This window comes from Falco biarmicus, chromosome 4 (genome assembly GCF_023638135.1).
Source record: "Falco biarmicus isolate bFalBia1 chromosome 4, bFalBia1.pri, whole genome shotgun sequence".
NCBI classification, from domain to species: Eukaryota; Metazoa; Chordata; class Aves; order Falconiformes; family Falconidae; genus Falco; species Falco biarmicus.
In genome coordinates, this window is record NC_079291.1 from 28,957,528 (window position 1) to 29,018,485 (window position 60,958).

A 60,958-nucleotide genomic window follows, 5' to 3' on the forward strand; every position below is an offset into this window, starting at 1 on the left:
ATTTAACTGAAAATGTGACTCATTCCAGTCTCTCCACTGAGCTGTTGGTTTTGGCAGTGTGAGAAGGGTACCTTGCTGCATCCATGGAAAGCAAAGTAGGGTGGCTGTGACACTTACAGGAGATGTTCAGAAAGGATAATGAACAATGATTAACACCTCTTCTACTACTAGATGAAGATCCACAGGAAAAAAAACCCAAACAACAAAACACCCTATTCATTTCAGCAGGGAGAGAAACATGCCTCAAGCTAAGAGGCAAAATGGTTCTTAGAAGCAGAATTTGACCACTGAAACTAAAACCAGACTCATTTTACATTAATCAGACCACTCAGAAAATTATTTCTGCTAACTGTTCTTTCCTACATATGTTATGCCAGAGTACAGTCTACAAGAATAACACCTTGATTAATTGCAAGGAATTCTGCAATCAGGTAGTCCATTATGTAATAGTTAAAAAGTTAACTGTTGAAGCACATAATTTTTTACAGCTTCGATAAATCATCTAGAGATTTACTTCTTTTTCTGCCTCAGCTCCTAAAATATCTTTTAAACTTTTGGTTAAACTGTGTTCTGTATCTCTATCTTTTGTGTTGCTATTTTCTTTCACGTTTTCTTTTTCTATATTTTACTGGTATGGGTCCAAGCTGTTTGCCATTCCTGCTCAGATGCTTGGTTTCACAAAACAGACCTGCTGTGACCAAAGTGTTTCTTTTAGTGTGACAACTGAGTAATAGAGATCTTTGTAATTTAACTGAAACACACATTTTAACATCTCATTTAAAGAACGTGAACAAATAGAGTGAACATCCTTAAGAATAGAAGTGCATCAGTTGTTATGCTAGTGAAGGTACAAATTTTGTCCTTTCAAAGCATTTCAGAGTTTGAGTCTGACTGGTATCTAATGCAAAACATAGACTCAAAATCAAGATGCAGTGAAGAAATACCAGAACCATTTTGCTCTTGATACTTAAAAGAAGAAACCAAATGGATCATTCAGACCTGGAGCTTGTTTGGGATACAGCACTGTTCACTACAGGAGTCCAGAGATGGTCTGCTCCTCAGTCTCGCAGGGAAGACAGATTTATGTTTAGCTATAGTAGTTCTCTCTTGTGTTACCAGACTCTTCTATTTAGTTACAAACCACAGAAAATAAAGTGAAGAGGGACTATGAGACCTCCTCTTCATGAGCAAGACAGTACCTGTTGTTTTCCTGCATAGACACTTGCCACTTTTTTCCTCCCCCAGTAAAAGAGAGACAACAGCATCATCTCAAGAGTCTGTTTCAGTAATTAGCTATTCAGACCATGGAAACATCTTTGTGTCTAACCTAAATCTGCTTTATTGCACTTGAATCCACTATTTGTTTTATTTGCAGCTTACCCCTCTTATTTTTCCAGCTATCTTTTATTCTTTTGACAGCTGTTACCTTGCTAATAGATAAGGCAGATAAGGGAGGTACTGTAAGGTATTCTCCGCACACAGACAGGATGACTAAGGGAGAGAGAGAAAGGACAAGCAGAATACAAGGGGGAGCTCCTATGATACGTGTAGCCAATTTATGTCTTTAAACTTTTTCTTGATGGATGTGGTATGTGCTAGTACTTGACAGCAGCTCTCTGTTGGCAGGGGGTTATCTGAAGGGTCTGGACAGGTACTGCTAGGAGCTGGCAGATTATTCCTAGCATTCTCTTTGAAAGAATCACTTGTTAAAAGCAAGCCTCTTCGTTCTCTATACTTGAGTTTGGTGGTAGGGAACAAGCGACATAAACATTTAGGATTAGGGCTAGGGTTAGAATTAGGGTATACATGGAACACCAGGAAAGACGAACTGCTGTTACTGCTGTGTTTCCATAAGTTTGCTTCCCTAATATTACAGCTGGTTCTGCAAGGGGAAAGGCAAACCTAACACAACTTGGGGAAGACCAAAAGCTCTCATTTAGGGATACGATAACGTTTGGAAATAAAGGAAGGGCTGAACTGTAGTGTAGCTAGTTTTACTAACCTGTCTTAAGGACCTAAAACTTGATGGATTTGATTTATTTCTCTAGAATTATATCTAGATAATTATAATCCTAGATTAGGGTATGAAATTCCAGGATAGTGCTTTGGATACTCTAGAGTTAATTATTTTCAGGTGAGGGCTAGAAATAAGTTAAAATAGAGGTACAAAAAGTCAAGGAGTTGCTGAGCTGCAATTACTGTTGTGTTTGGAAGGGCTTGGAAGGCAGGAACACTCTTTGGCCACTTGTGTTTCTGAAAATAAAGCCTATTCTTGAACATAAAGCCTTAGTTTTTGCATGAGAAAAGTGCACTACCAGCAACCACAACATGGTTATGTTCCCCAGTGTCCTAAAGCAATCAGTCTGACAGGGCCAATCTAAAGATCAGTTAACTAAAGCCAGCACTGATTATAGTTAAGTATTCCTGCATTTCTGAGTCCTAACTCTTGACTTTAGCCATGAATTTGTACTAGGACAAGCTATGGCCACTGCATGAAACTCAGTATAGAACCCTAGCTTTTTACATTTGTGTATATTATTCTGAGAATGGAAAGTCTGAGCAGCTCCTGTTATTGTGGGACTTAGACACATTAATTGACCTAGGTTTATGGCTGGTTCCTTTTGGATCTAGAGAAGCATAATAAATTCTGGGTGTTCCAGGGTATTTTGCCTGGATTCCAACATGTATACAAGGTTAGGTTTCTAATGGTTTTATGGTTACAGAGGTTAGAATTTGGTTAGGTGTCACAGCACTCTCAATACTAGCTGGCTGCAACAAGATCTTTTACCATCTCATCCAGCACACTCTTCATACAGTCCCTCTACCGCCTTCTCCTCATCTCACCTCATCCAGGACATGTGTTCTCTCTGCTTCTTCCTCTCTCCCCTTCTTCCTCGGCTGCTCTCTCTCCATTGGCTCTCAACCACTTAACCAGCCAGCTGCACCTTATCTACATAGGCCAACCCACCGCCCCTGAAGCCAGCCCACAGTTGTATATTATCAATGCTAATTAACCCAGCTTCATTCCACTACAGTTAGGATTCTGAAATGTAGAAATTCTTGAGTCAGTGCTGGATTTAGAAATCTTCACTTATATAACCCTTAGGGCTTGTATGTGAAAGGAAGTAATATGCTAAGTGACTTCCCATCACTTCCATTATATTGCACCTGAGTTAAATCTGATATTTGGGATAAAGAATGCCAAGAGATCAGAATTTATTCTGATATTGTGGTTAGAAAATGTGTCCGGGTTAAGTTTAGGGCAGCATTATTTGGACCTAAGAGATTTTGTTGAGTTTTCTGAGCTACCTTTCAGTCCTTGGCATGAGTTAGGATTAGATATAAGAAAATGTCATTTTGGAACCACTGCGTTTGAGAGAGTAAGGGGATAGCTCATATCAGTTATTTGGGGTGGAACTCAGTTTGGGACTAAAGTGCCCAAAATTAGGCATTTAAGTATATGTTAGTGCTTGTGAGTAAGATGCTTAACCTCCTTGTGTAGTCAATAGAGATCTGGTTAATAAGTGATTTATCTGAGACCTAATTCATAGTGAATAGTCTCAGAAGTGATTTTAATTCTCAGGAGCAAAAGACCCCTTGGTTAATTAAGGTTTAGGATTTGATTTGGGTATGGCTAGGGATGAGGTACAGACATGCAGTAAGTAATTTAATCTCAGTCTGTTCACCTAGTTCAAAACTGAGCTGCTGCTTTAATTGATCACCAGAACAGTTTTCCTTGCATTTTCTAAACCTATAACCTATGCTTGATGTTAAGATAAAACTCGGCATGTTCATCAGGCACCTAATGCAAATAGCACTAGAACTAGGTTAGCAATATTTTTCAAATCACAGGCTGACTACTGTTCAGCTTCTCCTGTATGTATGAACTTACTTCAAACCCTAATTCTAATAATTAACTTAACATTGGGTTGCAAGAGGTAGACATTCACTATGCTTTGATAGACCTTAACAGAGCCGAGGCTAAAAATAGGTTGACAAATCTATTTACACTAAAAATTAATTGCAGATTTGTTCCCTCTGAAATTCGAAACCTGAGGCTCTGATCCCAATCTTCTGCTTGACAGTGATAGATGATCACTGCGGAATCTTCCCATGCTCTCTTAGCTTCTAACAGGACCAGTCCCAAAAATAAGCTGTCAAACATTTAGAAACACAGCAGGTGAGCCCTCCATTGACTTCCAAATCTTAATTCTAATCTCCAGGTTTGCCTCTTTAGGGTTATGGATTGCTCATATAGGATCTCGAGAGCATATGAAGCTTTTCAGTCTATAACAGCAGACTTCTACAGCAGAAAATGTAGTGTAATATAACATATTCCAAGGTCCTAATCAGAGAGTCTGTAACACCAGGTTGGCCAGAATTTCCTGAGTTTACAGACCCTAAACTTAACATAAACCGAAACTCTAAGGCACCAGTCTGTTAGAGACCAAAGTTGTATATGTTCATTTAAGCTCCAGTGGAACCAGACACAGTTAGGTTACCATAGCCCTTCTGATCTCAGTACTGCCCACAACTCCCAACTCCACAACTCCCAACTCCTTTTATTTCTAAGCACTCACTTAGCCCTAGTTTGTACCTTAAAGAGTATGGCATTGCTGGCTAAGACTCAGCATTTTCCCGTAGTTCTCTAAGAGATTAGTTCTGATTCTAGACTGGTAAAGCTGCTTAAAGTTAGCTCTTTTATTAACTCTAGTTCACAGGCCTGTTTTTAAATTCAAACCTCAACCTGCATAATAACCCCAGCCCCAATCTTATGTTTAACTGCAGAGCACTAACCAACACTCAGCATGTTCCTTCTAATCCTGTCATAAATTTAGGTCAGCTAACTTTTCCAAAATCACTATTAAGCATGGATCATGAGTCCCTCTCCGTTCAAACTCCTAACACTAACAATATTTCCAACCCTACTTTCCACTATAGACTCCAGCTCAGAATCCTTATCTAAAAATGTTAGTTTCAGGACACGGAAATAGTGGCTGTATATTAAACTCTTATTCTGTTTGCAGTCCTGTACAAATGCTCTTCATACACTTCATGATCAAGATATTCCTCTGGTCCCTTGAAAAACTAGTCTGCACTTTGTAGATCACTATTTGGACTTGTGCTTATTTGCACAAGTGCTCTTTCAGATCTGAAGTAATTGTGTTCCCCATAAAGCTGAAAAGAGGAGCAGCAGTCCTAGTCAGAAAGTGAGGAGCTGCAGAGCTATGTGCCCTCTGACTGCATCCAGTGCTTGAGGTACACTGCATTGGACCGTGGTCAAAGTGGACAAAGATGTCACTTTATTTCTGCTAGTAAATTTGCACCTGCAGGCTTACCCTTAATTGCATGGAGCGTTTCTGCATGCATAGCAGGAGAGATAACAAGAAACCTGTGTTAGAAAATGGGTGCATTTGAATGAACAGGGAGTCCCTCTGAGAACTCTTTCCCTCCATGTTCAAAATGGATCATGCTCAAAAACAGACCCAGAAGATAATAAGAGTTTAAACCATGCTATTTTTCTTTACATATAATACGATTATCAAACCAGTAAATAAAGAAGGCTTTGCCCAAAGCGATACTAACTTCTCTCTGTGTTTCTTAATAGAAAAGAGGTAACCTGTACGTATACTGGCCAAGATGGAGTTAATTTTCTTCATAGCAGCTCACACGGTGCTTGCGTTGATAACAGGGCAATATTTTGGCTGCTGAACATCAAGGTTGTCTTTTTTTACCACTCTGCACTCCATCCCTCCCTCACCCCAAGCAAGTAGGCTGGTGGTCAGCAAGAAGCTGAGAGGGGACATAGCCAGGACAGCTCACCCAAATTGGCCAAAAGGTTAATCTATACAATATAGCACCAGGAACCACAATAACACTGAGGTACAGGAAGAAAAGAGACAGTTATCTGCCAACATGGTCATTGCTCATGGCTGTGCATCAGTCTGACTGTGGAAGGTGGTGAGTAATCAATTTTTGCAGACTTTTTTTTCCCCTCCCCTTCCCTCTTTCCTTCAACTATTGAACATTCTTCACCTTGACTCACACACTTTCTTGCTTTTGATTTTCTCTTATTCTCTCCCCTGTCCTGCTGGGGGAGGGAGTGAGCAGGTGCCTGGCTGATGGTTGAGGCCAACCCACCACAGTACGGTAAGGGGAGGAGGGGAGGCTGATAATGTAATCATCTAAGCATCAAATAATAACTCCTTATATTAGTAAATTTAAAGTATAGTCATTTCAGATTATCCTTGGTAGACCCACACTGTGTTGTACCTGTGTTTCATAAACCTCCTCATAAGTACATGGGTAGCCTTTTCTAGCATTAGCATCTTTTGCAAAATGGATGTTCTAGCATGAATATTTCTATCAAATGTTATGTGGTGGTTGGATAATTCTTGGATAGTTCTTGCAGTCCAGGAGGCTGAGCCATGAAGAGCATGAAGTATAATTATTTTTCATAATAAAACTTGGTATGGGTTCTTACTCGCTGGATCTGTTTTTCATAGGTATGTAATTATATATCCTTGTTTTAGGGCTGCAGGTAAAGTTCTACTGGATTAACCTCCAGGGCTATGCAAAAAACAAACCTATGCGTATTATATAGGCATATAGCTCCAATCTTAGTTGGAAGAATTTAGAGTCATTCCACAATGTTTGAGTGACATTCATTCCTAATGACAGTGAAACTGAGAAAGAAACTGGTAGATAGCAACCATAAGGATCAAAAATATTATTAATACTTTATTCTTTTTCACTTCTGCTTGACCATTGAGCATCCCTCTTTACTTCCCTCCTAACTCCGCTTAGGCTATTTGATAAACAAAGATGAGGAATTTTAATGGCTTCTACATTGTCTTACTATGCCAAACGATGCTTCCTGGAAAGTCATTAACACAACAGATACATGATTGGTTTCATACCTCCACATAGGGGGAAAATCATAATAACCTAAGAATGATTTTGTAATAAACTCGACAGAATGAGTTATTAGTACATTAATGACTCAATCTTAACATTTAACATTATTACTTGTTAAAGAATGAATGCTTCTAGATAGGTTTTTTAATTTCTCAGGAATAGATGGATGGGATAAATTATAATCTCACACTGAATTTTATGAAAATTTTCAGCCATTGTGTTCATAAGATTGCAGCTCTGAATTCACTTTTTGAATGGCAGTGAATGCTTCATAAAATCTGCAAAATTGCCAGCCTTGTAATTATGAACCTTTCAGCACAGAAACAAAACAAAAGGTAGCACTTACAGACAACCTCACTGTATCACTGAAATGTGCAGGAGGAGTTCCAGTTCTAAAAGCTTTTATTTTACCTTTAAATTCAACTAATCCTTTAAATTATGCCTCCAAGATAGGAAGTTTGCAAACTGTCAAAGACAGAATAGCACCATCATAGATACACTATGACATAATCAGGAAGTGAAAGGGCAGTGCTCTTCCTGAAAATATTAATACTTGTTAATAAAGAGCCTGTTGCATGATTTCAAGCTTGGTAGAAGTAGTGTAAAATTAACTTGCCCTCATATTGACAGGGCTGTAATCATGAAAGCCTTATAGGTGTATCTTTGGTTCATCAGTTGTCAGGGTAAAACAGAAAATACACCCTTCCTGGAGCTTTGCTTGGGTGGAAGATATTCCTGTGCTATGCCATGGCTATCAATGTCACGACTCAGCACCAGCTACAGTTTTAAGCATGCAGCTCTACATTCAGACATGCAGTCAACATCGAGACTTGCTTTCATGGCTCAGTCTTTCTACCTGCACGGTTAGACTACTTAGATGAGCTTTTGTACAAATATTTTGTGCAAACTACAAACTAGAAATTGATGTCCTCATTGCTATAAAAGCCTTCCCAAATACATAACAAAGCATCAACATGCTTCAATTTGAAATACTGGTTACAGAAGGGCCAGTTCTGCTCAAAACACAATGAAATGAAGTGTGACAACCACATGCAACATCTTGGTTTGGTCCTGGGTCACTTCCCCAGATACCTACCACACACTAAGATGAAAGCTAGAAACATCATTCAAAATGAAGATGAAGCAGGTGCTCTGTCTTAATGCATACCATGGTCCTCATCTTCTCAACAGCTCCATACAGAACATGAGCATGGGCAGGTAACATATAGAGAATGAATCAATGCTCATTTGGCCAGAGATACAAAAAAATTTTCAGGAACACTGAAGCTAGCACCAAATGTCTGGTTCATACATCACACCATCATCTCTGCTTAGAAAAACTGCAATATTGTGAAAATTCAAGTATGTTGTAATTTTTTGCATGCATTCAGACTTCCAAAATCTGTAGAGAAGCCAACTCTGAGGCAGTACTTTGAAGTATTTAGGGAGAGCACACTAGCCCAAAGATAAAACATTGTCACAGACCTGACAAAATAAACCTTGAAAGATTAAGTCATTATGGTTTAATTGCCCTAAATTGCATCAAACCATGACATAAGCACTGCAGCCACCTACTATGCAAATGGAAAGAGAAAGACAATTTCAAGACAACACTGAAATAGAAGGCTAAGTAAACCAAAGCTCCTAAAATGAGCTGTACTTAATTCTATCAAACAGTAAACTCCAAAGCAGCTTGCTTGCCATATTTCTCTTAATAAGCATATCCTTTACTTTTCACTTTTCTTCTACTCTTAGATCACGTAGTAAATGAGGATTAGGAAGAAAATGACAATATTTCATAGCAATACTTACTGTGTGCTCATCTCTGGTTAATTTATTCATGCCTGCATATAAAAGAAACAACAGACAAGTAGATATTAACAAGACCAGAAAAAGTACTCAATTGGTATCTCTTCAAATGTTCGTAAAGAGAACTTACAAGCCTGGTAACTTGATGACTATCTCGTCTATAAAGCAAGTGAATTCCATGTTTACAAAAGTAAAAGTCATGTTTTGAAAGGGTGACTTTGAACTCAGATTCAGAGAAAGTAAGTAACCTGTGAGATTCTGTAAGCCTATTGGTCCTAAGACACCTGCTCTCTAATCTTTTATTTCTGACCTTATTCCTGTGTAGAAATCATGATCCATGCCAGGTTGTCTTATTTTGTAAGTTGCATGCGCAGGAACAGGAACACTCCCAGTGTCTTGCAGGTTTAAAATTTGAAGTAGATTTTTCAGAAGAAAGTGGAAAAGTGTACCCAGAGTTGTGACATACAGGTCACCACGCAGGTTCAGAGTGACTGGCTGTGAAGTTTTCTGATATCTTGGCATAAATGAGTGAATTTTTCTGGAGCATTTTGCTGTAAGTGCAAACATTTCTTGGAGGAGAACCCAATTCCAGTTGCTCTCAGAAATCTGTATCGCCTGCTTTCAGTCAGTTTAGCTGTATTTCCCATTTTTTATGAAGGAGAGTCCATGGGCTTCGTGAATTACACGGAGAAGTGACCTCTGCTATTGCCCTTACAGAATGCTAGCAAAAATTTCTATGAAAGGTTTGTTTTGAAATATGGGAAAAGCTCTTCATTATGTATTCATCATTCTCTCTTTGTGTGAAATTTCTTGCTAAGCTCAAAGCAAGTATACATTCAAAATATGTCTGTTTCATTGATTTAATTTTTCTACCTCCTGTAGTAAAGCCTAAGATATATAGCTTGCTTTTAAATTTTAACACATACTTTTATATTTGCTTTCTTTCCCCCTAGTTTACAGACTTTTGTCATTTTTCTGATACAACTGGCAAATCGAAGAAATCATGAGGTTCCTGATTTTTTTTTTAGAAATAAGTCAAACCACTCATGAAAGCTGTGAGATAAAAATACACTTAAATTTCAATCCTGCCTTCACAAGTGCAACTAGTGAAACTGGTACAAACGCAAAACCATAGGTATACAAAGACTTCATTGGAATTGTATGTCTCATGCTTGTCTTAATTTTATTTTTTTTCTGAATCATAGCAATATAGATTAAATAGTTCACAGTGATAGTGCTCCTCTCAGAGCTGTAACCGGTCTGCAAACACTTATAGTTATGCTGGGCTCACTGTGATGAAATGTCAAACAAATCTCGACAAAAGTTCACACAATGGAGAAACGTCTCTCACCCAAGCTTTTAGGCAAATATTCTTTCAGTATTTCCTGAATCTTCATTACTTAAAAGCCTGTGCCATTTTGAAGCTTGCTTTGCAATGTGTCAGTTTGTAAAGAGTTTATTCTTTGAGTTCTGCATTGGACGAAAATTTGCTTGCATCTGTGGAAATGTAAAACCAAAGTAACCAACCTTTTTTTCACAGCTTTCACTGAACTTAATTAGAAAATGCTGTCATTTGCTTAATTGGAAATGGTAATGTAATGTGCAAAGGCAATCCAAAAGATTTAAGCACAAAATTACCACATTAAAATGCTAGCTTGTAGGTATATCGTTAGCTGCCCTATACCATGGAAATCAATGTAGAAGTCCTAAATACAAAGATAGCTAACTTTCTACCTTACATAATTTAGGATTTATTTTGTTGGCCAAAATCAGTTGTCGCATAAACCATTTTAGGTAAAAATAGATGGAAGATTTGAATTGCACAGCACACATTTAGCAGATCAACATTTAGCTCTGTGTTGGTCCCTAAACATCATGCCGCACCTTGTTTAAAATTAAGAATACCTTCCATTGTCTTCTCTCCTTTTCCCCTTTCATATCCTCTCTATCACTCGGCACAGTGATATATATTTTTCTGTGTCTCTCTCTTGAAATAACTTCTTTATCACATGCTTCTCACATGACTTTCCAGACTTCAGTTTGCAGTTTGCTTCACCAACCCTCAAAGTCCCCTCAATTTGATTGAATCAAGCATTTTTGAGGGAAATGAAATGCAAAAGGGAAAAGGACTTTCATAATTTTCAAGGTTAGATGCCAGCTTGTGCAGCTTCAGAAGTGTTTCTCTTGAACGGCTAACAGGGATCCTGGTAGAACTGCTGATTAACTTTTGATGGATGGGTGATGTAATTTCTAATATTTCTTTTGTTTCTCACCTTCTGCTGTCATATAAATTTTTATGAAATGGTTGATAGAACTCCTTGAAAGTTACTTCTTTTGCCACTTCTCTGAAATCCTAGCCATATGTCTCAGTAACCAGTAGTATTTCAATCACAACATCAGCATAACATTAAAACCCATCCTGCATAATTCTTATTGTCCTAGGAACACAAAGAAAGAATAAAATCTGGGCAAAGCTGAAGCCTACATTCCTTTAATAGTGCAAAGCACTGAGAAAACAGATATTTCCAATGGTAGTTTGAAATGAAAGTTCCCCATAAGTCCAAAAGAATTAACGAGAGGATATTATAGTTAGACAATGAGAAGTCTGGAGTAAGGAAACCAGTTTACTGTAATCCAAATGTCTGATTCTACTGGAAGTCTAAAAGATGCAGTGACATATAAGATATTTAAGAACAAATATAATGAATTATTCTACCTAAAGATCTGACTATACATAAATTTTCCTCTCGTAATTATTTATTCCCATGAAGAGGCATTGTTACATGCAATTTGTGATGACAGAGGACAGTAGATGTTAATTTACTAACATTTTATATTTACTGTGCATAGGCAACACACGTTTACTGGCAATTCAGTGCAGTTGTTCTTAAGATTTCTGTCCAAAAATCAAGACATCATGATAGCAATTGTTTTTGCTTTTTCAAGATTTTATTTCTGACTTTCCCTAGTAAAGGCTGGGAACTGGGTTTTCATTCTGCTTTAGGAATGGCCAAGAAATTAGGAGTCAGCTTTGTCTTAAAATTATTCCATGCTTTCCTGAGAAGAAGCCAAAACAATCAGGCTCTTTTGAACTGCTTGTCATATTGATTCGATTATCACTTCCTGGGCCATGCTGTGAGCTAAACAACGGAGCTACACAGCTTTGCTTTTCACCACCTCAGCTGTCTGAATGTTTTCGGTGATCTTAGCGTTGCGATGAACAAGCCCCCCAAGTAAACTGAAGTGTTGTTCTAGCTCTTCTAGGAATGTTCTTCTGTGCAGCACTGTTGCAGTATGTTGTGCAAAAGCTTTGTCCTTTCTTGTGCCATCTAGGGGTTCCCAAACGCTGACTAAACTGGCAGCTGCCTACATACAGCAGATGTAAAATCTTTCTGTACCAATCTAGGAGGAAGAGGGAATTTAAATGGAATCAAGAATTTTATGGCTTTTATTTGTTTGTTCTTGCAAATACTGACTGGATGGTTCAGCTCAGATTGTCCTTTGAAAAAACGAACCAAACTTCCTGGGTTATGTTCAGGCCACATTTGTACTTCAGATAGTTTGAATTTATGTTTTTCTGTCCCTTGAGCCAGATTATCTGACCACTTTCCAACAAAACAACCAATTTGGGCTGGCCCTCTTGTTATAAGATCAGCCTAAAAAAGTTGTTTGTTTTCTTTTCTTTGGCTGGGTACAACTGGCTAAACTATATTTGTACTTGATGAAGATGGGAAGCAGAAGGGAACTCTAATAGACTATTTTAGGGTCTTAAGAAAGCATTCTAAATTAGAGCAGCTCTAAGGCTGCCATAGCTTATGTTAAGGCCAGCTTTAAGCAGAAAACTGAACTACATGCAATATAGCATATATACAATTCACTTTCAGTGATCATTAATTTCTTCTGCAACAAGTGGATTTAGGCTGAGGAGAGAATCTGACTTGGTGTGTGGTATATTATAATCTGACTCAGTGTATGGTATATTATAGAAGTCAACCATGGGATGAACTCTGCTGATATAACCACAGCACTTCAAGCCCTTTGTCTTTTGTGTCTTTAATGCCTGACTTTTATATTGAATAGCTGCAATGTCAATAGGTTGGATTTCCTCCCTGTGATAGATCTGATTCTGCAGTCAAATGCTTTGCCCTCATTTTATTACTTTTAAAAATGAGAAACTCTATGGCTCTTAATTTGTGGACAGTAATCAGCTTCTAAACAGCCCCACCACACTACCAAAATCTGCTGAGGAATTGGCGTCTGGGTCAAGTGTTAATGAAGATGCAGAACTAGCAGATGAGGACTCTGGCAGTACCCATGCTGACCTGTCCCTGACCAGCTTGTTCCTCTAATCCTTCCCTATATTTTTAAATACTTTGTAAACTCATTATGCCACTTTTGCAGTATTTTAACTCTCTTTCTCTCCCCTCCACCACTCTTTTTTATTTTATAATTGGAACATCTGTTTTCATATTTCCTGTCTTTCAGATTGTCTTCTGTGGCTGGAGCATAATGGTACTGGCAAGAGGAGAACCCCCAGACCCTGGAACTTACCCAGCTGTGCATTGCATTACAGAAAGAGCGACTTTGATATTGGCAGTTTAGGCTAACTGAAGCTTTATAAATGGTGTGTGAATCTTTCACGACTGTAGACTTACACTTCCACTTTGAAATATTCATTGAAATGGATTATTCTCCTCCATATGAAATTCTCTGGAGTAGCCCTTCACGTTTTCAAGTTGTACTTAAATTATACTACTATGAAATTACTAATACTTCTATTTTCCCATGGTAAAAGTTTCTAGATATTCAATAACCTTAAGAGGAAATTATTATAGGAAAATTACATAAGCATATACTCTTGAGAGCTTAAAATTGTTGAGATTATTAGAATGGGAAGAAAGACTGTATAAGAAACCTGAAAATAATAGCTGATACTGATAAGGGTTTTCTATTCTTTTAATTTAATCCTATCCAGATATTTTTTTAACAGTTAACTTTATTAAAAGACTAAGCCATTCATCATGATTTTTGTGTTTATTTTTCTTCTGGTGAGATTATATATATATATATATAAGTGGCAATAAGTCAAATAAAAGCAGCCTACTCCAATATTTGTCTTCACAGTTCCTTATTTGCTTGTATCATGACTTTCTGAGCTAGGAGAGCAATGAGCTTTGACTCTCCTGTCATATGCACAAGTTAGCAGGCATTGAACAACAGCTAAAACTTCTGAAATCAGAAAACTGACCCTCTCAAATGTGAATATTCTGAGAGACTTTAAGAAACCTTCAAACTACGGTGTTCACATTTGTGTCACTTTTTTGCAAATATATGTCTGATAAATGAATCAGGTTCAGGAAAATTTACCAGAACAGTGATTTGTAAGAGATATTTTACAAATACTTTTAAAAGGGAGGTTATTTCTTCATAACTGCAAATATTCATTCCTGACTAATATACTTATCCAGGAATGGGGCGGAATCATACCATGTGATCTATGTGCTGAATCATCTCAGACTCAACTAGCTCATGGTGAATATTTGTGTAATTCTATAAAATGCTGACTTGGGTCTGTTTAAAATATGAAGTGAATAATTTCTAATGCAGTTTGAGAAACTCATACAGTATGTTTGAGTTTTTCCATTTTATTACTAAGGTTTGCTTCCTGAACGACAGAACTTTCCTTAGGAAAAAAACACATAGAGACAGAACAGGGACTTTGTGTTGGTAAGCAAGAATCTGTAGTATTTGTTTGCCCATGTTCTCACGAATACATAGTGAACACTGTCCTAGAATCACAGGGCAGTAGAAGTGGGAAGAGACTTCAGGAGGTGTCTTGTCCAACTTCCTGCTCAGAGCTGGGACAGCTCAGAGATCAGATCACGTCCCAGGGCTCTGTCCAGCCTGGCACTGAAAAATTCCAGGGGTATAGACAGCACAATCTCTCTAGGCACCCTGTTCCACCCTTCAACTGTTTTCATGATCAGTCTTTTGTAGTGTGTGTTATATCCAGTCTGAATAGCTCTCTGAATTCTCTCATCCTACACCCATTGCCTCTCAGCCTCCCACTACACACAACTGTACACACCACTGTGAAAAGCCTGACTCTTGTCTTCTCAAGAACTTCCCCACAGGCCTCGTCAGGCTGCTGCCAGGCCGCCTGGAGCCATCTCTTTTCCAAATCATACAAGGCCAGTTCTGTCAGTCTCTCCTCACAGGGCAAATATTGCAGCCTACAACCATTTTGGTGGCCCTCCACTGAGCTCACTCCAATTTATAAACATCTTTGTTGTAGGGAGGATCCCAGCACTGGATGCAATATCTAGATGCGGTCTAATGAGTTCCAAGTAAAGGGGAGTGATCACTTCTCTCCATCCACTGACTCTGCTCCCGGGATGCTGCTGACCTTCTTTGCTGCCAAGGAAACACTACTGGCTCATGTTCACTGCCTACCAATGTCCTCAGAGCTGCTTTGTAGCCTGGCAGTCCCCAGCCATGATTTGTGCAAGGGGTTAACCCAACCCAGTGCATGTTGGCAGTTGTCCTTGTTGAATTTCATTATATTCAAGTTGACTCATTCCTCCAGCCCATCCAGGCTCCTGCGGATGTCAGTCCTGACCTCCAGCATGTCAGATGCATCCCCCAGACTGGTCTCATCTACAAATCTGATGACCAAGCAGCACTCTATCACATTCCCCAGGTCACTAATAATGACATTAAACAGGATTAGTTCCAGTACAGATAACTTCAATACTCCACTTGTTATCATCCTCCAGGTAGTGTATGGCTCAGCAACCACTGCTCTCAGAGCCTAGCTGTACAGCCAGTTTCTCACCCACTTGGCTTTAGCTCACCCGTACTGAAGTATCCCAACTTGGATACAAAAATCTTGTATCCAAGACACAATATTCTTGTATTGAGAGACAGTGTCAAAAGCCTTGCTAAAGCTGAGGTAAGAGACATCCACTGCTCTTCCTTCATCCACAAATCCAATCGTATCTACTCAAAGATATACATTTTACTTCAGTTCTGTGACATGCCTTAATAAACACCAGAGCAGAATCAACCTTATACAATCAAACTAGAAATAAATCTGTTGAAAAGTTGTTGGGCATCAGTGATAAGTAAAAAACCATGTCCTTATATTGTGTAAATTGGTACTTACATCAGTGAAAGCATGAGTTCAAAATATTTAGCATTCTCTTGTTAGCTATAGACATGAATAGGATATTGGTTTCATCTTCCCCTCTTTCTCTATTGGTTTGTTGTAATTAGATACATACAGGTTTAACATATCTGCATATTTAGTTCTTAAGCTCTCAGTAAATTAGACATTGTGCTATATTAATCTCTGTTGTAACTGAATTGAGATAAATATCACAGTGGTATGATTTCATAGACAATAACGGTATGTATTAACGGTGAATCTGATGCGTGTTTTTCCCTCACTTCATTTTACTATGTTAGATATAATTCATTTTACTATGTTAGATATAATTCCTTGTCAATATTTGTATGTGTGCTACATATAAAAGACTTATTGTGCACAATTATACATACGTGCACATACATAGGAAAAACACCTCTACAGAATCAAGCTGTATTACAGAACTACATCTGGAGTTCAGCCTTGTCTCAGATGAAGCTACTATGTATAGAAGACTGCACAAAAATATATGTGATGGTTTTGGGTTGTGACCTTTGGAGAGATGATACTAGCAATGCTTTTTGAAGTGTGCTTTGCTGTAGTTCAAGACTGATGCATTTAAATATTATTTTATTAAATAGTGTTTTATTTGGAGACTTGTTCTCCTGTTCAGACTTTTGCATTCATCAGTAAATCATGCTACCTAGAATTCTCCTGCTAGAGGCTATGACCTCCCTTCTTTCTCCCACCCTCTTAAAATTAGGAGCCTTCTAATGTTTTATTTTTCTTCCCCAAAGTGTAAATCATGCATCTTGTAGCTTTGTTGACAGATTTACTGAGCAGGAGGACAACTCTGGTGATCAAAGTAATGCTGCAAGGTTTTCACTTTAACAATTATTTTGTAGCTTTGGAAAGCATAGCACAGCTTATACTGTACACCAAGTATCCTTCACCTAGGTTATATATTGATTCTTTTGGGGTAACAAAAAAACATAAAAGGGAATATGATGTTGGCTGCTCTAGGCTGAACATTATTATTAATTTTTTAATTCATCTTGAAATGGAGAAATTCCTTGAGGTTTTTTTCTTCTTAGATAGATTCCTCCTCCTCTTTGGGGGATTATGCTAGTAACAAGTATTTTCTCCCCACTTTCTAAACATGATTAGGACTTCTCAAAAAAAGAACATTAAAAACTGAGGCTAATGTGTTGCATAACGTGGCCAGTATGGCCTTGTCCACAGAATCTTCCTAGCCAGGATGTGTTTGAGAGAGAGGAGTTGAGGAAAGTCCCATCTAACAGCATTTTATTCTCTCTTCATCAGCAAAAAAATGCATTGACTGTAAAATGTCATTCAAAATCCAACCTTTTGCAAGTCTGTTGTGGTGGCTCAAATTGCCCAGCTGGATTGATGTGGCAGGATATTAAGAAAACATGTTCAAATAGTTTCCTAAGGATTGTTTTTTAGAAGTCTAATAATTTTTAGGAGCTGACATGACTATTACAGTTATTCTTTCTGTATAGACAGTGATTAATTTGCAGTGATACTTGGGCTCATAACAGATGACCATTATTTGGACCATAATTTATTGTGACCTCACTAAGGATTTGTGGCAGACCTCACATTAGATTCTCATTGTGTTTTGCTTAAGCTTCACCTCTGCTTTATGTAGTCATTCCTGGGATAACAATAAATGCCCCGGTGATCCGCAAAGGAAGAAGGAGCTAGAAGGAAAGTTCTGAGTAGCTTTATTTCTCCAACATTCAAGAAAGCTATCTGCTTCAGAATAAGCAAAGGCTTACAGAATATATTTTGTTAGCTTTTTGTGAACCAACACAGAAAACTGATTGTTTCTCAGGCCAGCCTACAATAACCAACCCCTCTGGCTTGTCTCCAATACTATCTAGAAAGTTTTCTTCCTCGGGCAAGATTTCCCAATGTGATTTACAGCCCAATCTGGCTATCCAGACAGATATTCAGTCTCCTGATTAATACAGAAAAAAGCTTGTCTCCTTTGTTCAACCTAACCTCTTTTTTGCAGAAGGAACTTTTGTAGGTGTACCATTAGACTCTGTGCAGAACTTTTTATGGCTTCCTTGGCTGGGGATGCTGAAACACTCAGCACTGAGCAAACAGTCTTCTCTCCAAGGCCAACGGGATCACAGTGAGCCTCCGAAAGAAGAGTGCCTGAAAAACCACACATGCTGTTAGGCACCTGAGTGCTCTGGGCTATAACAGCAGGTACTGTAGACAGCTATCAATGTTCATTATTTGCATTCTGATAGCATCCAAAACATGCCCTGCTGCATCCACACCCCCATAAAGTCAGGGCTGAAGGACTTCTTTCCCATTTTGACATTGTCTTGGTACCATCAGAATTTCACACTGAGTCCTGGACTCAGCATTCACTTACGCTACAACAGTAGAAGATGTGCCTATCTTGGGTTGACATTTTGTATTGTGAATTTCACTTGTCTAATTCTTTCTTTAAATAATTATCTTATACTCTGCCATCATTGTTAAAGACCTATCATTTGTAAATGGTAATGAATGAAGAACCAGCAGTCTGACAATATACCTCCATCATCATTAGGATGTAGAGAAACCATCTACCCCCACAACCACGTAGGACTAATACTGTGGATGTTTTTCTTCTCGCATTAAACAGAAGAAAGGTCTACAAAATTATGTGGCCACATAAACAAAGAAGCGATTTACTGTGTTTGTTCATGCTGATTCCATTAATTTTTAATGCACGCTTTGTAGAAAATATTCCATGAACAATTCCAGACTAGAAACATACTGTACGAGAAAGATATCAGTAAGTGTGATTACTTAAGTGGACCTGTATTTAAAATAAAACTGAGCATGAGAAAATACAGTTTCCTTCTTGTTCTGTCACCTGGTAGAAAAATTAATTGCAGCATTGATATGGTTCACTAATCTAGAAAAAAGCAGGTAGCGGGAGGTCAGTGTTTAGCAATTTCACCAAAATAAACAGTGAGAAGATAGTCAAAGTGGTTTGCAAGGCCAAATAAATATCCAGAGAAGAACAGAGGATAAGCTTTACAGAAGAGGAGAGCATGAAAGTGCTCATAGCTCAGCACCAAGCAATCACTTTATTATTTGACCAGATCAAGACTGAGCATCTTGCACCCTATCTGAATCAGCAGCGAACATCCCACCTTCTCTTCTTGCTCACACTTTAGATGATTTGAGCTGAACCACCTTGCCCTAAGACACCGAGGAGAAAAATACTAGTGGAGTACTCATTCTTGGTGTGCTTAACACTGTTTTTAACCTTATGAAGTGTATATAGCTTCTAATTTACAAGGAGTTTATTTAAGGTTTTCCAAAAATAACATTGTGAAATACCAGTGCAGGATGTTTCATTATATATATAGCAAACCACTTTCTTATCACCCTCATCATAAGGTGTCCATGTGTATTGAGACAGATGGAAAGGAAAAACTAGTCACTAACAGAAACAAACAAGAAAATTTTAACTCTTCATATACTTTTCCCTTTTTAACAAAAGTAAAGCAAAGTCAGTTCTTACTGTCTCCAAACCCATCCTTTTGTCATGTACTTTGTAACTTTACCACTTTTTAAGAGAGATTTTTATAGTGGAATGCCTCTTTCCTCTTTCTTTAGATTTTTCACCCACCAGTTTATCTGTGTGGGTTCTTGCTGATGTGGGACATTTTCTGAAATACATGTAGGGCTTTATTCTTAAAGATACTTCTTTGTACTTCAAAGCACCTGCACAGTAATGTCTCCAGTTGGACAATCACTCATGAAAGACTCATATTACAGAATTCACTCTTGAAGGGGGGAAAAAAATAGAAAATTGAAACTGAAAATTAAAAAGTGAAGTGAGTCTTCTCAAACAAGTTGTACCGCACATGACATTCACAAAGTCTATTAGTAAGTTCCATTATTTTTGCTCAACACTCCTCTGGTCAGCCTTTATTTTTAGTGAGGTCAGTAACTATTATATTTAGAAAAATGTTGTGTTTAATAAAAAATATTGCCATTATTCCCTTCAGAGCACCTCTCCTTAAATAATAAAAATGCCATGAAAAATGAATCTTCAGAATAAGCAAGGTGAAATTAAAGAGTGAAATAACTAAAAGGTGAGGATAAACGGAGGCAGAAGGCACACTAGAAAGAAAAGAAAAAACATTTCTAACCATATTTGAAACTTGAAAAAGAGGTAGAGAAATGTAAAAAGTTATTCTGGATGACTGAACAGATGAGCTGCAGCAGTTTTGTCTATGCTGAATTTCATCTGAGCTGAAACAGAAATAGGCTACCTATTGCATATACCTGGGCATGTTGCACAGTGTTCAGATAAAAAATGAGCATGATTTCACAACTTGTGGTTGGAGGAATTAGACTGTTATTATTGTATAGAGAAGAGGAAGGGCTGGACATATTTTGACATGGATTGAAACATGAATATTTGACCCTGACACTGATAGCTGACTTCCTGAATATTTGCATGCCTAGTAATACAGTATTCTTCAAAGATTAATTTCTGTACACTTAGAAGAAACTAACCCCAATAGGTGACTTTGAACTGAAATGAAAATTATAGGTAACATATAAAACCTTAAATATATGAAAACAAATGAAGAAACATATGAACATTGCTATTAGGGAAATAATACTTGTGCATCTGTCAGTAAACCTTATCCATATGGATGCACCTTTAAGTGGTTAGTTTTTTTCGCAGAGTTTAAAGACCCCAAATATGTGCTCATACCTTGTATGATGCCTGTTACTAAGTCTACCCATACACCTGGTAGTATTTAGAGCTAATTAATTATTTTCCCTCTTCCTGTTTCCATCATGAATTTCTCTCAAGTCTACTTTTTTGTATTTTAAAGTAGTTAAAATATACACAAAGGACAAGAAATATTTAGGAATAGCCCTTAGAAAAAATAAGCATTATGTGGTGGGTTGGCCCTGACATGGCCAAGCATCCATGCAGCCACTCACTCCCCACCTTCCAGTGGAACAGGGAAGGAAACAGGAAGAACAAGAGAAAACTTGTGGGTTGAAATAAAGACAGGGAAATCACTCAGCAGTTACTGTCATAGGTAAAACAGACTTGACTTGTGGAATTTAACTTAATTTACAATATTTAATTACTCAGAGATACCAGGAAATAAAGATGACAAACATTTAAATACTAGAGGCTGCAGTCCCTTTATGGGTGTACCTGCTCTGGTGTGGGTTCATCCATGCACTGCAGCTCCTTCAGGGGTGTCCCTGCTTCAGCATGGGGCACCTCTTCCTCCTCTGGCCTTGTTCTTTTTTTCTAATTTCTGAAATAAATTTTCACTGAGCCACCACAAACTCCTCTGACTGCTTTAGAGGCAACACCAACTCCACTGCTGGGCTCAGCTGTGTCCTGCAGTGGGTCCATTTTGGAGGTGGCTGGAACTGGCTGCGTCTGACACAGGGCAGTCCCTGACCTCCTCCCACAGATGTAGGTCATTAGGGCCACCCTCCAGCTTTGCCATTTATACCCGCACATTAACAGCATTATTGCAGAACATAAGTTCAGTTGCAATGAAGTCATGCTTTTGGAAACCAATTTACCTGCTTGTGAAAAGCATACGGCAGTGGTTGCCTGATGATGTTCTCCCCATGAATAAAGTTCAGCCTACAGGGCATAACTTGCCAGAATGTGAGTCCCGGCTGATTTGGTATCTAACACCACCTTACACAGGGTACTGATTTTCAGCATTGGCCTTGCAGTCCATGAGGGCCTTAATGTGGGCAGAGGAGTTGAGTATTAATGAAAATGGAGACACAAGGTGCTCTGCAGAGCTCGAGAGCTTGCTAAACTGCTAGACAGACCTAGTTAGCCTGACTGGCACCCACGGTAGATGGCTTGTGCTCCTCTCTAATATTAAGACAACCTACAGCAATTTTAAATCTGCCACTGATCTGAAGGGTGCAAAGTTGAACGTCTATACTGTTAGTGGAGCTTGAAGAGTGTTACTGACAGGAGAAACTGGTATAACCAGTCTCGTTAGGGTGAGTATATGCTTATTTATACAAATTAGCTGCATTTTTGTAACAGTTATGCTATTAATATACTGTTCCGGTACCAGCTCATGAGCTGGTACCCATTAATGCTCTGCAGACACAAAGCATGTCCCATCAGCTAAAAAGACTTGCAGGGCAAAAATGGAGTACAAGACTGATACTTGCTTTTTCAAGAAGCTGAGAGACCAAATCTCCACAAGAATAATTAACAGCTGCAATAATTAGCAGTGTTAGCTCTTTTAGAGAACAATCAAATACTCACTCAAGCCTCGAGGATCCACTGAGTCAGAGGCAGAACCGACTGTGTAGTGAGCAGTGTGTGGGAAGTTGGATCAGCCACCTCTTACTCCTGGACTCAAAAGGATCAGGTGGAGTAATGGTGGGCAGCCTTCTGGAATGGGTTCAGTCCAGTGTGTGCCACTGACAGACACATTTGCTGCTCTGTCCCACAGGTTAATGCAGAAAAGACTAAGAAGAAGCTCCTTGGAAAATTAGCTTCAGTGCAGCTAAATTTAGGGAAATTATTTTCATGGAAATGATGAGAAGGAAACAATTTGTTTCCTTTTTTATTATTTTTTTATAACTTGGGTTTCTTTCCTGAGTCCCAGCCACTCAATTTGTTGGAGATGAGGTCTCACCCTAACTGCCAGTGCATGGAGCAGCAAAGTGCCATTGAACTCAGAGGCTTCCATGAGCCAAGAGAGACTGGAATCACCTGTCTGCTTTGCTGTGATGGAGACCAGACCTGACCTCTGTGCTTCCTTTCCTTTCCTTTTCTGAAAGATGCTTTCTATTCGAAAAGATAAAAAGGAAACTGCAGCTAGCAAGAATCTCCTGGTGCCAAGTAGTCCTATAGTGGCACAAAAAAAATAAAACAAAAGAATGAAACAAATGTGGAATTAAAGGAACCTTGTTCATTAAACATTCTTCTTTCCAAAGGCTTATTAAAAATAAGATTTGAAAAGTTGAATTCCACGAAAATACATACATTTAAGTAGCTGTTAGTGGATCTATGTTTAGGAACTTTATTACCTTTCTGTGAAGCTTTAGATCAAGGGATACTCCACCTAAAACTTCCTCCTCAAAATAAATAAAAAGTATCCTGTATTTTGCAGTATCAACATAAAACATATAAAAAAAAGGAGGTGGCATGTTGATAAATGCATGTAAGTCGAATTCTGTACCTACTTAATTGATCTTGTTCTTAATAAACACTTTTCTATAAAATGGAAACCTTTAGAAAAAGATTAACTACAAAGACCATGGAATAAAAATTAATGATATTGGTCTAAATACTTTATTATAGTGAGGGAAAACCTGGTTTAAAATATAGGAGATCAAATACATCTTTAACTTGCCATTGAAAAGAATAAATAGAAAAAAGAACAATGCTATGTGTTAGAAAGCAGAATTTTGTCCACAGCTCCCCTGCCTGTTAGCTTGTCTTGCCCGTGATGCACATTCCTGAAGTGAGATGATTTTATCCCAATTTTGTGACATTTTGGAATCACTTCATACTTTGTCTGAGCATGAGCTTGGTGGGTGCAAAGCAGAAAAGCATGAGCTCAAAGACCTATTCTCTGCTGCCAGGCATAAGACTTTACAAGACACCAGACTTAGTAATGCCAGATTCCTGTCTAAATAATTGACAACTACAATGAAGTGAGGGCAAAAGTCACTCCCAACCAGACTATATTTAAAACTGCTAACCTGAGCAGGCTTCATATTCTAAGAAACGTGTCTAAGATTCGTCTGAAAAACCCTGCTGTGTGTTTCCAAGTTCAGTCATCGTCTCCAGAACAGTTTTAAATGAGAGATTTACTGAGCCAGTTACTGCACAAAACTAGCTGTAGGGAAAGTTCCACTGTACTGATAAAAACAAAATAGCCAATGTTACATTACAGCAAAGCTAACATGGAAAACGTCTTCTGTCACAAAACTTCTAGCTGGACTTATGCACTGAAAAGAATTAGTTTCATTTGTGATCTGAGGTTGTGCTTTGCTCAGAGACCTATCAAGAGCTAGAGTAGCTGTGGATGTAATGTTAAATTCCAGTTGAGACATAGGCAGGAGGAACAAGACCACTGCCCAAGGGGTCTGGTGGTTGTGTGCCAAGCCACTGAGTGGGCACCAAGCTCAGGAGCCAAATTCTTAACTGCATGAGTATGCCCTGCTCCCGCCAAGGTCAGTGGGAGCAGCGTGCTGCATTGCAAGGCAGAGCATTTAACAAGGACACAAAGATAAATTTCTGCAGAGAAATCTTTCTTGTGCTCTTTGCAAGTATTGTTTTGTTGTTAGCTTATTGTTTGGTGGGGTTTGGGGTTTTTTGTTTGTTTTTGTGGGTGGTTTTTTGGGGGGTTTTAGTGGGGTTTTTTTTGTAAGCCTGCAAACTGCAGGATATTGAGAAAATAGATACTGGATGAAATCCTGGTTCCACTAAAGTCATTGGGAAAAATTTTATTGACTTCCCCAGGGTCAGCTTTCATTTAGAGTGCAGTCCCTTGTGTATTCTTTCTTGGTGACACCCAAATAAAATGTGCTTTGCTTACAAATCAAAATGTTTTTTTGAAGCTGCTAGATCTTTCAGATCAGCGTGGTGGCTGAAATACAAGCTGTGCTCTTCTCTGAATCTCCTATTATTACCTGTCATAAAGAATCCACAATTGGGGTTTAGCTGGCAATTTCATTGCTGATACATGAGGCAGATGAAAATCCAGATTGTTCTTCCAAATCAGTTTTAGCTGTATGTTGACGATATAATAGCTTTTTGTGGTGGTGTTGGAATAGTAAGCAGATATGTACCTCCATCCACACTGCCCAATCGGCAGCCCAACAAAATCAGTGGGATGGACTTCCACCTAGTAGAAAATTAATATACTCCACAATGTTGCTATCATTTAGTTTCTACAGCCCTGTAGCGGGGTTTACTGCAGCAGCTATTCCAGTGTACCTGGTCTCTGCAGGAGTTTTTTGAATGACTTCAGCGACAGCAGGACCAAGCCTTTAATAAGTGACACCAGTACCTACAGACACACTGGAAGAACCCGATAGTTTAAAATATTTTTTCAAACAGATGTGACTTTAAAGAACCCAAAGCAGAAGAGAAATATTCACAGATATGAGCATTTCTACAATACCACAGTGATTCGTTGAGAGACTTCTGTTTACCCACTGAAGAGTGAGAAATGGAAGACAAGAGAGGACGAGTAGGGAACAACCCAAGGTGTTCGGAGTATGAAGGGGAACTATTTTTCTTTTGCAGATTGTCCAGTGGAGCAGGAAATGTCTATACCTGACTTAGGAGTTTAAGTCAGGCAATTTCTTTATACATGGAAAACGTTAGTTTTCGAGTGGTATGCAGGGCAGGCAAACTAGTTGGCCTCAATTGCTATTGCTGTTAAAGACGACCAGTACAACAAGTTGTGGAGGATGTCAGAAACCTTACATCTCTTTCTGCGAGAAATGTTTCTAACTTGATTTCTGTCCTGTGGGAACAAAGTTAAATTAAAACGTTTACTTTTGCCACAGGATGAAAACATTAAGTTAATAGTTATTATTATATATAGCATAATTTCACATCAATCCACAAAAAATGGAAAGCAAAATAAGAGGAAGTACAGCAAATCTTTCACAGTTTTTAATTTAAAATATTATTGAAATTGACTCATTCCCTTGTAATTTATATTTTCTCAAAAGAATGGTTCTCTTAAAATTGTTTGACCCTATCTATTTATAGGTATTGTTTTGTTCTGCTCTTCTTATTTATTTCTTTTGGCATTACTGCTCAAATAATTTCAAATCATGATTTATGCTTATATGGCAACAGAAAGGATTGAAGCCAGTGTCATCTATTAAAATAGCCTGTGTCAGATATTATGCTGTATTTACCTCACCCTGAGGCATATTCCTGTGATCTCTTCGAATTAATTTAATTTGAAAAATATTCTGGAGTTAAAGTACACTGAATAATAGTCAGTTGTTTTGGAAACTGAATAATAAGAACTAACTTCAGCCCTTTTTGTCAAGCTACTAATTGTTTTGTTTATTTAAATTAAGAAAACTCTGTGCCTACGGACATGTTATGAATTCTCAAGACCATACAGCATTCTCCCTTCACAGCAGCAAAGATTAAAAAAAAAAATAAAAATTCTGTAATTAATGTTTCTTTTCACATGGTTTTCTATATGGAGAGCAAAAAATTTTAAACCAAAAAGTACTCATTTATTTCCAAAAAAAGGAAAGGCTGGTTTAGTGGCTCTGCAGTTAATCGGAAGCCTTTATCCTGCTTGAAACAACAGTGGAAGTCACGGACATGGCCTGTCCCCAAGAGCCAGGGTGGTTATCATGAACCATCTCACAAGGAAACCTTAAACAGTTGGGGACCTTCTTTTCAATGAGGATATGATCTTGCTGACAAGCTCTGGGCTGAAACATCATTATATCTGTCCAAAACCATGGAATACTGTGCCTTGAGCTGGCACCACAGCAAAACCCTACTGATTCAGAACTGGAGTGACAACACTTGCTGCTTTCTTCTTCGTGAACGAATGGCACTGGAGTAGGCACAGCGCTGACATGTAACAAGAACCAGCCTCTGAGAAGGGCATGCTCTAAATCAAATCAGACAGAAAGGAAAGTGCAAGGATTATTTCTATCTTACAAATGCAAAATGCAGAAAGAAAATAAGAGCCTAGTCAGAGGAGTCACATAGTCTCAGTGTGCATAAATACCTGAAGGGAGGGTGCAAAGAGGATGGGGCCAGGCTCTTTTAAGCGGTGCCCGGTGGCAAAAGAAGGGGCAATAGGCAAAACCTGAAACACAGGACACTGCCTGAACATCAGGAAACACTTTTTAATGGTGAGGTGACTGAGCACTGGCACAGTTGCCTGTGGAGGTTGTGGACTCTCCATCTTGGAGATATTCAATAGCTGTCTGGACATGATCCTGGACAACTGGCTCTAGGTGTCCCAGATTGAGAAGTTGGACCACATGACCTCCAGAGGTACCTTCCAACCTCAACCATCTTGTCATTTGCTGATTCTCTCTCATCAGAAAATCTGGAAACTGACTCTGCCACTGCTCACCCGCAATCAAACGGTGCAGGAAGCCCCTTACTTTGTGCCTCTGAGCTTAGGTTATTTGTGGAATAGTTTATTCACTCATTTTTATATTATTTTCAGGGAACAACAGGTTCTTATTTAGTACACTCCATGACTTAATGAGAACAAATATTCTAGTTCTTATATATACTTAGATCTCTTTACGCTGCTCTGGAAACACAGGGGTTATACATGAGCATGTGGTGTAGAAATGACTTGCCTTGTCACAGAAGTGTTTCCTCTCATTTTTGCATCTGCTGGTGGCACACTCACTTCAGTCACATATCCCTGATCTATAGTGAAATAATAGAATACAAATTATATCTGGATGGGGCTTTTTTCTATTTAACTTTAAATGTAACTATGGATTTGGTTTAGTAAATTTGTGTCATATTTTACTAGCCTTGCAGATTTTACTCTGGTGAATGTTTTCTGTTTTGGTTTGGTTTGGGTTTTTTTAAAGTTTTGATATCCTGTTTTCTTCTTTATCAATATTATCTAGATAGGGCCGTAGACAAATAGCTTATCTGTCTTTGCAGGCTAGGAAGATTTCAGAAAAAGCATTGTTTACATCCTAATCGGGTACAAACATCTTTTGGTTGACATATTTAAATTATTTGAATGCTTTGCTGTGGCTTGTATTCGTATCTGCAGTGCAAGTATTCCTTCTAAATCAGTACCCAGACAGAGGAACATTAAATAATTTGAAGCAATGCTAAAACCAATAGAATATATAAAGACAGTTTCCTGTAAACAACATGGTGGTGGTGGTGGTGGTTTTATATCCTTCAAATTCTGTATCTTGGTTTGTAATCTATATCTACAGTGAGGGGAAGAATAAATTAATTTCTATCCACAAGACAATCTTCCAGCAATGATGGTTTTCCCTGAGGTACGACAGCTCTAAGAAATAGCTGTTGAACAAAAAGGTGTATATGATATGGTAGGAGCAGGCAAGCTGAAAGCCATAATTATTCTGTAGTTAAATATGCGTGCAGGAGTCTTTCATTCATATTCATTCCCACAGGGTAGCCCCTGGGGTGATAATTCAGTGGTTCAGGCCCACCAGATTTAAAATAGATGAATGCACTCAATTCTTAATTTTAAGCCTATTTAAGTCTGTAAATGACAGAAATGTATTTGTTTGATTTATGTTGGCTTGCATTTGACCACATTAATAGGAACCAATTACAATATTTTTAATTCAGTGATATTTTATATTTTCCTTCCAATTCCCAGATATCACCAAAAGTAAGCAGAAACCTATGCCTTTATTTCTAGAATGCTGTTGAAGGGAGATGAGGTACCATGGCCAGAGGGAAACTATATTTTCTGTTTATTATGCTTAAGTGATTTTTTTTTCGCAAAAATATTTTTTCCATAAAAGCATCTATTTCTGAAGTCTCACCAATTTTCATGTAGGCATCTTGCAGGCTTGATACAATTCATATTATATTTTAATTTAGTTTTTAAAATAACTTTATGATATTTTTTAATTAAATGTACGTTTAGCATTTCATTTTCAAAAGGAGAACACTGTTCTGGGGGCACTTAATTGAGATTAAAAGTAAATTTTTGAGAAAAATATACAGTTCAACTGCATTAAAAATTACTCCTAACACTCTCAGGAAAAAAGACTTATATCAAATGTACTAAAAGGGAAACATCCTGAAATAGCAGGCAGGTCATAAAAATAGTTTCCACATTTTTGTTTCTCATGGTACTGTTAAAGCAGTCAAAAGATGCAAGGTGTAATCAGTGACTTCTGTGAGTATGGCTTAAACTGCGAGAGTTTGGAACAATGGTGAGGGAAATGACGCTTTCACAAGAGGCAGTCTGCTCAAGCCCAGTGAAACAACAAATGTTAAAAGCACATGGGAATGAAGTCTCCTAGCGATGGCTGAGATGGCCTAAGGCAGTGCTCTTCCTCTCCAGCCAAAGGTCTGATGGAGGCTCTCTCTCACGGTAGCACAGTCCCCGCTCTGAAAGAAAATGTCCACCCCATGAAGATAGCCTGCTCCATTCCATCAGAGGCCATGGTACCTGCAGACGTGTTGTGAGGAAGGCATGAGAGAGTCTGAAGGTTTTTAAAATACACATTTCTTAGATAACTATTGTTTTATTTGAAGATGCTTTGATTTTCTCTCTACACAAAAAAAAAAGAAAACAACCAAGCCAACCCTCAAAAATAAAAATGCAGTAATGAGCATTTTTTAAAGTAGTTTGGTGCAATTATCATACAGAGATATAACTCACAATGTCAAAAAATGTATCAGGAATGTTGGGGAATGAGCTTTTAATCATAAACCAAAACAGCTCTGTGGTCACCTTTTCAAGATGGAAAGCACTAAGCAGAAGTGAAAATACTGTTGCAATACGACTGTTAGAAATTATTACAAAATCAGTCTTTACTATTAGCTAGTACTTACTGTTCTGCTAGTTGGGAAGGTATGGGGGTTTTTGGATTGGTCAGCTACTGTAATTGCTGCCAGATGGATGCAATTTTAAGATCATTATTTGTAATCCTTCCTTGCTCTCAGTATTTTTTATCTTGAAACAATTGCAATTAAGATGTTCCTCAGCAGTTTTTTGCTGAGATAAGAGTCTTTTCTTGCTCACCCATGTTAAAATGCTACTAAATTAATCATTGTGCAATTTAGCTAAGGAATATAGCTTTGTTGATGTGCTGTTATTTTTAACGTTTAATTAGAAGGAGTCAGAGAGCTGATTAGCAGTACAGTATGATAGCACAGATCATTAAAACTCAGATGTAAACCTAAGTGCACTCTCTTGTCTCACCACATGCAGGTGGCAATTACCTGAGCAACAGAGCTCTCCTGGCATGAAGCATGGCTGTACCTAAGTGATGGGAGATTTTGAGGATGGGACCCTGGTTTCCTTGTCAGATATGTATGAATTGATCTGACTGAAACCCATGGGAAACAAATGCATAGAGGGCAACCAGCAGTCCAGAGGACTCAAGGTGTGTCTCCAGGGATGGTTGTTTCAGATATGCTTGCTTTTCAGAACTGTATGGCCAGAATGTAACTTATAATACTACATCTACAGTATGTATACATATAAAGCCCTTGATTAGGCAAAAGAAAGAGCTAAGGTGCCTTTGGCTTCCCTCCTGCTGTTAACACTCACCACTTCTGCATAAACTACCTAATCTCATGACAATGATGGGACCAGACAACCTTCCCAGCCAGAGGGCAATGTACAGACATTGTTGACCAAAAAATGGTCTGAGTTTTATAGACAGGTATAGTAGGATTTTAGTCTAGCAATATACCCTGTATTTTTTCAACTGTAAAAACTATTTGTAAATGTTGACCAGCTAATAGCCATTACACAGTGATACACAATTCAACTTACATTTTATTCAGTAGTAAGATTTCTACCAACTAGACAAGAAATTGGATCAGAGTACAGATCTTTAATAAAATCATACGTTACAGAAACTAATAATTTGCTGGGTATAGTCCAAGATAAACCACGATTTACAGGCATGTTGACAAATCACTCTTGCAATTCTGTGCCCTCTGAGCTTACCATTTTGGACTGCTTTTTCACTTGCTCCATACAGTGTGTTTCTTATAAAAATTATTATTACAGTTTGGCAGAGAAAAGGGGTTGATGGAGTCATGTACGGTTGAAGGAAAACCTTTGTGTTAACCAATAATTCCTATTTTTGCCTAACATTGAAAGGATGGGAATAATTAAACTTTAGTCCCTAAATGCTTTCATTTTTATTTTGGATTTTTGATTATTTTTTTTCTGTACTCTACCTTGGGCACAAAAATTTAACAATTGTTTCACAAATTACAATGCAACAAAAGAAAACCCAGTTCCAAACCTTCTCAAATAACAGCCCAGATGCCCCATGCTCAAGGACTTTACTTGACACAATGCACCTCATCAGTGGAAAAAATTACTCAGTGGGAGATAGAGTCTGATCTAATTAAAAGACCTGGTGAAGGGGAAATAACCACACTCCTTATTCATCTCCAAAACTATCCTAATAGGCTTCAGATTAGGGCTCTTAACAGGGTTCATCCCAGCTGTTATCTCTTTCGTGACTCATCCAAAGAATATGAGCAGGCAACAGCTGGAGCCTGGACTCTGCCTTTTTCTACAGTGTATTGGATGCCAAAAATGGGAGCAGATACCGGTCCTGAGGTTCTTGAGTGCTGCTTTCTGGTTTGGCACTGTTCCTAGTTACTGTAGCAGCATAAATCCCTATCATGCATGAGTTATACAGCCTGTCAGGCCACTTAACATGTGCAGGTTTGTTCCAGTCCTCATTCAGGCCGTGCTCCCATTTAGGCAAATGTGAGCTTTGTGCATCTACATGATGGAGGCTGTAATGACTCTGATTCAGCAAAGCCCTTTAGTGCATATTTAGTTCTGCATGTGTTAGGTTCATCCTCATTCAGGGGAGCGTTATTCATAAGGTGAATTTTGAACACACGCTTGAGTGCTGTACTGTATGAGGGCTGATTTACTAAGACACCTTCTAACCTTTATTACTTGAATGCGCAGCAGGATTCTAAAAATGAATGGCAAATCTATAATGTACTGAGGTCCTAGTTAGACACTCATTTCATGGCATTTTAGGTTTGAGAATGCTTTATTACAGCCTGCACTGTAAGAATGTATTTTGACTGCATTCAGATTGGAAAGGTTTAATTAAATCTCAATTTAATGGACTTCACCCCAGAAAGTGAAGGCCAGAGACCGAAAGATGGCAGAATGTCAGATGGGTTATGTAAGTCATGCAATTCAAAGAGCACATTAATTTACTATCCTGCAGAGACTGTTTATACATTCTGTTTATATAGCAAGGCAGTAATGTTGTTATCTCACTTTCGCTTTGTTTTGAACATCCAAGGTTAATGTATTAAAACAAAAAAGGTGACTAAGTCAGGATTTTTCCCAGGCATTGCTTCAAATGAATTCTTTGCAATAAAGATTTATGTTCCTTTTTTATTTCAGATCAGTATGCTTAGTGTTCAACCCAACCAGGAAGAGTAAATTGGACATTTCTTGCAAGCAGCAACAACATGAATGTCATTTGAAAACTGTTCAGTTTATTGCAGAGGACAAGATGAAAATGAGGTGTTCAGTGTTCAAAAGATGTCAGTGAGGCCTTTGCAACATAGCTGGTGCTAGGAACTGTATCTGGTAACTTTTGTATGCTCACACCTAGTATGATAGTGCATTAGTTAGAAGTGCAATAGCTTCGAGATTTCAGTTTTCAGAAATGGTCTGAACAAAATGTCCACTGTCTCAGTAGATTTAATGATTACTGAGTAGTAGAGTATAAGAAGGCAGCCCATGACAATTACTTTTTGTTCTTTGCAGAGTTGCTGCATGCATGCTATATACTTCTATAGCACCTCTCCATAGCTTCACAGCTTCAGGAGTGGAGCTATGAGATGTACTATAGCTCTACAGAATAACTCATCCAGTGGTTCAAAATAAAAGTGAGAAATTCAAAATGCCTCTAGCTACTGTGCTACTGTAGATCATCTTCTAGGCAATCACCTAAGTAAAGGTCCTAGATAGAACCTTTCTACCCAACTTAGATTCAGAGTTGGTCTAAAAATGCTCCTCCTCATCCCATTTTTTTGACGGTGTCCTCTCCTAATAAGAAACCTTAAGAGATGTTAAGATGTGGATCGTAATATACACATCAGACAAAGAGAAGCTGAAAAGTGCAACAAGGACTCACTCCCAGTACAAGACCCTGTTCCTGCCTTAGTTTCTTATAAACAACATACTTAATAGCTTAAAGTCTTCAGGTTGCTGGTGGGAACAGATTATTTGATCAGATATAAGTCAGATGAAACGGGGACTTAACAGATCAACACGGAGCTCTGTCCTGTTAGACTGCAAAGCAGTCTTTGCCCCAATACTTTTTAATCTCACAACCCCTTGGCATCAAAACAAAAAGTCCTCAGCAAGGTTTTTCTGAGTTTTCTATCCCACTCTATTTCTTCTTTCCCCTTCTTGTGGAAAGAATGGCATTATGCAGCCCTTCTTTTCTCCTCATATATGCAAAATATTCATGTACAAGGGCTCGTGTTTGTAGCAAGTCCATGAATACTTGCAGGGATAAGCAAGAGACAAGAAGCCTGCATTACTCTCCAAACACTCGCACTTCCAGTTTCCTTCATGCCTCTACTGAACTGTCCCAGCCCACCAAAATAACCACTGATTCCTTCTAAACTCCTTTACCTCCATGACCGCTGCTGAAACTTGCCAGCCCTGTCAGTCTCCAACAATCCTTCTCTGACCTCTTCCTCACCCTTTTCCAACAAGCTATGCTGTCATCATCACAAAACGGCATTTGCTATCCCCAAAAGTGGACAGCAAAATGTAACAGTTGCCTACATTGTCAAGAAGACTAATATTGGCTTTGTTTACCTTCCTCATGGAAACAAACACAACAGGTTCCACTAAAATGTTCTCTCCCTCTGGCTATTAGCACAAAACAGCGGCTCAGCTCAGAATAAGTTGCTGACTTATAGGCTTGTAAGTCTCCAGCCCTCTTTGCTCCTGTCCCCCAAAAGCAGATAGTTCCAAGCCTTTCTTCTCCATGGTAGAGTGAACTTGCTTTTCATTCTTCTTTAATCCTGAATCCCATGGAAATCCCATGTCAAAATCATTTTTCCTTATATCTAGATCTTACCCAGCAGGGTACGATCCTGGGCAGATACTACCTTCAGAAAAATTTTCCTTAAGAGCTTAGATGACTTCCTTACCCCAAGCAGAGCGGGTGCCTTCTCAAAGGTAACTGTGCTCATTGGGCCACCACTGGCCCAAAGCACTTCGGAAAGTGGGTACTTTGAACTCTCCCATGTCCCTAGTAAAAAGCCTGTCCATCCTGTGAAAGAATGTAAGTATTTCAATAATTGTCTGGTAAATATAAAATTACTTCATACACACAGTTTGACCATGCAGTTCAAACCAGTTCCTAGAGCAACCAGCTCTAGATTCTGCTCGAGAATCCCCAGTGAGTGACATTTCCTTGTAGTGGATCAGAGGAGATGTGTCTATAAAGCTCATCCCTCTAGTTTACCAAATGTCATTTCATCTGATTTATGTTCCTCAGATCTCTAAGAGAGGCTATTTAGCATGACATTACTGCACCAAGAAATGGACAGGAACCGTTTTACAAGTATTAAATTCACATTAGTAACAGAGAAGTACTTGTTTTAATTAGGCATTTCATGCCGTACATTGTATTCACGAACAGAGCTGCTGGGTGAACATGGGTCTGCAGATCCATCCAAGGGTCTTCACTGGCAGAGAATTATCTGCTGTGAAGCCGGGGGATTGCAGTTCCAGGGAAAACTTAGTCTTTTCCAATGATCATACTTTGTTGCAGTTTCCACAGAAACCATATTAATGTAGAAAGAGTCTTTATTTAACAGGACATTGATGTTGGATGAAAGAGACCTTGGTTCAGCTAGTCTTTATGTACAATGTTAGGCAAGTCACTTTAAAGATCCTGTGACTCATATCCTTGAATGTAACATGGAGGTAAGTAAATTCACATGCACTCTTAATTAATGTTTTGATGAGTAGCAGGAGACTTAGAAGTTGTGCAGGTTTCTGATCTCTTCTACTGAAGGAGGATCCTTCTCTAATCTAATCAAACTAGTAAAAGGTGCCTTGAGGGGAATAGAATTTCTTTAAGTTGTAGAAGAAAGGGGATAATTAAGAATAAATCCAAGAAAAAGCAATTTTTACTCACTTTTCACTTGGGCTATATAAAGTCCATCCAATTTTCTCTACCCAACCCAAAGCTGAAAATGTGAAATTTTCCATCCAACATCAATGACTGTCACAAATCCTCTAACCTCTCTTGAATAAAACCATGTGCCGAGTAGTTTTAGAATATGCCATCAGATTTTTTGTGTGTTATAAGCCAATAACTTAATGACTTGAACCAAGAAAACCAATTGTGACCTAACAACATTAACAGCCACACATGTGTCACAGGTCCTAGTTTTTCTGGGGCTGAGCTACTCATTCAGCAGAAAGTTTGCCTGAGTGTTGAATTTTAAACAGACAAAACCAATGAAAGTCCCTTATCTTCTCCCATACAAGATTCTAATAGGGTTTGCTTCCCATTTTAGCACATCAGTGCATGCTAATTTAGAGTATGAATAAACTAAGGAATAAAATGTACTGAGCTGATTTTCCACAAAAAAAGGGAATGTTCTAAAGGCTGTTTTGTACACATTTTTATAGATAGGATAGAACTGATAAAGCTGGCTTTAGAATGGAATCAATAGGAATCTCTTTGTAGAACCCAAGGCACTGTATCAACCCCAAACACTTAAAAGACATTTGTTAGAGTGCTGCTCTCCATTGCTTTTGTTTCAGTCAAACTTAATTGAAGAGGTCTAGGTGACAAAGCAGTGTAAAGGGATGGAATCTGCAAAGTACGGTGAAAGCAAGGTGTGCCTGTGAAAAGAGGAGGATTCACAATCTGCCCTTGAAGCTGAATTTTTCCATTTCCTAAAGAATGTCCTGGTAAAAGTCATTTAGTCTGTGCCATTTATTCCAGGATAGCTCAACTGATATTCCTTGTGCCAAGCTAGAAAATAAATCCACAAGGTAAAAGAGTAATCCAGCTTCTAAGATCAAATGTCTATTTGCCCAAGACTGCTACCTTATACGCAGGTATATTAGCAACACCATATTAGCAACACCAACCTTTAGGAAGTGAGTACCTCCCATCTTGGAACTGCATCAACTTATATCTCATCTCTGAAGCAGCCATAGGATGGCTGTACAGTTTCAATTTTATTCACAATTTACCCAGGCTGAATTGGATTCGGTGGCCTGAATTCTGATTTAATGCTATAGGCCAGTTCTTATTCACAAGATAGATCTTTACAGTATTGTTTTAAAGACTCATGGAATTAGGGAATAAATAAATTCAACCACTCTAACAGGATGCATTCAGCTATGGATAGAGGCTTCAAAGTGTTACATAAAACTGGTCTTTTCCAGTGGAGAGGCTATAACTTTCTCAGTGTCTCTCCTTTTGGTCATCAGAGCCATGTAAAAGGGACTTAGCATAAATGAATCTTTGTATTCTGATTTCTATTTCTTCATTGCCAGTACTGTGTCATCCAATTACCCTTCATTCCACTATGTGACTAGAATTTTTTTGTCATGAGACATTTTTAAAGTCTCTAATGATAAAAAAGTGGGGGAAAAAAGTTTTCTTTCAAAGAAGTCAAGAAGAATAAGGTTGATAACTTTGGCTCATGAATCCAACAGTTTAAATTAAAGATCCAAAGACCTCATGACTTTAGTTAATGGTACTTTGGGGATGGGCTTTCAGTATTTAACTTCCTGCAGTCGTGAACACTTGCCTGCACATTGAATGATTTTAGATTTTTTTTTCCCTAGTATAACATCATAATCTTTTTGTTATGGGAATCACACATACAGGAAACATTTCAAAACCAGCCAGCTGAGACAGCAAGCAGTTAAATAACTCTGGAAAAGAGTGCCTTAATGCTGCAAAGATGTAAGCATGTGCTGAAACGTATGCATGAATAGCCCCATGTGTAAAGTTAATTGCCTAGATCAAATCATAATGATGATACAGCACCATAGTACAAATAAAGTGATTACACAGACAAAGGCTGTATCTTTTCATTTTAAAAAGATAACAATTAGAATATTACATTTCCTTCCTGTCTTTATTTGAAAGGGTGCAAAGCAGAGATAACTCATGCAGCTCTTCCTGGGCAGTCTTACTAACTCCGGCTGAGGCCTTGCTTAGCTCTGCACCTCTGCAGCCTGCAGGTTGGAAAGCAGGCACCCGGAGCACTGCCTCTCCTGCCATTGGGCTCCAGTTTTATGTCCCTCTTTTAACAGCTGTCGCATGAAGTGATCTCCATCTAGGACACACTTATCACAAGGTCTCTTTCCCCCCATCTTTCTGGCAGCTTATTATGACTGAAGTGGAAATGTTACATAAAACAAGCTGTTTATGGAAATCTTATTTCTGTCACATGAGCTCTATCCTGATATGACAGGCACTCTATCTGGCTGCAAGTATTAAATATATTAATTATATCTGTCATTATGCAATTCCCTTCTTATCACCACTGGTTTTTATAGTCCTGGTAAAATATACTCTAAACGGTAAAATCATTGTACCTTAGCACACTTTAACGTTTATAACAATCTGACATAATAAGGATACTGTCATTGCAGAAACACCTTCCTACACCCATGTGGGTACTTGAAAATCTGTGCTTTCTCCATCCTCCTACATAAAGATAGTAGCTTAGAAACTTTTATGCTGTGCCTTGATTTTTAATGATAAGAGATGTCAGGTATCATTTAAAACATCGGAGATGGAAAGGGGCTAATTCAACTTTAACTATAACACAGCTTCCCTCTACAGTCACACATTCTGCTTCTGTGAACTGGCAAAAGTGTGTGAAAATATGAAACAGTTAAAATTTTAAGCTAGAAAGCATTAAGATCCTTTCTTAGGACCCCTTTCTCTCACTCTCGGATACCAGAAGAACATAAACAGCTTATGGGGCCAGACTTTGACACCAGTCTAACTTCACTCACAGCAATTAAGCATGCAAGCTTTCTATAAATGAGAACTAAACTCTGGCCTCTAATGGTGGATCTTCTCAAGTGATAATACCTACACATGGCTTGTTCTCTTGCACTTTAGCAAGTGCACATGACAGCAGTCCAATTGCTGTCTTCTCAACAAGACACAGGTTTTGGAGCTCAAAGAAATAATTTCAATCAGGACCTTGCTAATCTGATGCTCTTGCTTCCAAATTGTACCATCAAAATAATGGATAAGTCTAGACTGCCCTTCTGGATCCTGATGCCTGAGCATAGGATTTCTAGATGTTTAAAGAATATTAAGAATTCTAGATTTTTGCATACAAGGGAAATTTCCACATATGCTTTGTTTGGAAGAAAAAAATAGCACGTATATAGAGAAAACTAGCTAAATCCCCCAGGATGCTGATGTTTTTGTAACATGATCTAGATTTTGGGGATGTAATTAAGTAGTGCTTTTGCCCCGCTGTTAAGGTAGATGTCCAAAGGTTGGTGATGGATATTTGGGAAAGCCAAGGTACTAGGTTGAGTGTTTTTGTGCTGTGCAGCACACCCATGTTCTAAAACTGCAGTCAGAGTGGCGAAGCATTCCCTGTATCTGCGCCTCGGGAATAAAGGCTGGTACCAAGCCACCCGGCACGGCTCAGGTCGCAGCTCTGGGTCTCTCATTACGTTTCTCTTTGCGGCTCATTTGCTTTAGGACTGCCACCCTCCTGGCCGTTGTCAGAGTGACGAGGATGGCTACAGCAGTTGCCTATTTTGGCAACGGTGTTTTGGAAGGAACCAGAGAGTTTTGCAGCGGTGAGACTGGCTCCAGCCCTTCTACTCACACAAGAGGCAGACGGACTTCCTCCTGCATGCTCGCGGCAGCACCTGGGGGCGGGGGGGCTCCTGCGCACCCCCCGAGGGGGCCACCTTCGCGGGAAGGGTGGCGGGGCGGCAGCCCGCAGCCGGAGAGCGGCGCTCCCCGCGCCCCGCCGCCAGCCGCCGGGCGCGGGACGGAGGCGGTGTGCGGGCCGGGGCCGGGCCGGGCCGGGCGGGGGCGGGCCGGGAAGGTGCGGTGCCGTGTGCCCCAGGGCGGGGCTGCGTGGCGCCTCGCCCCGGCATTGGGTCTAGATTCATACATAAAGATAGCCGGGGTGGGCTCGCCACACTCCTCTCCCCCCCCACCCCAACCCAGGGAGAGACGGGGGGAGAGAAATAAAGGGAGGGGGGGTGGGGGGGGGGGGAGAGAAAAATCCCAGTGAGGTCATTTCAATGAGAGCGCAGGAGGCGACCAGACGAGGTCGACTTTTCCGGCGGAGGCGCAGCCCCTGAGGAGCGCGGCGCGGCACCGCGGCCCGTCCCCGCCGCCGGGCCGGCACCTTGGAGAGCTCCGCGGCGCCGGGGCCGCGCTCGCTGCCGGCGCGGCGCTGCGCGGCGCTTTGCGGGGCCCGGTGCGCCGGGGCCGCCCCGCCGCCCCCCGGCAGCGCCCGCCGGCCGCGGATGCGCCGCTCCGCCCCGGCTGCCGGCCGAGGAAGAAAAGTTTGGGGGCGACTTAAGGCCGCGGGAGCGCCGGAGGAGAAGGAGGATGCGCGGTTTCCCCGGCTGATCGGGAAGGAAGGATGACCGAGGGAGGATGTGCACCAGCAGCCAGATCATCGGGAGCCTCCTGGTGCTCTCCGTGCTGGAGATAGGGTTAGGGGTGTCCAGCGTGGCCGTGGGGGCGGTCAGTTTCAGCCTGGTCCTCACAGAGCATAAACCTCAGCTGGGAGACTCTTCTCCGGTATGGAGCGGGGTGTGTGTACGTTAGCCATTTCACTCTCTCTTTAACTCTTTATGGTGATGATCAGACCGTGCGAAGGCATTCCCTTCCCTTCCCTTCCCTTCCCTTCCCTTCCCTTCCCTTCCCTTCCCTTCCCTTCCCTTCCCTTCCCTTCCCTTCCCTTCCCTTCCCTTCCCTTCCCTTCCCTTCCCTTCCGCGTGTGCATGCTGCGCCGGGAGCCTTGCCGGGTCCATTTCCGATGTGCATGGGGTACAGTCCGCATACTCGTGGGGCAAGGGGGGAGGTGCGGGGGCGAGAGGTGTATGTGTGTGTTGGCGGGACACCTCTTTCTCACTCCTTTTCATTATTCAATTTTGCTGTGAACGATTGAACTTTCTGTGAACCCACCTCACACCTGGGAAAGCCCAATGCCTCCAGTGGAACGTGGGCCATAAGCTTTACTGTCTTTAAATTGACTGTGAGTTTTGCTTTTAAAAATGAGCAGTCCTGTCTCTTATGATAAGACTCTCAAAAGGTGCTTTAATATAATGTCAAGGGCATGTCAGCTGAGCTCTGAGCTTTTGGAGGAAGAAGATACAGAGGAAATGGGAAGGAAAAGGAAAGATATGTTCTCATGATTTGGGCATGCTGAGCTGCTTGTAAAATGACCAAATAAACCAAACACCAATAATGGGTTAAAAGAAGCAGCATGTTCATATCACAGAGCATTTCTCACTTCTCAGAAACGTTTCTTATTTTTTTTCAGTTTGAGAGACGCATGTTTTGAGGATGAATTTTCCTCCAAATGGTTATTTATATTTACAAAACAAGGAGAAGGAAATACTGAATACTCATCCTAAACATGAGTGGGCATTTCTGAACTACAAAGCTGGTTTTGGCCAGCTGGGATTGTACAGCAGTATTTCTAAAAGGATTGTTTGCTTTGCTTGAGATAAGATGACAAATGCAAAACATTCTTGGTTATTCATCAGTGTAACCTCCTGTAATTTATAGGTTAATTCTGACAAAGTGCTTCATGTAACATTCTCACTGACAATAGTTACTAATTGTTGACAACAGTCATAAATATTTTTGGCAGTATAAAAACGCACACATAATTCTGCACTGCAGAACAGGTAGGTGAGAAATGAGAATGAAGACCAGATAAGATAAGACAGTGGCCAATATGTAATAATATTATCAAAACCACTTCAAAGAAGGAGGTTTCTGAACACTGCTGATGAATAAAAAAGATTACACAAAAATATCTGCTTATCTGAAGGTTAATGACAGGACGCAATATCCCGGGTTTTACTGAAGTCAAAGAGTTCTGACCAGTCAATGAGATCAGTATTTTATGCAGCGATTGCATTTTGTGACGCTGTCACAGCTGATACCATTTCATGACGATGCAAATTTCCTGCACAACTGCCTCATTCATTTTGATGGTTTCTGTTACCCCAGAGTTTGTACCAGCCAAAAATTAAGATCCTATTACATTAGATGCTGGCTCCAAGGACCTTATAATCAAAGCAAGAGATAGATGTAGGATAAAAGGATGTAAGGGAGTATAAAGAAACAGCAAACCAAAATTGATTGGTATAACAGGTGGTTGCATTAACACACCAGCAGTCTGGCTGATTTCAAGCTGTTCATAGCTAGATTTTTAGATAGGAATATGAGAGAGGACAAAGAAGAATTTTTTCAGATGTTTATAGGAAATTCTCCCCATGTGTGAGTGCAAAGCATGGAAGGGAACCCAAAGGGACTTGTTTGAAAATGTAACAGGTGGGTGAAGGATGCCCGCAACCAGAGCCAGCAGATGCAGGCATCAGCTGCTAGGAACGGAGCAAACAACTGCAGGTTGGGTAGGCAGAGAGGCCATAGAGAAACTAAAGCGAAAGCAAGCAGTTTGTGCTTCCTGTAGTAAAGGAAATAAGAAATCACAGCAGTACACAGAGTGGGGTGACACAGTTATAAAAGCTTACTTTGCCTTGAACTAAAGATCTATGGTCTAAATTTTCACCATTATGACGCCTTATTTGTACTGCTCCAGCAGCTGAAAATGTCTGTTAGGTTGTGTTCTTCTTACTAGAAGACTAACAAGTGAGACAGGACAAGAAAGGGGCCAGAGATCTACTGTTCTCCAGGGGTGCTTAGGGCCATGGGTAACTAGTTCCAAATTAAAACAACTGGAGGAAGGTTTGTTTGCACAGTCCTCAGAATTGTCCTGCTGCAGAAATGGCATAAGACACCTTTCAGCTCACTGGATCTGACACTGAACTCAGGTTGCCTGTATTAAATAATCAAATAATTAAATAATATGTATTGCATAAACTATGCTTTTTCCAACTCACACTCCTGAATCAAGGTTTTCCTTTCAGAAATTAACATTAAGGAAAAGAAAAGGGACATTAAAGGAAAAACTAATACTTGAAATCTTAGGTTGCAAAACACTAGAGTTAAGTTGAACAGTGTGTCATGTCTCCTATTGTGATTTACCTGGAAATATGCTGAAAACTTTTGACCCTGTTCTATCCTTTTACGTGAGTGGAACTCAGCAGAGGCCCAAGTTCATAAGGAAGTAGATGAAGACAGCATCACCATGGAAACCTTAACCTGAATTCCTAAAATTTGGGCATCTTAAAATCATGCACATTCTATCTCCTATACCTGCCTCCCTATAATGCTTTGCATTTGACAGACATTAGCTTCTTCTTAAAAGAATTGTTCTTATTGTTCACTATCTCCATTCAGCCAGATAATTTACCAACGTACCTAACTTTAAGCATGTGAATCCCACCCACAGGATTAAAGAGACAAATGAAGTTAAGCATGGGCTGAAGTGTTCAGATCATTGCGTGCTCTTCATTATGTATAAGCAGGTCAGGGAAAGTGGAGTAGACAAGAATGAAGAAATGGAAAGCCTAGACAATGTCTACATCAAAAATGCATAGAAATGGGAAAACAGCTTCTCAGTTCATTGTTCTCATTGGAGTTGAGCTGGATTAAGATAGAAAGAGTTTTTTAAAAAGTAGCCGAAAGAAGACAACTGAAGGTGTGACTGACTTCTCAAATTATCTGGAGCATGTGGAAACAAATATCCAGTTTATTTTACATCATATCCAATCTGTTCTTTTAAAAACAGGCCACAGCTCCTAAATTGCAAAAAAACCCAAACAACAAAACCAAACAAAAACAAACACCAGAAAAACATTGCTATATAACTTCAGGTTGAATGTGTTGTTGATTTCTGGATTTTCTTTCTGTTTGTTATGATTGTATTGGTATTATCTACTCCACAGGCTGTATTCAGCATCTCCCAGATTTCTTTTTTCCAGAAATTGAGGTATATTTCTGAAATCCACAATTCCAATTCAATTATATGACATACTGTAGAAATGATCAAACCAAGGAGCATGCTGAACCACTAACACTAACATAGCAAGAATGACCGTATCCATAACAAAGGCTTTTGCACAAAGAAAAAAACACCCAGAAAATACTAATTTAAAAAGTATTCACAGATGTTTTTTAAATGATCACATACTTTCTTATCTATATTTAAACTATAATGGTTGCATCACTATCACTATGAGTAGTGACTATATATTTATACACACATATGTATGTGGCTTTAATTCTCATTTATTCTATAGCGGTGAATAAATTCTTGCTATAAATGAGATTTCTCTCACAGAGAAAAAGAATGAAAGACAAAAGCCAAATAGTCAAATATGCCATCTATCTTCATATGCAAGAGAGATACCTGATGATTCACTTATGGCTATGCCCCTAAACAGTAATAGTTTCTTCCCTTATAAAGACAAATACCTAAATGTATTTGAGAGTTATGCATTCCCTGGATGTTGGTCAGTTTGTCTGTCTGCAGGGGCAGACTTATTGTTTCCATGATTTGTGATTTCAGCACAGTAGAAGTCTGCCTTCCCATTAAAACTCTGCATTTATAGTTTGACTACAGAAATTTGCTCCAAGTTGGCACTTGAAATATTTCATTTCAATTACTTTTTTTTTACCCAGGATGTGAAGGAAAAGAAAATGGGCCAGTCAGTATGGAACTCTCCGCGAGCAAGAACATCATTTTAGACTGTTGGTGGCCTAAAATTTTAAAACACTGAATTTTGCATCTACTTATTACTGCTGCCAAGTTTCCTTTGGAAAGAACAATCAAACTATTCTTTTTTTCTTTTTCTTTCCCCCCCCAAAGAACACTAAAAAAATAGCATTATTGTTTAGCATGAAGACAAAATGCAGATGTTATCCTACTTTATTTTAACATGTGCATTGCATTTTCATCAAACTGACCATATTTCTGGCTGGCTCCTGCTCCTGATGAAAGGAATCACAGCACTGTCAGTAAGCTCAGTGGAAGGTGCAGAGAGTTCTGTACCTGTAGATGAGGGAGGTTGTACCAGGTGTGGGAGCTTCTGGCCTTGCATGGAACCAGAACAATTCACTCCAGCTGAAAAGTCTTTCAGTAGGTTTTCTTTATCATTCAGACACTCCAGAAGCATAAACCAATCTGGAAGATGGTCTGTCCAAAGGGGACTTGTAGATCCTGGTATATATTTAAGAGGATCTGTTGAACATAGACTGACTTAAGCATACACTTAAATGTTTAGCAGAGATAAGACTTTAGTTCGCCTGCAGGGAATAATCTTTATTACTTTTTGAGATGAAAGCAGTCATATTCTAAACTGAATACTTGATACAAAACAACAAAAAGAATTATTTACTATTTGTTATTCTGATAGGTCCTAAACAGGTAAATAGATATTTTATTTTGTGCTGAGACTCTGAGTGTTTTTCCAGATGACCAGAGGTTTTTTGACTCACTGATGGCAGGCAGATTTTCAGGTTCAGAGACTCACTTCTAAATATCCTTGAGTGTTTCTAAACACTATTCCCCATTTTGAAAGTGTTCCTGCAGGCCTAGAACCAGATGAATGGAAACAATGATCACAGGGACTGGGATGGAATTTAAACTACTTCAGTCAGTGGGAATTGTAGCACCACCTGAGCTGAAATGGCCAAACAGCACACTGCCAGGTCAAGGTGTTCACTCAGATTAGACATGTTTTAATGCTGTCTCACTTCAAATAGCAGAGTCCGTCCCTGTCCCCCCGTCCCCCCGCATGAGAGATTTGGTGGGACACAGGGTTGGGCTGTGGCAATGCTGTTGCTTCTAGTTCTGGGTCAGAGTGACTTGCAGCCAGCTAGACATTCCTGTCCCCACAACCCCTTGCATGGAACAGCACCATCATTAGAAGTTTCCATCCCCCTTTTGCAAAGATTATTGTGTTTCTCTGTGGGGGTAACAGGCAAACCTACTACCTAGGCTCGCTCTTTTTGCCTGTTGTCATTTTTCTCTAGTTGGATGTCTTTGTTTTCATGAATGGATTCTGTGCCCTCTACACCTGCACTGAGAAAACTTAATCCTTGTCCTGAAATACTGCTTTGAGGAGGAGTTACAATTACAGATACCATCTCTGCTCAGTTCATCCATTAGAGATTTCAGCTTTTTCTCACTTGGATGGAGTTGAAGCAATGAGTTTATCCAATAGGATGGTCCTTTTTAGACATTACTAATTTCAGATTCCTGGGTATTCTCATGGAGTCACATGTTTATGCACTTTTAGTGTAAAACACAGACTTTTCTGGTTTACCACCTGACAAGAGTAGATAGAAGTGAAGCTATTAATTTCATCTTGATGGTTTAGTCTTCCAAGTAGAGGATTATTTGAATAGATATGATATGCTTGCATTTTCACTGTGTAATATTCAAATTTGAAATAATTTCCCTTCTGCTATTTCATCAGATGTGTATGGATGACACAGAACACTGGAGGGCTTTCCACAGAGTATACGCAGTTTGGGCTGCTTCTTTGTCATGAACAATGACTAGGGATCAAACAGTGCTTATATTCAACAGGTTTTCTCTATTATTTTCTTCAGCCTCTGTCCAGAAAGATTTTCTGCAAACACTTTTCATTTTCTCAGGGGAATTGCACTCACCATTGATTTGCCTCCTCCAAACAGAAGAAAGATTTCTTACCTTCAATATATGAAATAAAAATAGTTCATTTTCTTCTGCATGATGGAAAATAACACATCTTCAGCTCTCCGCAGATATAACTAAAACTGAATCTTTTTTTCAGGCTACCAGTAAGAAAGCCCACTTTTTCCAGGAGAAAGTGAAAGAGGCCAAGTCTTTTGTTCCAGAAAATATGAAATAGGGATGGATCCAAACCACAGATCTTGAATCTAAATTGAGATTTCAACCTCCTTACTGAAATTTCTGGGTGTTTTGATCTGAGGTTTTATTTCAAGCCCATATTTAATAAAAAGTAAATTAAACCAGGCTCAAAATAAACATTATCCTTTTCTGGGAGGTCTTTGGTTCTTTATTCCTGAGTTCAACAGACCAAAAGACAGATTTTCAAATATGCGCATTGAACATAAGCAGGCACAGCTGCAGTGTGAGTGGCAAAGACTCCACAGACAAATGGACACCACTGCATCACCTTGCAATCACAGTAGTGCTGTCCAGAGGGATTCTGCCCCTGCTAGGTCTCCAGCAAATCTCCACTGAAAGAGGGACTGAGGCACTCACAGCCCAGAGTCTCTACATAGCTTTTGTGCTTTGTAGTATCTTTCTTTGGATTTTTTACCAATCATCCAAAAGTGGTTCTTCTCCTATCTATTATCGGATGACATGTTCAATTCCTGTCTCCTCTGCTAGTCTTGACATGAAACATCATGTGTCATAGGAGAATATGAATAAGTCTGCAACCAAAAGTAACCCCAGAAGCAATGGGAATTGGTTGCAAATACTGGTCTCTGTAGGTTTTTAAGTGAGATTTTGGATCTTTTAGCATTTTATGATTTTTCTGATGAATAATTAGAACAAAAGTCCAACAGTAAAACATCTGTTTCAACAAGTGCCGGCTGAAGGCCCTTCTCTGGCTCCCAGGGCATTTTGGAGGGCTTATTAACTTAGCTCATCCTTCATTAAAAGTTTCAGCCTTATTCTTGGTGTGAGTTGTGAACACTTCAACAATTGATCATTCTTTACAAGGAACTTATCTTCAGTGATATATTTCATTTCCACTCCTGATTTACTGTATTCTCAGCATAAGTGTGTTTGCTTTAACTTCCTGCAGGTTTGACATAGGTAGAAAATGTAACTATATTTAGAGTCCAAGAGGTTGGCAAAAACTGACTGAAGATAATCAATGATGAAGTAGAAAGGAGCAAGTCCTCACCATGACAGTATTAGTTAGTCATGGGTAAACTGCAGTCCCGGGTAGCTCAACAGTACAAGTCAAGTTTAACTGGTACAACATATTGACATGAAGATGATGTCTTTCAGTATAGCTAAGAACAGACAGAAAGTGGCAAGACAACAGAGCCCTCAATGGCTTTATTCCAGTTAGCTGTACTACAAAATAGAAGCATTCAAAATTAAAAGACAAACAGGAACAAACACAGGAAATTCCTTTTGAGTATCATTTGTATTCACATCCTTTTGCTGGTACAAAGAGCTAGTATAGTTTCTCCCATGTACTTTTCACTATTGCTGATCACAACACTGAGACTTCCAAATTTTTACAGGAAATTATTGTAGCTTCCAAAAAAATATTCCCAAGTGCCTACCTATTCTATCAAAAAACAATGATCAGAGTGAATCACATAATGTCTCACTGACTTCCTAACCTTTCTAGAGGTCTCCACATTGAGAAGCCTGGCTAAAGCAACTTGTCATGAGCAGAATTCCTGAGCCCCAGGTACTGCTAACATGCTCTCTCTAAAGCAGGTTTCCATTGCTTCCAGTGAATTAGAATTCTCTGCAGACTCAGAAGAGAGTGGAAGACTTTTCTCATAATTTTCAAAGCTTTGCATGACATTAAATTGCCTGACACTCTGGCTAAAATTCATCCATTGGTTTTAATAGCAAAAAGACCGCTGTCATAAATAAATAACCATACTGTTTTTTCGGGAAAACCTTTTCTCTGTGAATGTAACACACTGCCATCCAAAAAACTCCAACCAGTATTAATCCTTTGCTACTGCCCAAGTGCTTTTCTTTCCAGGTTTTTAACATGTTCAGGCATACTGCTGCATTCAGTTTCACAGCTTGCTTGTCTTGTAGTCATATGGATTGTAAAACTTTGGCATGACCTTCTCAAGCTCACACCCAACTCCTCTGAGTTAGAATAGAATAGAATAATTTCAGTTGGTTCTCTGTTGAGTTCTTTAACTACAGGACACCTTATTCCTTGTGTATATGTATAAATATTGTAGATGTACGGTGAGAGAAAATACATACAGAGCATGCATACAGACCATGACACAATAAAATATTATCACAGAATCATAGAATATGTCCAGCAGGAAGGGACCCTTAAGGATTATTGAGTCCAACTCCCTGCTCCTGGCAGGACTACCTAAAACTAAACCAGATGACTAAAAGCATTGTCCAGACACCCCTTGAACTCTGACAGGCTTGGTGCCATGAACACTTCCCTGAGGAGCCTGTTCCAGTGACTGACCATATTCTCAGTGAAGAACCTTTTCCTAATGTCCAACCTGAACTTCCCCTGGTGCAGCTTCATTTTGTTTCCTTGTGTCCTGTCACTGGTCACCAGAGAGAGGACATCAGCACCTCCCCCTCCACTGCCTTCCTTGAGGAAGTTATAAACTGTGATGAGGTCACTCCTCAGCCGTGTCTTCTCCAAGATGAAGAAACCAAGTGACCTCAGCTGCTCCTTATAAGTCTTGCCATCGGGACCTTTCACAATTTTGGTTGCCTTCCTCTGGACACACTCTAATCATTTGATGTCCTTCTTCTATTGAGGCGACCAAAACTGCACACAGTACTTGAGGTGGGGCTGCACCAGTGCAGTGCAGAGTGGGACAATCACCTCCCTCAACCATCTGGCTATGCTGTACTGGATGCACCCCAGGACATGGTTGGCCCTTTTGGCTGCCAGGGCACACTGTTGGCTCATATTCAACTTGCCATCAAGTCAGACCCCCAGATCTCTTTCCATGAGACTGCTCTCCAGCCTCTTGCCCCCCAGTATTTACATATAACCAGGACTACCCCATCCTAGGCACTGAATCTGGCACATGGTCTTGTTAGATTTCATATGGTTGGTGATTGCCCAGTATTCTAGTCTACCTGATCTCTCTGTAAGGCCTTCTACCCTCAAGGGAGTCCACAGCTCCTCCTTGTTTAGTATCATCAGCAAATTAACTTATAAGTACTCCTGAATCCAGACCTTTACTCAAGGTAGTCCCTCAGATACTTCAACAACTATGGAATACAGTAGTCACCCCTTGTTCTTGAGAAGGCAGGACCTTAGGGTTTGCAGATTAGCTCATTCACTATTATTTGGATTTCAATTGGTTAATACCTTAGGTAATATATATGTATATGGCACTGTGTAAAGGTGGTTTGGAAGGGCGTGTGTCCTGTCCTTGAAAAATAGTAAGGAACAGCAGAACTGCCTGAACTGGTGGGTTCTAACGCTGAGTGAATCTGTAATTTGCTTGTTGTTCCTTTGGTGATATGCAAGGCTACTATAACTTGTTCATTGCATTCCCTTCTGGTTAGCAAAAACTGTACAATGGAAATAGAAAGCCTTCTTCAATTGAAATCAGTAGTAAAAAATCCACTGACTCTAACAGGAGCAGAATTAGAGCATTCTTGAAAAAAATGGGTGACCTATTCTTTCAGTTTTGAAGGTAAAGTATCAAACATTTCACTTTTTTAATTAGTTAACATACACTTGTTACAAGTTGAAATGATCTTTGATGGTATCTTCCAGATCCTTTCTGTAAGCTCTCTAGAACTCATAAGTTCTTCATACAGAATTTTCCTTTCAATCCTATTCAATCATTTCAGAGAGAAATTATATTATTAATCTGCTTCATCAAGTCTGACTGAATAGAACTTAATTACAGCAATGTCTTCAAAAATATATTTTTTTTTTAGGTTTATGCATTAATGTTGAGAAATACAAAATACTACATGTGAAAATCTGAAGCATGCCTTCAGTTGAAGGTAATCTGCAATGACAGGACTGGGAGTGAAACTCCAAAACTTCACAGAAAGCCTGAGCGAAAAATTACTAGGCAGATATGATAGTTCTGAGCTGAAATCTCCTCTGACTGTGGGAAAGGGGCAGGGGGAGCCCTACCCATCATTTTTTTGGATTTTTATTCCAATGGATGATCTCTAGCAGCGATTACCAGCTGTACGTCCTGGACTGTCCTGAGCCATTCAGCACCATGGTCCACATGACCCAGTCCTCTCCATAATCAGATTGGCATTAAATCCACATCCCATGGTTAGTGTTGATGTAAATAATATGCAAAATTGAACCATATTCATTGTGGGGAACTGATTCATGGACTAACTCAGAGTAAAAATACATCTCAAGGCAGATGGTTAGCTATATGCATGAACTACTCTAGCTGGAGGGAGATAAACTAGTCACCTCCTCAACTGAGATACTGAAGCTGCAAAATTTTGGAGGGTAAATGAGAGATACCTGCAATATATTACACGGGCTCTGAATGCTGTATAGAAGCTGCTTAAATATTTTTTCCATTTCTTATGTAAAAGCTAGCTCTGTTCTGTAATTTAAATCAAGGTCAAACAGAACCTTTTGCTAGATATACCATCTCAGTGCAAAAAGGATGTGGAAAAAAACAGTTTTAAAGGTATAAAATTACTTCCCCATAGGGGTGTAAGGTTAGCTTTACTGAAAATAAGTAGCACAGTTTTCTTAATAAAGGAGTTTATGAGCTATCGAAGAAATCTTTTGACAGTATTACAAACACCTGAAGAAGGCCTTATTGCTTTCATACAACTACTGCAGTGCCTACCACAACTGCTCCATCAGGGACTATTCACTGTTTTCCTCATTAAACTTTTTTGTTGGAGGAAATTGAGACATCAGAGAGCATCATCGGTCTTTGAGACAGGTCACTGAAAAGCATTAACATCTATTCATATCGGTTGGTAGGTTTGTTTCTGTTTTTGTTAGTTTTTGTCTAATGCTTGATGGAACAATTAGTAGATCAGTTTGTGAAAGGGAACTCCATGAAAAAGTACAGATACCTTCATGTTACCTCCTGCCAAGTGGGCTATCTAGAACCTGGAACCGGTTTTCCTGCATGGTCAGTGTAGCCACACCAACAGATATATTCAAATTTACACCTGCACCTATGCAGGTGACTGAATTGCATTCTTGCCCAGAGTTCCACTGTCTTGAGGGCAAATATCCATGTCTGGACCCTCAGTGTTTCACATGGTAGAATCAGGGCAGTAAGTACCTCAGCTGTGCTTGAAAGTAGATTATTTGGATTAGCGACTACAATCTTGCTATACTTTTTTTTTTTTTGGGGGGGGGGGGGAACCAATTAAAAAGGCATCTTCTGTTTGCAACACTGTGGGGTTTTTTTTTTTTGTTTTGTTTACCCAAGCAGCTTAAAAGTAGGATTTTTTTTTTAATGAGTAATCATCCTCAGTCTCACTTCTCATTCCATTTTCTTATTCTTAGATAAGTGTGTTTATGGTTGAGTTATAACTTCCTGAAACATAAGGTTTGTGATAAAAATGCTGACAACTGTAACCATTGCCTAACATACTGTTGAGGTCATCACTACAGCAACACAGCAGGATGTAAACTTGAGACGTTAAATGATGAAATAATTGGTTGTTGATTTTTTTCTTTTCTTTGCAGTTTCTGCTTTGTGGCATATGTGGAATATTGTGCGCCAAAAAGAAATCTGGACTTGTTGTAAGTTTCTCCACTGCATATATGATATATAAGTATTTGAAAGGCATACTTACCTAACTTGAACTCCTTACTGAGGGCTTTCTGTGTCTAAGTGTTTCTGATAAAAAGTCAGTAAAAATTGCAAGTCAGCAGTCCAAAAATGCAATAAGCACTTTGGGTTAATCATGCAAAACAAGGCAATTCTGAAATGGCCTGTTTAGGACATGCCTATTTAAGCCATACATCCCTATTTGTCCCTGTTGGATGGAAGCTTGGATGGAAGCCCTCTTGACACAAATTTATTCCAAGTCAATAAAAAGTTCTCCAATCACTGGATTGTATCTTCTATCCTTCAAAAACAAACATTGGGCTGATGCCTTGATGAGGCTGCTGACCAAGTCTGATTCTCAATATCATAGCTTTTCACTTTTAATAAGTTCTTTTTGCAATCAGAATCATGTATAAGCCTGTTTTAAAGTGATGGCCGATGTTTTCTGTCTCTTCTAAGAATCAGAAGTACAGTAATTTTTCTGACTGCAGCAGAATGGTGCTATTACTACTCAAGTCACAATTTATGTTTAATACATGATCCTATTGTAAGTGATAATGTCTGTCTTAATTTTCTGTCAGCTTGATTATTCTGCCTTATACAGATGGAAGTCATGTAGAACCAGTATAAGCATGACAGGAATCAAGATCTCTCTCAGATTATTTTTGAATATCAATGATTTATATTAAACCCTGTTACAATGACAGTTCTTAAAACATGTGGACCATAACCAGTTTCTAAAAGCTTTCTGTTCTTGTGGTCTCATGGAATAGTCACTTCCCAGTGGACTGCAGCATACAGCCTGAATGCCACATTCCTGATTAAATTCTCACCCCAGTTGTGTACAGAAGTAGTCTGTAAGGCTCCATAAACTCCTCCTACCACAGTACATAAGTACATGTACAAAGCCATGTTAAGTAACATCAAAGGCCCATCTTAGATCAACATCTGACAGGCCAGCAGTATCAAGGGAAGTAAATAAGACAACAGTTTAGCAGTGTCTCCATAATAAGGTCTTTTGCCCTCGAGTCATTTGTAGCTCAAGGACATCTTGAACCAGGGTGGCATCTTTGTGTTTAAAGTAGTAGGAGGTCTTTAAACATGTCTAATTGCAGCCTGTTTCACATTCTGCTAAACTTCCCAGAAATATAGGAGCAAACTTAAAAACAACAAACAAAAACGGAGTCACCACACTGACCTGCTGTAGAGTTGCATCACAGATTTGTTATTTCTCTTGCTTCTTTGTCCAGCACATTCACCTTGAACACATCTAAGTCCCCACAAAAGCTATAGAAAGCCTCCAGACTGCTGTCTGACCGAGCAAATTGGAATTGAACAGGAGGCAGAGTCAGAGGGCACGCAAAGCAAGAGAGTCACTCTGAATACTCAGTCACCACTGAAGAGTGGTGAGAAACTGCACGACAGAAAATTATGACACATTCTGATGTTACTGTTTTGAATGAAATGCTGGAAAACAGATTTGTGCCCTAGTAGTCCTTGCACTGACTAGCTTTTAACATGACCAGCTCATCTTACCCAACTTTTTCTTACACGTAACATCAATCTCAACTCTTGTACACAAAAGGTATTGTATTCCCTTGGAGCTCTGTGGGAACTGAGGGAGTTTAAAACGAATGTCTGTGCTGTCCATGATGCTATCGAAGCATTGAATTACATTTAGTCTCACTTTTTATATGAATGAATCTGTCTTTGAACAATGTTACTGTGACATAACCTCTTTTGTCTTTCCTGACAGATGATTCTTTTTTCTGCCTGTTGCATCTGTGGACTAATTGGAGGAATCTTAAATTTTCAATTTCTTCGTGCTCTGACAAAGAAGTCGTCTGCTCTCTATTCTTTGCACCTTGCCTCCATGTCTCTTGCATGCATTGGAATTGGTGGTTGCACCCTTTCTTCATGGCTTACTTGTCGGCTAGCCAGCTATGAACAAAGGCGAATGTTTTCAGAAAGAGAACATTCACTGCATCACTCCCATGAAATGGCAGAAAAAGTGAGTTGTGTGTCCTCCCTTATTTGTTCTGCTTCTCCTAAAATGCTACTGTGTGTGTTAACATTTACAATTGGCAAGAGATGTATTCAGTTTCAGTTTTATATGAGAAAGACCTTCTGGGAAATGAAATGCTGCTATTCTGTGCAAGCTTTATTATGTTGCATTATATGGAGCTATTTTTAGGTACTGTGTATTTGCAGTACATCCATTTCAATGAAGTACATCCATTTTCAACATAATTCCATTGTATAGCTATTCAAGGGCTTAGCTGCTAAATATAGCACTTCATAAATAATTGGAAGCCTTATTAATATGGATTATCATGTATTGTACTGTGAAAAAGTACAGAATGCTTTCTGTAACCACATCATTGCATGCTTCCAGGATTTAATCAATTTCGTCTCCCAAGTACTCAGCTTATAAAGTAGGTAATTTAAACACAAAAGCCACAGTTCACAAACCTAGATGACTAAACCTAAGCACCTAAGGGCATATTTAGACACCTAAATGAAACTGGTCTGATTTGCAGCAGCACTGAGCATTTACTGCCTTTCTCCGTTAAAAGGGAGCTTACCAAGGTGTCTGGGTCTGTGCTTACATACTGACACTTAAGCTCCTGAAGTTGAGCATGTAAGGCCAAAAGAATAAATTGAATAGAATTCTTAAAATCAGCTCCCTGGGTTTACAGATCTGATTAATATTTGAGGAGTAAAATGTTCATTGACACTGTCTTTATGTTTGGACACTGTATTCAATGCCTTTCATTTGAGAAATTAGTAGACAAAAGGACAAAAGCCAAGTGGACTTCCCATCTAAGCCTCCACGTGCAAGTTTGCATTACGCTGAAATTCAACAGTCTACATCATATCTACTGAGACCTCTGAACAGAAGGGTGAGGATTAATTCACTCAGGCTATAGGGTGTTTTTGGATTCCCTGACAAAACAAGACATAGCAGTTAATTGTCCATTAAGTTAAAATTACTTGTCACTGTTCTTTGGTTTCTTAACCAATGTGAAAGTCCAAGTAAAAATGCAGAATGAATTCACCCTAGAAGATGTTTGAAAGATGTTTTATAAAGTTAAATAGTACAGGTTACAACTGTAACATAAAGCAGGGTGATAATATCAAAAGAAGAGATACGTTTTCCCCTCTCATTTTAAAATTAAGCAGAAATCTGATGAGCTTTGTAAGCTATGTGAGCTATGTGTGCTATGTAAGAACGACCATGGTCTTGCAGATGGTAGGTTAGATCTTGCCTTTCAAAGAAGCTCTTGCCTCAACAAGGACAAAGATAAAGCTCATTTGAGAGGAAAAGAGAGAGGGAAAATAAAAAGAAATGGCCTAGGAAGAAAAACTTTTCAAAATTCAAACACCTGCCAACTCTATCAATTTGGGTTCAAGATGACCATGTATAGCACTACTTCATTGCCTTCCTTCCCGGCCTGTTGACCTACTGAGCTTTTAGACACTTAGCAGTGAGCACTGCCAGGTGCACACTTATCTTGGGTGAAGGGCCACGATGCATGTGCAGTGCAACCCTATTGCACACTCAGTGAATGTGGGATGTGCCCCCCAGGTGGTGGGCTTCCTGCATGTGTGTTGCTGAATCAGGTCTGCATGTGTAGATGGTCTGATCTGGGACTCCTTAGACCTACAGCCTGTGGACTGCCTGCTGCTGGCAGGTTTGAGCACACATTAGCTCAAGGCATGCCCCTAAAAAATAAAAGGCTATTTAAAAATTTACATTAAATTAGGCCCTGATCTAGAAAATAGCTTTAAAGTGTTTTATATATAAGACTATTTTGTAATTTATACTGATATACAGTAATATAGACATGTACTGCATGTGCATTTGTTTGTGCTATATTTATTGTATAATTGTTATATTTATATTAGAGATTGAGGGGTATTGAAATAACCGACCTGCCCAGCTGCCCGGTGGTTCCCCCGACACCAGAGTTACCTCCAAGGTACGCTGAACACTAGGGAGCTACCATGTTCTTATGTCACTTCAGGAAGGGCCACCTCTAAGAGGAAGTCACAGTTTCAGCTAATCGAAGTTGGCTGATGCTGTGATGTCACTCTGAGTCAGGAACCGTGCTTCCAGGTAGTGACATAATTCTACGTGGCGAACGCTGCAATCTGGAAGTAAGTTGAGTATTTAAAATATTCACCCTAGTTATAGACATCCAAATGCTCCTATTTGGATGTTGCCACCATTGACTCACTCTGCTTCTAATCTGTGTGCTCCTTCATTTCTTGAATTCAGCAACATTTTTTAATTTATTAATACTTTTATTTTTGAAGAAAAGAAATATTGGGGAAAATAAATGGTTTTCAATATTGTCCGCAATTATGATGATATTCTAATAGCTGTTGTTTGCAGAGGATTCAAGTAAGAAAGCTGACAAAAGGAAACTCCCACTCACTGATGAGTAGCATTCTGACAGATCATTACTATCAACTTATGGCTGACTGATAGTTAATATTAAATGGCTTTGGTATTCTTGGTCCCTTTCCTAGCTGACCAATATCTTCAGCGTAGATCCAACACAGTGTTTAGGCAACTACAAATAAGCAAAATGTAGAGACTTGTTTCAGAGCAGACAGCCCCTAAACTGGGATCCAGATCCCAGTGTCAGGCACGCAGCTTCCTCTTCAGTATATGGGGAGAATAAGGCTCCATACAAAAACACCCACCACCACCTGCCAAATGGACAGCTGGACGGTAGAAAATGCTCAAAATCCAGTAAGTTTACACACCTTATTTTGTCTTATTTACGTTTGATTCAGGAGTATTAGTTGACAAGGCTACTTGGTTTAATGCCCTTATGCTTACTTTGTGGAGAGAAACGGGACATTCTTTCTTCCAAAAACTGCAAGGAACAATTAAGTTTTGTGATCTGCTTTAAAGTGTAGCCGGTAACACCTGACAGAGGAGGCACCAGTGCTTCCACTTTTGTTAAACTCTTGAGTTCTGGTCCCTGCCTCCAAAACTATTTATAAATCAAATATTGTGGATTGAAAGAAGAGAATTAAAAAGTCAGACTAGCCAAAAAGACCAGGTCCCAGAATTTTCTTCTCTTTACCAAGAATCTCAGCTACTATGCTACAGTCAGGCTCACTCTTTCTGTCTTTCTCCCTCTCTCTGTTTAACCCAATGAATCTTGCTTTTCACAGAAACTTCCACAAGAAGGGGGACAAACAAATCCCTTTTCTTCCACATTTTCTCCAAGTGTACCTACGAGGTAGAAGAGGTGAATTTAACTTTTCCATGCAGAGACTTTCTGGTTCTTATGCAAATAGTTTAGAACTAGACCAACAGTAGCATCTCCACCTCATCTACCTCAATTTTAAGAACAGCCCAAACTGCATTTTTATGTGTGCCCATTTCTCTTGGCATAATTGGATGTTCTCTGGGACTTGTCACGGGACTTAAGCAGCAGATCCCTTAATTTGTGCATCTGGATTCTATTTGGTATGAAATAGGCCTAGGAAGGTTCAGAACAGGGCAGTTCTGAGCATAAACCCTATGTGACTTTGCAGCCTTGAAGTTCAGGGAATTGCTTAATTAATGTAGCCATCTCTGGGCTTAGACAGCTGCTAAGTAGGTATCGTCTGAATTGCAGTTTGAGTTAGAAAATCTAACTCCAAACATAATTTGGTTTAGGTGCCTTAGGATTCTGACTCATGATCAGGTCAGCTTACTCCAGGATGACTCACCTGCCACTTGAATAGCAATTGCTGAACTGCTAAAATTTTTAGTCTGGCATACTAAGGGAAAACCAAAAAAACCCTGCATCCCAAGGCAAGCAATCAAAACCCCATGATCCTGTTTGGATCTAGACCTACTCCCCAAATGTCTATCCCAGCTAGCATCCAATGGCATCTGTTTGTAGCATGTCAGCACAGAAAAAGGTCTGAATGGAAACAAAGAATTAATTACCAACTTGTTCCTTTGTGGATTAGCACACAAGCTTGAGTTGATGCACTTTCAAAGGACAACGTCACAAAACTTGCATGGATGCCATCGATGCTGTATATGTGGTCTGAGAGTAATGTCAGTTCAATCAGTACCAATGAGTCTATGAGCTTTCAAATGTACTTAATTTATGTAGGAAGAAACGTGATTTCTTTTTTGGTTTTTTGTTGTTGTTTTTTTTTACAGTGAGATTTATCAAGCTAAATAAAAAAATGTAATGTTTTTCTGAATGTTTGAAATTTAGAGTTTGTTGATTTTTTTATTACAACCTTAGCTAACTGAATTTTGAACACCATAAAATAATTGTAATTTTAATCTGTGTTTTCTGTTCTTGTTCCAGGAAATGACAGACAACCTAAGCAATGGTGGCCCACATCTGATTTATAATGGAAGTGTATATTAAGAGATTTTTAAAGGTTCCATGGGAAAAAGTGGTTTTAGAATTTTCTTCAGAAAAAAAAAAAAAGACTCCAAGGAGCTGAGAAAATGGAACTATCTTAGCTTTTATGGCTCAAATATCACAACTGCAGAACAGCACAGTTGCATTTCCCTTTTAGAAACATGTTCAAAATTTGTCTCATAAACATTTTGCGGATATATAATATTTATTCACTTCCTGGCTATTCTCTTTTGTTTGGGTTTGGTTTTGGTTTGGGTTTTTTTTTTTTGTCTGAATAACTTTTCAGAATTGTGATAGTATTTGAAATAGACTTTGCAAGACTCTTCTTCTCATGAAGACTCAAAAACCAGAAAAAAATAATTAACCCAGACCACATTTAACCTGGTCACAGGATTCCTAAAGAGAAGAGAAGAGGGCAGAGGAAGGATGGCTCAGGGGAATCTTTTTCACCTCCCCACTTATCAGTATCTGGTGTAATATGATGGCTTCAGATCATGTGGCATGGTACCAGCAATGCATTTGCACAGTCCCCCTCCACACGTTGCAGATGCATCCAGCCTCAGTTTTCCCAGTAGATCGTTTCAAAAGAGAGTGCAAATTGCTCTTCCAAAGGTTCCCATTTCACAGAGTGTAAATTAACAGTGTGCTGAAAACACCACCAATGTCTTTGTTTTGAAAGACAGAATGCTCTAAGAATGCCATAAATCAAAACCTCAACAATGCCTTGTTGTAAAGAAATTGTAAATATTTCCAATTTGTGAATGAAGTATATTTCGTAATTTGTTCATAAAAGATGACAAATAAAATGAAATCTAACCCAGAGATTTTAGAGAGAAGCTTGCGGTTTTTTTCTTGTTACAAAGATCTTGCAAAGCTAAACTGTCACGCTTGCAGTTTTGCACAACACATTAAAAGGTTCCTAAAGGGGTGATCAGAAAGATCAGAAAGGAGGAAAATGAAGGGTGAACAAAGGCATGGTCAAGGTCAGAATATGCTGGCAATTCTGCACACCCACAGCAGAGTTTGGAGTCTGTTTAAGCAGTGTGTATGTTAAAGCAGCAGCTTTAACTGATCCCAAATTTTATCGTAGGACCTACTGGCTCCATATAGCCATGCAAAATGGAAGATGTAGCCTGTAACAGAACATATACAGCATAATATTCATATAAAATATTCATATAAAATCTCTCATATGTTACATAGTGAGTCTATGACTATGCTAAAAAGCCCAACACTTTAACATGAGTTTGAGACGTGAGCTTTATTGATGACTGGCAACATTTGGCGATTTATGCCCATGTCCCCAGATAAGTGTGACTAGATAAAAATGCCATAATAACATCTAGAAATTATATTAAATTTTTTTGTGAACCTGCACGGTATAAAATAATCTGTAATTCTATTATTTTAGTGTTTTCTAAGTCTGCAAGGGAGTCTCTCATCTAAAGACAACATAGGAAACATCTTCACTGTGATTTAAGTCTCTCACTTTAAACTTCATACAAATTACTTGGATGGCTAAGCTTGTGAGTCAAAACTGGTCAACTTTATAAGGCTTCTCTTCAATTACCTACTGTCTGAAAAAAGCTTTTGAATTTTCTCAAACCCCCTGCTATACTATGTATTGTGTACATTAGAAATTGCTAATGAGACTGTTGAAGTTCATAAAGAATATAGATACTGTCATAGGAAAAGAATTAGATGCTAAGGCATCTCTGCTCAAGGAAAGTGCTCCCCTTCCCAGGTCCTACAAGCCTTTACGCTGTCTGCCTTAATACATTCCATCTTGTTTGGACTCTTTATACGTGCCATTGCCTCTTCAGCTTGATGCTTCTCTTCCTCAGTAGCAGGAAACATGGGACAGATCTGTCGCCAGTATGTGCCCCTTCTGGGAGCACTCTTGCTGCAGCTCTGGAGACAACCTGTCAAGGCAGGACTACTGTCTAAATGGGCTGCAGAGTTTCATAGAAGTTGAGGAAATATTCACTGGACATAGAACCAGAGGAGGTGGTTGTGTAAGGCTCCCTTCCTCACTGCATCGGCACAAAGCATCTAAAAGAGCCTTCTCAAAGAAAAGCAAGAGTAGAATAAAAAATTACTCAAAAATCCACCTCAGAAATACCTGGCTGAGGTTCATCACTAGCTCTGTAGAACAGCTGTAAAATCACAGCTCGTACAGAGGTATCTCGCAGCACCTCAGGACTAGGAATGGTAGCTTCAGATCCTAGAGAGTGGTTTGGAATTGCAGTTCAGAATCTGCTCAGGAATGACATGAACGAACAGACCATAACACCACCCATTTACTTATCACAAACACTTCATTTCCCAACTTGGTAGCCAGAGATGGTGCAGAAGAATAGGTGATAATTCCATAGCAAAAACAGTAGACCAGTGCAACACCCACTTTCTCATGCTTTGAAAGGAAGGGAAGATACATTCTCCAAGCTCACAATGTTTGAAACTTTACTGTAACTTATGAAATACAACACCACTTTTGCTGCTTTTCAGGAGGTGCCGGAAGGAGAGAGAAGAGATCTGGGCCCCAGAGGACACAATATTCAATTGTTTGGTTGTGGGTTTTTTTAATTCTTTTGCTGCCAAGTCTGCAGGATGCAGAGAAACTGGCTGGTCCCTGTATTAATAAAAGCCTTGAAAATGCGAAGCTGGAATTCAAAAGACTTGGGAATAAATGTGATGAAGAAGACTGCTCCTACCTGACAGATACAAAGAGGATCAGAATTCTTAAACTCAAAGTAAATTACTGTAATATAGGGATGTGGTAGGGCAATTCTAAGAAATGTTTCCCTTCATTTGAAGAAGTTTTGTTCCATAACTGCATGCAGACTTCAACTGCAATGCATGTTCTGTATGTTTTCATTACCAGTACAGTTGAAAGGACACTCATTCCACTTATCCAACTGGATGAAAAACAAAACTTTCATTTTTCAGAATGTGACCAGCCAACATATCTACACCAATAGCTTGAAGGCTCGGAACCAACATTGATATTAATCTATATAAGATGAAGCATGTAGTGTCCTTGATGCAGTTCTTTCTAATTCATTCTGCTGTAAAAGCAAATGCTGGCTCAAATTCTCTGAGAGGTATTCAGCTGTTATTTACTACGTCAAGCAACACTCTTCCTGAAGGGGATTACTTATTGAACTTTGTATGTAGGATTTAGCTGGTAAGTCCTTAGTGTCTGTTTTAATATTTTAGGCTATATTTTAGGTTATACTTGGCATTTCATAGAACCTCAGCCTATGAGAAACACACACGTTTTGAATTT

At 39.2% G+C, this 60,958-nt stretch overlaps 1 protein-coding gene across 4 annotated transcripts; it reads left to right on the forward strand.

Annotated features, from left to right (window-relative positions):
• Window positions 1-38,800: 38,800 nt before the first annotated feature.
• Window positions 38,801-58,485, forward strand: TMEM196 (transmembrane protein 196). Of its 4 annotated transcripts, none has more exons than XM_056338708.1 (5): window positions 38,801-39,451; window positions 51,190-51,246; window positions 53,031-53,285; window positions 55,184-55,257; window positions 57,610-58,485. In XM_056338708.1, exons 1-5 carry the CDS (start codon window positions 39,287-39,289, stop codon window positions 57,614-57,616), a joined length of 558 nt encoding a protein of 185 aa, XP_056194683.1. In that variant the 5' UTR covers window positions 38,801-39,286; the 3' UTR covers window positions 57,617-58,485. The 4 variants fall into 4 exon arrangements, with proteins under 4 accessions (XP_056194683.1, XP_056194684.1, XP_056194685.1 ...); XM_056338709.1 differs by having other exon boundaries at window positions 38,801-39,433; XM_056338710.1 differs by lacking the exon at window positions 55,184-55,257.
• Window positions 58,486-60,958: the final 2,473 nt, after the last annotated feature.

Bases quoted from the DNA above. Each gene is read 5' to 3' on its own strand.
- TMEM196 (XM_056338708.1), top strand. From the start codon at position 39,287: ATGTGCACCAGCAGCCAGATCATCGGGAGCCTCCTGGTGCTCTCCGTG. The intron at 39,452-51,189 runs GTACGTTAGCCA...TTTTCTTTGCAG, and splicing joins CGGTATGGAGCGGGGTGTGT to TTTCTGCTTTGTGGCATATG. The intron at 53,286-55,183 runs GTGAGTTGTGTG...TATTTATATTAG, and splicing joins CCCATGAAATGGCAGAAAAA to AGATTGAGGGGTATTGAAAT.